Source organism: Glycine soja, chromosome 5 (assembly GCF_004193775.1).
Source record: "Glycine soja cultivar W05 chromosome 5, ASM419377v2, whole genome shotgun sequence".
NCBI lineage: Eukaryota > Viridiplantae > Streptophyta > Magnoliopsida > Fabales > Fabaceae > Glycine > Glycine soja.
This window is the reverse complement of record NC_041006.1, coordinates 38,152,711-38,208,389: the sequence shown is the minus strand read 5'-3', so window position 1 is coordinate 38,208,389 and position 55,679 is coordinate 38,152,711. Positions and strand designations below refer to the sequence as shown.

The following is a 55,679-nucleotide window of genomic DNA, read 5'->3' as shown; positions in this document are numbered from 1 at the left end:
TATAATTGATCTACAAATCAAAAACTCACACACAAACATATATGAGAAAACATACATCAACAACAACTAGATCTGGAAAAAAAAAAACCACACACGTATAATGGTTGAAGGAGGATGATGGAGGTTAATCTAGACCTGCAAGTTGTGTTAGGACTCCTCCTTAATTGGAGAGGTTCTAGAAAATTCTAGAGCTTTCTAGAAAAGTGTAGAATTTTCTAGAATGTCCTGGAGAACTCTAGAGTAGTGTAGAACTCTCTCGAAGCTTGTGGAAGAATGTGGAAACCTCTAGAATATTCTGGAGATGTGTGAAACCTTCTGGAACCTTATGGAAAAGTATGGAATGATATGGAAGGGAGTAAAAACTCCTAGAATGTGTGGAGCATTCTAGATAATTAATCTCCACCTTAAGATACAAGTAATCTCCACCATTCATTGTGGAGGTGGAGTAACATAAATAAGGGTATGAACCTTTATTCCTAACCATCCAAGACAAGAGTGAATCCACTTCTTAGAGTGAGAAAGCTAGGAAGTTAGAGAGTCTCTTTGAGAGAGAAGATAAATAACTTGAGAAATCTCTATCCTCAAGCTTGAATGAGTCACCGTAGAGTGAGTCAATTTTGTAAACATATATTTGTAATCCTACCATTCTTTTGTATAGTGGAAGAATCTCCATTTTGGAGAATTATAATCGTGTGCTCCCATTACTATCTTTAATTACTAAGTGTCTATCTTAACTTCACGAAATGGAAAAGTCCGAATTTTCCCAACAAGTTGTTGTTGAGGACATAGAAGCCATTGTAGACCCAAACTATGACGATGCTGGCAAGGATAAGTGTGACAATGCCAACGAGAAGGAGATACATCGGACCTGCGATTAAAGGGGATCTCTTTTTTTTTTTTTTAAAAAAAATCTAGTGTATACAGGCCTATGGTAGTCCAATACTTATCCTAAGAAACGCAAACTTTCCATGACTATAATTTTTTTCCCATGGTGGGAGACTTAATTGGCTCTCCCTCATTAAACTACTTCAACGTCACGATTAAAATGGGCGTGAATGTGAAAATTTGAGGGGAAAACGTAAAGAAGCTAAACATGAAATAAATGTTTTAGTAAAAATTATCACTGTGCACAATTTAACCAAATTTAGGAAAAGTTACTGTTGAAATTCCTAGCTAAAAATCATATTAATGTTTTTTTAACAAAATTACAATTGTGATTGAATTCGTGAGTTCTGGTGAGTGTATAAATTGTGCTTCAAATTACATTCAACTCCCTATTCTTTTCAAGCCATTATCATTTGGTATGTAGTTATTCTTCTGAAGTTACATTTTATTGGTTCTCTCAAGTTAATTTTAAATTCTTGCTATATGGTTGTTCTCAAATTACAACGTTTTATTGTTGTAGGCAGAAAGAAAAACATAAGATTAGAGGATGATGTCACTATTATATGTTATTTATTCTTGAAATGACTATAAAAAAATTTAATTTAAGCATGCTTAACAATTATGGAAAGATGAATTGAAAAGGATATTTGAAATAACTAGAAGTTCTTTAAAAAGAATAATAAAAGAATAACATTTTTTCTTCTAGGGCATACACATCATCTTCTAGCCTAAAAACACCAATAAGTTTTGAATATGACCCAACATCATCATTGGTTCATCCATTGTTGTCAAAGTCGAGTATCCACTTGTAAATTCATCCAAATTGACATATATAAATGAAGTTAAATTGATTGTGAAAACATTTTTTATGAACTCAAATAAACTCATGTAGAATTGCTCAAAATCATGAGTTCATGTCCAAGTTGGTGAGTTCACCCCTGCACTCCATTTTAGAGCGTTGTGGCTCTTCATCTCCTCCAAGAATAATCTTATCGCGACAAAAAACGTGTTTTCAACAAAAATGCAATAAATCATGAAGTGACATGTTTATTGATTGTAAACATTGCAACATGTGGCACATGTTGGTATAGTTTTTTTTTTGTATCCATTGGCGTTCTTTTCTTATGCCCTTGTTTTCCTTCTATATGCCATGAAAGTGTTTTTTATCCCACTTTTAATTTTCTTTACCATTCTTACATATCACTCATTCAATTTTGATTTTTTTTCTCTTTACAATGTTAGGATATTTCTCAAATTTTCAACAATTGGAGGAACATTGCCTTCTTGTTTATAACTTTCAATTGTTACAATCTATTATTTTTGGAGGACCAATATCATATTTAACCCATAATTAAATAAAGAACATTGCACGCATTAGAAAAACAAATTAACTGCAAACAAAAATTGATTAATTTCCACTGTGTATTTCGTCTTGAATATACAACGAAAGCTTGTTTAATTTTGTATTACGATTAGTTTTTGTTATGTATTTAGCCATTTAGGGTTCATTTGGGAAAATAATTTAATTAAGATTTTTTCCAACAAGTTTTTAATATATAAAAGCTTGTTATAAGCACTTAAAATTAAATAATGATGCTAACCAATATTTTCTGAAACGATTTGGTGACTACATGCAGGTGCCAGAAAGGATCAAAATGCATATTTGGATAGTGTCAAGGAACTTGCTTTTACTAATGTCCAGAGATCTCAAAGGCATATATGGGAGATAATGAGGTGTGCCCAATGAGTTTTGGCACTCTAGAAACAATCATTCATCTTATGAGGGATTGTCAGAAATCTAAGGAAGTGTGACTATCACTTCTGATAATAATGTATCGCAAAATTTTACTCTGGAAAATATTGTTGACTGGGTGAGCTTTAACATCTCAAAAGATGCTCATAGGCATGCAAACTGAGAGATTATTTATTTATTTATTTTATTTATTCACTTTGGTGTTTTGTGGACCAGGAGAAAATTAATATTTGGCAGGTCACCCAGACTGAACTTGGCGGCACAAGGGAAGGGTTGCAACTTGCTTAGAGAATAGCCGTGGAAAGTGATTTGAAAGTGGCTATTCACATGATAAAATGTTGGATGCCTGGAGTCTCACACATCTCAGAATGTTTTTAGGGAAGCAAATCAACCACCAGAATTTAAGTATGTTCCAGTTTTCTGAATTTGTTATTGTATGTTGACTTTGGAGTATCCTCTTACAAAGGTTTCTAGTTAATTAGCCCCTCTTGATTTTTTTTATTTTAAAAAAACAATTAAATAAACTATTTGCATTTGAATATACATGTTGATAAATGTTTATATAATTTTAAAGTGTTTGAATTAAGATGTTGTCTCATTTTAAAAGTTAAACAAGATCAATCATGATTATAGTATGAAAACCCTATCTAAAAAAAATCACCCAGCACACCTTTTTTAATTATAAAATAAAGGTTTTAAATTTGTGAATTTTTTAGCTGTAGGGAAGAAATGCTCTAACTCAAATAACAAATGCCTCTAAACACTTACAATTAATGTCTAAAATTACACGTTTCAGTTTAAAAGTTACGTCTAAAGTCAGTTTAAATAAATATTTTAATTATTTTAAATAAATCCAATTTTTAAATAGTAATATCTCAATATAAGATTATTTTTAAAAAATTAAATTAATTTAGTTAATAATATTAAATTTATTAGTAATTTATATTATTTTTTTAAAAATTATTGAATTCTCTCTTTCTGTTTATTTAATTATTTTTTACCTAATTAATATGTATTAGTGTTTTTCTTTCATTTTAAAAAAGAAAATACATGTATCTTTTCAATTCATATGATTTAACAAAAGGAGTCCTCGTAAGAGAGAGAAACAAAATTGAAGAAAATCTCTTCCCTCCCCTCACCTCTGGTTGCAGTGGGAGCGAGAAGAGAACAGGGAAAACAAAGAAGCAGTGTTGTCACCACTCACGCGCGCACGCACGCACCATGCAGTAGGTGTGGTGTGTCTCTTTATAACTTTGGTTGCTGCGTTCATAACTCACAACGGCATTATTAAAGGCAGCATTGGAGGTGATGGTGAATGAATAAGGATTTGGGCGGTTGCTGGTGCTATGCCTTTGGATTTGGATTGATATGTATCAGAGCTGCATTGGCTCACACCGCCTCGCATACCGCTCTCAGATATCGAACCTGGTCAAAGCCGGTCTCATCAACCAAGCCATCCACCTGTTCGACCAAATGACCCAATCAAATTGCCGCGTCTTCAGCGTCGACTACAACCGCTTCATTGGCGTCCTCCTCCGCCACTCCCGCCTCCACCTCGCCCACCACTTCTACCGCCGCCACGTCATCCCCCGCGGCTTCTCCCTCCTCCCCTTCACCTACTCCCGCTTCATCTCCGCCCTCTGCTCCGCCCCCAACAACATTAACCTCCCCCTCATCCACAGGCTCCTCCTCGACATGGACGCCCTCGGCTTCGTCCCCGACATTTGGGCCTTCAACACTTACCTCAACCTCTTATGCCGCCAAAATCGCTTAGAAACCGCCCTCGAACTCTTCCACTCCATGCCCTCCAAGGGAAGAGACCCCGACGTCGTTTCCTACACAATTATTATCGACGCGCTGTGCAGAGCTAAACGCTTTGACGAGGCTGCTAGGGTTTGGCGTCGTTTGATTGACAGAGGGTTGAACCCTGATTATAAAGCCTGTGTTGCTCTTGTTGTCGGGTTGTGCGGTGGGGGGCGCGTTGATTTGGCTTATGAGCTTGTTGTTGGTGTGATCAAGGGTGGGGTGAAGGTTAATAGCTTAGTTTACAATGCTTTGATTGATGGGTTTTGTAGGATGGGGAGGGTTGATAAGGCCATGAAGATCAAGGCGTTTATGAGCCGGAACGGGTGTGTGCTGGATTTGGTTACTTATAACACACTGTTGAATTACTGTTGTGATGAGGGGATGGTGGATGAGGCCGTGAGGTTGGTGGAGACCATGGAGAGGAGTGGGGTGGAGCCGGATTTGTATAGCTATAATGAGCTGTTGAAGGGTTTTTGCAAGGCAAATATGGTGGATAGGGCTTATTTGATGATGGTGGAGAGGATGCAGACCAAAGGGATGTGTGATGTTGTTTCGTATAATACTGTGATCACGGCGTTCTGTAAGGCACGCCAGACTAGGAGGGGCTATGAGTTGTTTGAGGAAATGTGCGGGAAGGGGATTAGGCCGGACATGGTGACATTTAATGTACTTATAGATGCATTTCTGAGGGAAGGAAGTACCCATGTGGTTAAGAAGCTGCTTGATGAAATGACAAGGATGTGTGTTCTTCCCGATTGTATATTCTATACGGCAGTAGTTGATCATCTGTGCAAGAATGGGAAGGTTGATGTGGCTCATAGTGTTTTTTGTGACATGGTTGAGAATGGGGTAAATCCAGATGTCATCTCTTACAATGCACTTGTAAATGGGTTTTGTAAGGCTTCTAGAGTTATGGATGCCATGTGCCTATTTGATGAACTGCAGAGCAAAGGTTTGTACCCTGATGGGGTAACTTACAAGTTGATAGTTGGAGGGCTTATAAGGGGAAAAAAGATTTCACTGGCCTGTAGGGTCTGGGATCAGATGATGGAGAGAGGTTTTACACTTGACAGACATCTCTCTGAGACTCTAGTCATTGCCATTCAATCAAGTGATGGCACAACATGACACTAGTTTGTGTTTTGATCCTCTCAAATTCATCACACCTTTCTTTCAAATGGGAAACCTGACTTAAAAAGTTTTCTCTGGATACAATACACCAAGGCTTAGCAAACCTGACCTGACCTGACCTGAAACGTTATCTGCAGGTAATGACCTGAAAAGTTTTCTCTGGATATAATACACCTATTTTTATGGCGCTTGTGGTGCCATCCCATACCTTTATGTGTCTCTGTGCTCCTACATACTTATGTGCTGTATAACATACTTATTCACAGACCAGCTTCTTGTAAAGGATTCATACAGAGGACTGTGCTCTAATGGTTTCTTGCTACCAATGGAAGTAATGGTATCCAAGTTTTGTTTCATAATGTCAGCAGAGTGAACAGAGCATTCATTTACTTTTGGCAATTGTTATACATTGAGAGCTATGGATTTGTTTCTCACCCAGCACAACTAATTTCAGTAATTGATGATTTGGTTGGAATCACTCCAGCTGCCTATTCAAATCCCAGTTGTTGTTTCTTCAGATTTCATAGTGAGGGTGGCTTTGAGTTAGTCTTATGCTGTCTTCATACTATTTGAGTCAATCTTTGACCAGTGGCAGCTCAATTCAGATTGATTCATGTCCTGCCTTGCATAGCAGAAAATCAATGAACATTTTATGGTTCTAATTATTAATAATAGTATAGCACCCTTCTAAGGTTAACAACTCCTTAATGTTGGTAAAACATTGTCTTGTTTCATCAAGATGAAGTTTGTGGTTGCAGTGCATAGTTTGAACTATGAAGATATGGTTTCATTGGTGATCTCACCTTGGTGTGGCTTATGCCTAGTGCCTTGCTATATCCTAGCAAATTGTTGAACAATAAACTCTGGAACCTTTATTAACAGATCATCGGTTTACTATTTGTGTCTATGTCTAGACATGTAACTCAGTGGAGAATTGTGGATGTGGAAAAAAGATTCACTAGGTAGCCTTGTTAGGTTTCAAGATTCAAATTTATTAGTTTCTGAAAAGCTGTGATGCTGGCACAAGTTATGTATTGCTTCTGAGATTTGGATTAGCAACAAGAATATGCATATTTGTAGGATTATACTGTTACAAAATTCAACTTGTCTGACCTTTATTAGCATTATTTTCTGGTAAGTTATGATGCTTCTGCCTGTATCTGCAGCATGGAACTTCAAGCTTTTCCAAAGAAATGTCACCATGATCATTACATTTATCCGAAGTATGTTTCTACTCCTTTAATTTCAGCGCGTTCTTTTATTAGAGAACCATGACATATAATATGATTTTGCCACTTTTGCTAACCCCTATATGAAAGAAAACAAACAATACAATGTAAGAAAAAAATGGATGCATGAATCATTTAAAGGTTGCATAGTGTTTCTGAAGGTTGCTGAATCAATGGAGACTGACTGGAAACTGCCTTATCTTATGTTACTTAATAAATTTTCACTTTTGTGGGTGGGATAGTTTATAGTGCATTTATGCTGGAGAATCTTATATTAAAATAACACTTTCTGTAGTTGTTACATTTAGTTTGATAGTGCCACAGATGTGTATTCTCTGTAGTTGTGCTGAACCTAAGGAGTCAGAACATGGTTTCACTGGAACTTTGATTATATGTATTGTTTTGCATGTTATCAATCCCCATACCTTACATATGAAATAAAATAAGTTCCTTAGTCTTTTTTTTTTATATAATGATATTAATGTACCCTGGTTAATTGTATGCTAGTATTTCCTTGCCAATAGATTCTACCCAAGATAATGTTGCACCTTGGAACAGGACTAGCTGAAGGACAACCACAACCAGCACAACTAGCAATTTGCAGATTGGTTTGATGGAAAATTGGAGAAGAAATAAAAAGAACAAAGGAGGGCAAAGAGAATGTACAGATGAAGGATATACGCCTGGATTCTTGATGATTTCCAAATAGAAATGAATCATCTAGGGTCCACCATCCAAGCAACTTCTGGAGTATGACAGAAAAAATGGAAATAGTTAAGAAAATGCCATGTTGGTGGCTAAATGTCAGCAAATGTGGCGTGTATTAGGAAACTAGTTTCAAACTGCTACATTTTAGAATTAGTTTGGAAACTGGGTTGACAAATCTTTTCTTCATTCATTCACTCACTCTCTTCCATTGTGTATTTCTCAAAGATTTTCATTTCAATAACAAATCTTTCTCTAACATGTGGTATCTCAAGTTCTTCATTCACACATATTACACCAATTATAGAAACTCTTAACCTAGTTTTATTGAAAAATCCACTTCTAATATAATCCCAGGTCATCAAAATGAAACTGGACTTCAGCTTGCCTGAATATAGGATTTTAGAAGAAGAAATGGATTTTTCCCTCTGGTTTTGAACATCGTTAGACCAGGAATAACCAGTGGCAGCCTTATCTTGCATTTGCAAGAAGAGGCTTATTCCACAAGTTGAACTTGTGATTAGTTATTTACATTCTGTGCTAGTGGCGTAAACACTAACAACCTATTAAATTATTAATATTATGTTCAATTGAAAGCTTCTACTTGCAATAGTTTTTTACTGTCCTAGGTAGCCTTTTGCTCTTTTGAACTAGGTTATCCGATGTAAGAATGGAGGAGTTAGAATGCTAACTATTGACATTTGATCATGAAATCTTAGTAGTTTATGGGTTTGGCTGATCACATTACTTACATCTGTTTTGGGGTGACGTGGAGTAAATGGAAGTGTTGAAAAGAAACAAAATGGAGACTCACTTGCTGAACCGTGGCCTGTCTGCATCTGGGGACTGTTAACAATACATCTGACCAGATCTTGGAAAATATAGAAAATTTGAAGTCAACAAAAGACCAACATCCATCTCCATTCCAAAATTTGAAGAGAAAATTTCTTACAACTATTGAATTGAGGCATTTACTACAGTGACATGAGCCTGGGGAATTGATGTTAGCCAATGAATCACAAACTTTTGTGTAGTTGTTTTGTAGCTATTGCATTATTTTGCCTTTGAACTTTGTTTTTTTTTTTTTTTTTTGAGAGAGAGAGCGCCGTGTGAGGGTGCTGTTTGACTGATCTGTTGAAAATTATAGCCTCCTTCAGTTGCTGGAAAAGTTAAAAAAATGCTCAAGCGCCTGAAGTTCATCAATGTAATTTAAGCTGCCACCCATAAAATGAGTTTGTTATATTATGGGCATATATACCTTTCATTTTTGCCAATTTTGAAATTGTTTCATATACTTGTCTCTTTTTTATGAAATGAGTATGTTTAGGCTGTTGTTCTTATATTCTTATATTTAACACATTGCTTTATTTATTTAAGCTGAAAATATTGATTTCTTTTTAAATTGATCGAATGTTGACTCATAAGTCATAACGAGTTCCTCTCTTCAATCGGCTGTTCTTAACTTTTAAAGTGTGCTAGAATTCGCAGTCTGTATTTGGGGTCCACGTATTTTGGACCAAAGTAGGGGAAAGGTATCTTCCGCAGTCTTGTTTGTGTGAATGTAAATTGTGGTACAAGAAACTGAAAGTGCTTTAGACTTAAGTTAGAACGTATGTTTTCCCCTTGCATGATCAGGTCTTTTCCCTAACATTTACAATTTGAAGGGGATTTTATAATAAATTTTGAAATCTTCATAGTCCAAGAATCCATGCCACCTGTAAATTCACACAAGGTCTTGTTCTCTAATGTGGATTCAAATTCTCTATACTATAGGACACTAATAAGCTCGGCAACTCAAGTCTAAATTTCACACATCCACTCCAAGGCTTGAGCTAAGCATAGCATCCATAAGTGATACATGATATCACTTTCGGGTGTTAAATGTTTAAAATAAAGAATTGAAACATTTTGCCCCACATAAGTGGCTTATGTTTGATTCTTTGCCTTTATATGAATCATCCTTGAAGTTCCCATGAAGTCATTCTCATTCCCTTAATATGCTTTAATTTTTGTTTTAGGCTTGATTTGTCCTCGTTTTTCCATTAGCTTAATAACATTCTCATATCACTGCCTTTCTGTTTCTCATACATTTTCGCACAACCACACCATGTCTCGTCGAGAAACCAACCCTCATTTTTCAAGATCATCACAGCCTGAATATATAGATGATCGTGATACCGAACCTTATCCACTTGTGCCACGCCGAAAACGCCGAGACCAACCATCCACACAAGTAGCTCCACCTATACCAGTTGCATTGCCAGCTGAGCATGAAGATCGTGTTCCATTACGAACACGACCTCAGCATGAAGACCATGTTCCATTGCAACCTCAGGTAGAAGATCATCCACACCCACCACCACCTATTCTCCAAGAACCTCGCCGTGGCAAGCAAAGAAGTCCACGTAGACAGCCAACAAATCAAGGTTTCCGGCCGGTTAAGTCAAAGGTAAATTTTCAAGAACCACCTCCCTCGGCTGATGTCCCTCCACTGCTGCCACCGCTGAACTATCCCCCCGAGCATCGGCACCAGCCACGCCGCGATCCCCGCCTCAGCGGTATAAAGTTGCCCAAGGAGCAAAAGTCTCAACCCTTGACATGGTTAGGTGCTTGCTTGTGTGTGATATTTTGGCTTATCATAATCATAGGAGGCTTAATAGTCCTTATAGTGTACTTTGTATTTCGCCCCCAAAGTCCTCATTTTGATGTGTCTAGTGTGACCTTAAATGCTGCATACCTTGACCTTGGATACCTACTCAATGCTGATCTAACCATGCTGGCTAACTTCACAAATCCAAACAAGAAGGTGCATGTGGACTTCAGCTCAGTGATCATTTATCTCTACTATGGAAGTACCCTTATTGCCACTCAATATGTTGAGCCTTTCTATGCTGCAAGGCTTCAATCAAGGTTTGCATATATCCACATGGTCTCTAGTCAAGTTCAGCTGCCATTAAGAGAGAGCCAGAGGCTTGTGAAACAAATGGAAGGCAATGGCGTTATGCTTGAAGTGAGGGGAGTTTTCAGGGCAAGGTCCAAATTGGGAACCATCTTAAGGTATTCATATAATCTTTATGGCCGTTGCAGTGTCATGCTAACACGCCCTCCTGATGGTATTTTGCTCAAAAAGAAATGCAGAACAAAGCGCTGAAGCAATAATTTAGCACCACAGATGATGATTCTATATGTCATTGGTATTCTTTTTTTAGTCCTTGAAAATTGGGGGGTTTTGGTCTTTCTTAATTTGCCTTTTCCTCCTGAAAATAACAAACATCTTTGAAGGTTAGCCTCTTTTTTCCCTCCCCCACCACTACATGTAGTTTTGTTAAACCACAAATTTGTATCTTATTTTTTTTCTTCTCGAGAATTATTAGAGAATATTTATTATAAATTAGTAACAGCTTCTTTAACATTAGTTCATACTATTAAGTAGTAGTAGTTTCTTAAGAGTGTGGGGCTTTTTAAGTTTTCACGCCAAGTATGATCAATGGCCAATAAATATCACGCTTTTTTAACTTATATCAAGATTTGTCCTAAAAAGTCAAATGCTTATACATTACATTTTATCGTCCCAAATTGCACAGCGAAAAATTAAAGCATGCTTCAAGTTTAATTAATGCTCCACCATCATGACTCCGCCACTGTTGAAAGTTCACACTGCATGCTTTAGCGTTTTTAATTTCACATTTAGAATATGATTTTTAAAAATTAATAATTATAACTTTCACGTCTCAAATGCGATTCTTTTATTCTCCATGTTTCCAAACATGTTAATCTATACATACATGAGCAACAACATCTTTGGTGTTGCGCTAGGACTTGAAATGGGTCATCAAATATGTTTAGAACATTACTACCAGTTTAAAAAGATTGTTCCAATTAACATAACATATTAATTGTTAACATTTGCTTATATAAAAAAATTGTTCCAACAATGTCTACAACTAAGAAGCAAAATGAAAACAACATATCTTGCCATTAAACAAACATATGTCGACTAGATTACAAGACATGATTTTTCTTAGTCACACCACTAATTTAGTTTTGTCGTACTTAGGTCCAATTTTAGTTAAACCCGTATATTTCCATACTTCTTCAAATCTAATGCCATCAAAGTTTAAGACTGAGTGAAGATCTAACCCAGTTGAGGAACACCCCCTTAATATGCAGTCTCTTTTAGAATATTTGTTCGACACCTTCCAATAAAATGTCTGGATCTAATCGGTACAAAAGCAAAATAAAGGTAAAAAGAATCATAATTTTATTTGTAAAATTGTATTGAATCTATTTGATAATAAAACAAAAAAGAGGGACAATTAAATGTCGTCCAACGACGTTGAGACCGCTATAGTTTCTAGAGATTTCACATGTTGAGTGGTTGCCCGACCCACTTGTTCCACCTGTTCCAATATAGACTTGCTAGGGAGACATTGACGAATACATAGATCCCCCAAAAGCCAATTTGTTCAATGTAAGAAACGTCCATACAGAAGCCGACAATGTTGTAACTCGATTGACAATTAGGCACCGACCCATAAAAATGCACTATATTGAGCAGATACAGAAACCAGGGTTACGTTTACTGTAATGTAATGACAGTGTATTTGTTTATTGCTTTCATGAAATGTCCATTCAAAACAACCAAAGTGCAATAGCAAGCTACTCAAGCCGGAAGCAGGTGCAACATGATAATGCTGGGAAACGGCTCACCTGAAGTGAGAAAACCTATAAAGTGAATAAGTGAAGATGCATTTTATGTCAATTAGAATTGAAGTGTTTGATGAACTTAACCTATTTTAATTCAAGCGAGAGCACACCCTCACTTGTATACTTCATACTTCAGACCACCATGGTTGCATTCTAAGAGATGGTGGAACATGTTGATGGTATAAACTACAACTTTGTAACATTAATTTGAAGAAATTAACATAAATACACAAAAGAACATAAAAAAGAAGAGAAAAGAAAATGCCCAATTATAATAGAGGTTCGGAAAGTTCCATTTCGTTAGAAGCCTCCTGTTGTGTATCGGGTCGCTGCTGAAATCCAACAAAGTCCATGCCGAGCCACTGCCATGGCCAACATACATATCTAGGCCGATTATGGCTCCTTGAATCTTCCCTGTTCTCAAACTCTTCGAGCTGATGAGTAAGCTCCTCTACTCTGTCTCTTAGTCTAGATGACCTCAAGTCTGCTAACTTAAGAGACTTTTCTGCTGCATCTCTGGCTGCCATGGCAGCAGCAGCTGTTTCTTCTTTGAAATTTAGTTTCTTCTCTGATTCTAACATGGATTGCTTTGCCTCTTCAAATTCCTGCTTAAGTGCTGACAACTGCAGATTTGCAGACAGCAATTATCACTAGGAAAATTCGATGAAAACATACAATAGCATTGACAAAAAATCCACCAACGGGTGGCTTTCTATGATCTCAACTTAAAATATCAACTTGCTGTAGTTACAGCAATTTTTTTTTTCAGTGAGATGATAATGCTAGAGAGCCAAGGGATTGCAGTAACGGAATTCATGGAAAAAGGATGTCAATAGTAGTAGATATAAAACCAGCTTTCAACTAAAAACTGAGAAGCTGTTTGGTTTGAGAAATCAGAAAACAAAGTGAAAATAAGGTAACATTCTTATAATCAAAAGTAAAAAGCAGAAAACATTTTCCCAAACCAAACTGATTACTTAAATTCTTGGGATAATTAGCTCATGACGTGGTGTACTAAAGTGTTTACGGAAACAGAATCTAGAGTTTGATTTTTGTAGTCCCCATTCTTCTAAATAAATTTCAGCTCAAGGTAGGACAAGTGATAGCTCTTAGGTATCAGAGACATGACATGCAGAAAAGGGACAATGAATGGAGGAATAGGAGAATCTAGAGGAAGAGGACTTTCACTCCAGCCACGGCCTCATGAACTATTCTTATTGGTCATTATGAAAAGAATGCATTAGCTTGCCTTATGCATATTTATACACACGAACATAACATCTCAGCGGGTAGCATTAGCAGCCGTTCTAACCATCCAAACGACTAACTGGACTCAGTCACAACAAACCAATAACTACTGCTATTCATGTGATCATTCAGCTCTTCTCCCTGAGATTCCTATTGGTGAGCCTGCACGCTATCCACACTATAGGCCCAAAGGGTTCTTTCCTGAGGGGACACATTAGATATATAAAATCATTCATTTGCTTCCACCCAATATCTAAAGCTTTTGAGATAGTTGGTTCATGACCACTAGCAACCAGCTACTAGCTAAATGTATTTAGAGCCCATTTGTTTTAATGTTGAGTGGAATTGATCTTGATAAAATTAATTTGAATCAATGAACATAATTAGGATGTGTGTCCAAATTAATCTGTCATAAATTTACATTGGGACATGTGTTTTTCATTGAAAAGTGCAAGAATTAATTTTTCACACCAAAACAAGTGGGCTTCATGAAATGCAAATTTTCAACTCCGCAATTCATCATTGCACAATCAAAGTTGGACTTAAAAAAAATAATAAATCAAAATTTAAAAACATTAAACTCTAAGAATACTTGGGCACAACTGAAAATTTCTTTTTGGTCACATCCTCCAAATATAGAAAACGTGTCAACAAATATTGGTAATGAATAACATACCTGTGCCACAAATTCCTGTTCGACGCCTCTGCCTGCAGCAGCTTCTTGCTCTGCTGCCACTTTCCATCTGTTAATTTCTTCTTCAGCGGCAGCAATGTCCATCATTAGTCCCTCAATCTACATTACAAATAGGCCAAGTTGTTACTTTGTGACAGAGAAGTACAAACAATCAAATGTCCCTTACAAATTATCCACAGCCTAGGATACACAACAAAATTCTATGTTCTACAATATACAAATATTAAAGATAAAACTGTCCATGGTTAAGGAACTAGATCAAATTAAAATCACAAACAAATTTAGACTTACATTTTCATTTGCCACTCTCTCCTTCTCTTCAAGTTCCTCTACCCGATGCATTCTATGGTCAAGCTCCTTGGCCTGAGCTTCTACATGCTGCTTAAGTAAGCTCAACTCTGCCCTTAATGCAGTTAAGCAATATGCAAAGAAAAAAAGTTATGATGTCAACACAACTGCAAATTGCAAATACGCAAGCAACTATGCATTTAATTCTGATGTTAAGTACCTTAATTCACCCACAGTATGCTTCAGCTCGATGATCTCAAGCTGAGATGCCTTAACAACATCCTCCAAAGCACCAGCCTGCATGCATGCACAAAGAATTCATTGACGGGTCTTCAAAATGCAAAGTACGATGGGAACAAGTTTCATTAAAAACTAGGAAGAGAAACAAATGCTTAACCAGGGAGTATATTTCATCCTCTTCTTTTTCCGTTGTATCAGACTTGTCATTTGAAGCTGCAACTTTCCCATCTCCAAGAAGCTTACTGAATTTGAAATCTATCCCAGCCTCTCTCAACCCATTCTCTGCAGCTTGAAACAGCTCACTCTTTCTAGAAGACGGATCAACTGCCACCCTCTTAGACAAAGCACTCCTAAGAAAAGAACCAATTTGATCCTTCTCCCTAACTAACCGAGCCAACGTCTCATGTAAACTCTTAATCTCACGATCCTTCTCCTCAAGCACATCCTTAGCTTTCTGAACAACAATCTTGGTCAACTCATATATGGACTCCATACCAGCCAAAGAGGCACGAATATTCTCCTCAACATCCGTTTCTTGCGGGACAAACAACGATTCAGACAGCTCTTCGGTGCTACCGTGGTCAATTATCCTAACAACATTGCAAATCTGGTTGTGAATTTTGGAAACAAAACTCAACTGATCAATCAACAAAGGCCTCTGCGATTCCATCCGAGATTCCAACTTACTCAACTTCTCCTCACACTCACCAACAAACTCCTTCAACTGCAAAGCCTCACTTTGCTCCTTGCTCAAATTCTCCGAAACCTCATTCAGCCTCTGATCCCTAACAGCTAAATCCCTCTCCAAATCCTCAACAGTTGAAACCTTCTTTGCAACCTCATCCCTCAAGCCACTGATCGTGGCCTCAAGCTGAGAAACCTCAATGGCAATCTCGTAATTCCGCTGCTCCATATGCTCCCTCGCCTCGTTCCTAGCCTTCGTGGTCGCCTCGTTCTGCTTCAAAAGCTCCTCCACGATCTCATTCGCGCGCTTGATTACGCCGTACGCCACCGCCGCCATGCCGGTGTATTTCTGCGAACGCGGCAGCGGCAGCGTGTTGCCGGAGAAGCTGCTCACCTTCGCCGAGATCTTCTCCATGCCGGTGACCATCATGTGGCTCGAATTCCCAATCTCCGATCGCAGCGCGTCGCGTTCCTTCGCGGTTTCTTCTAATTGCGTCGCCGTCTCCTCCTTCTCCCGAATGGCGTCGTCTCGCAGGCGACCGAACTCATCGCGCTTCTTTATGGCCTCGTGTGCCAGCGCCTTCAATCGGTTGAACGAAACCTGCAATTCTGACTTCGTATTCTCCGCAGCAACGCGCGCTTGCCGCTCCCGATCGAGCTCCGCGAGAGCCTCCCGGAATTTCTCGACGGAGACGTCTTCCGGCGAGGGAGGCTTCGTGGAGGTCGGAATCGGATCGCCGCCGTCGTCCTCGACGTCGCTGAGCACCGCATCGGCATCTAGGTCGCCGGTGCCGGCCATTTAATTTAATAGCATATATATGAATGTGATAAACCCTAGAAATTGGAGCGAACCAACAACATGGGAGTATAAAGTGGGAACTCTAATGAAATGTGATTTTGTCTTAGGTTGCTGATGATTGATGAAGAAACACCGCCACACCGTACCTACCAGTCAGCCTCTGAAGAATTTCGGATTGATAATTAAGAATTTATCTATTTTTTGTATTTCAATTTCAATTAAAAATAAATAGTGCTGCTGTGGTGTTAAAATAAAAATGATTGTTTATCTCGTTTTAAATTGATGAATGTGTAGGTGAAGGAAATAAATAAAAATAAATTTAGAAAAGAAAGGAATATGGGTGGTGATTGGACGGGCCTGATTTAGGATTGGGGAAGTGAAGATGGCAATGGTAGGCGTGAGGGCAGGGGATTGGATTCATGGTCGGTGGGACAAAAAGGAACCAAACTTCGTGTTCCTTGATGCCACGGAACGCATAATCATTATACAGTCAATATCACTGTAAAATAGGATTTTAGTCCTTTAGAGACATCAGATTAATGGATGAAATATTTAAAAATATAATTTATAAAAAAAATCTAAATATATGTAATAATAACGTGATAAGTTAATGAGAAGTGTATATATGCTGTTAAGTCATTTATTAGCGTAATTACTTAACAAAAGAGACTTTAGTGGAATTATAAGATATTATGCTAGTAACTAGATTTCATCCTTCTATGGTGCGTGTGGAGTCACAGCTAGAGAGATAAAATAAGACCTGTTAAAATTAAATTAAAATCTTAAGTGCTTTCATTAGAATAAAAATATTCTTAAATCCTATGTAGCAAGAACAGATCCAATAAAATAGAGTTAATAAGTCAAGTTAAGTTGTTGCATTAAAGCCCTTAATAGTGTGATTGATTTAATTAGTTTGGTTTACGAGGTATTTCTTGAAAGTTTCGGTCCTTTTGAACACGGGACTCGTCAACATAGCAAAATGTATATTGGCATTTCTTATCAGCTGTAAATATTTACGTGATAACACCAACTTTACGGAGAAGGATCGAGGAAAAACACAAGTGACTTCCACTTTCTATTGAATGAATGAATGAATAAATAAAAAGGCAATTTCTTGTCTCAATTTGCTAATACCATTCCAAATTGACAAATATATATATATATATATATATATATATATATATATTGCTTACTTGTAAACGTTCTATTCATTTACTTATTGAATGCCGATGTAAACAAAGCCTCTCAACTAAAGTGTTAATTAATTTGTCCTGGAGTATGATTTTAAGGCTTTTCACATATTTTAATATAGATAGAGTATATATAAATTCTTTAGGCTAGATTGAATAGGAAGAAAAGATTAATCAGTTGTTGTTGACTTGACCTTTCTAGCTAGTTTCCTTCCAACAGGAGCTTTCTTAATTCGTTGTCCTCTTCCTTCTATTTAGTTCAACAAGGAGAAGCTATTCTACTTGACGCGATTAGCGTGAGACATTAATTAACATCCAGCGTGTGTTGTTAATTCTCTCACAATTCATTTGGAATTCTTGTGTGGAAACAATGCTTCTAGAGGTATGGAAAAAAAAAATGTTCTGAGTTTTAAGTTTCATTGTAGCATTTGAGGAAAGGTTGATACTGTCATCATTTGTGGAAAGGTGTCATTTGATTCAGTCATCATTGCTCCATAGTTCAGCGCCTCAGTTTACTTTTCTTTGTCTTCTCTTTCATATTTGCCAGTGTCTTTTTTAGGCCTTGAAATTTCGTGAACAAATTTTCGTATGCATCATTTAGTTTTAGTTTCCCAGAATTTGTATTTTACTGCTAGTCAAAGTTGTATGGTTTGTTTTCTTATTCAGTGTTCCAGATTGGATTATCAGTGAACATATATATGCGATGCTTTTAGTTTAACATATTGTTTGCAATTGCAGCTAGAGACTTGGACAGCTTTGGTTGTTTTGTTTTTGCTTGTGTTGATTCTAAAGGAGTCGATCATGGGAGGTAAGAGTTCAAAACGGTCTGAAAGAAGGCATGTTTCATCATATGGATCTGCTGGTTCTTCATCTTCACGGGATAGCTATGGATACCCTCAATCACCAAATGCATACCCACAACAAAATCCTTATAATACGCCTCTTCACCACCGTGCACCAGCTCCATTCCACGACTATTCACGGCCAAAAAGGAGGTTAGATAGGAGATATTCAAGAATAGCTGATGATTACCATTCACTGGATGAGGTAATTGTTGTCATTTGCTTACTTATAATTGTGTTTTTGTCATTTGCTTAGGTTAGGTATAATTGTGTTTTTTGTGTATGAATATATGAGCATTTTTCCATCATTTTTGGTTTGGTCTGTTTACATCATTGACTTTTTGTGTTTGGTAAGAAAGGGGGTTAGGGACATAATGACATTGACTTGAACTAGTATATGTCTATCTACTTCTACCTGAACGGCATTGATATTTCATCAGTCAGCACAAAAGGGAGGAGAAGAAAGAAACAAAGGGAATCAGTTATGCTCTTTCTGAAATCAGACTTCAAATTTCTGCCTATGATGGTCCACATTGAAAATCGAAATATTGAGGTTCTTAAGTCTTAATAAGGATTCAGTCTAACAACAAACATGTTTCCCCACAGAAAAGAGTGTTAAAATCTGTGCCAGAACTGGACCACCAAATGGATCTTGTTTGGGGCTTTGGGGACCATGTTCCAGAAGAAAACAATGTATAGAAATGCTGAATTTTGCAAAAAAAATTGCGAAACCCTTGCTTAGAATTGCTACATTTTTACTACAAGTCCGAGTAAAACCTTTATATATACTTCTAACGTTTCTTTTAACCAGACCTTTATACTTCAGCAGATCTTTGAACTTGGCATGAGCTTTAAATCCAAGCCATAGAATATAGTTAAACAAGTTCAGCTGAAATGAAGTGGCCTAAGAAAAGCTGCTACGAAAAGAGACTACTGTCTCTCATTTTTATTGTTCTTCCTGATCATGCATGCATGAATCAGCAGAGCATCCCTTGATTCATTTAATAATATGAGTAGCAGTAAACACGTTATCAACCTCTGATATGTCCAAACTAGTCCAAGAGTGCAATGCAATAAGGTTGGTATGAGAAAATATTTGGATGAAGCTTACAGTAGATTGCTTTATTTTACTTTTTTTCTTTTCTCATAGTGCAACAAGACCAGCATGAGAAAATTCTTATTGGTTGTTTCACTCCCCAAATTTTCCATTCTTACGGTTATTACTCACAGAAGAACACCTTATTTTGTCAAATAATGAAATAATTTTGCACAGGTTACCACTGCTCTTTCACATGCTGGCCTGGAATCTTCTAATCTCATTGTTGGCATTGATTTTACAAAGAGCAACGAGTGGACAGGTTTTATCTCTTAGTCATATCTTGATGCTTGGATTTCTTGTAGTGAGTTGTTAATTAAATTTGCATAAATCACTTTGAAATCAGGGAAGAGGTCATTCAACCGAAAAAGTTTACATCATATAGGAAGTGGTCAAAATCCTTATGAACAAGCAATCTCGATTATTGGGAAAACTTTAAGTGTTTTTGACGAGGATAACTTGATTCCTTGTTTTGGATTTGGAGATGGTAATTCCATATATAAATCTTCATGCTTTCAGATTGCTTATGTTTCAAAATTGCAAACTTGATTGTGTTTCTTTCCTGTCTTTTTTCCTCTGTCAGCATCAACACATGATCAAGATGTCTTCAGTTTCCATTCAGATGAGAGGTTCTGCAATGGATTTGAGGAAGTTTTGTCAAGATATAGAGATATTGTTCCTCGCCTGCGTCTAGCAGGTGCTGCCTTCACCAATAATCTTACATTGCATTTTTGAATTAGGCTCAGCATGACTCGTTGCATTTATGTGACAGGACCCACTTCATTTGCCCCAATTATTGAGATGGCCATGACTATAGTTGAGCAAAGTGGCGGCCAATATCATGTCCTGCTAATAATTGCTGATGGACAGGTATTTTTAATACATATTTCACAAGATTGAAAAGAAGATTTCTTTAAACTAGTGCAAGCGTGCACCAGTCATCAAATGTTTCATTGGCAGTTATCACACTAACTATATGATTATGACTCTAAAGTATCATAGATTAAAAAAAAAAACTAAAATGCTATTGTTTTATGAAAGAAATTTTTTGTTTGGTTTCTTTTGTTAGTGATAATAATAAATATCTACCTTAACACATAAACATCTGGGCATTGATAGCTGCAGAAGAAAACTGTTAATTGTTAGATTAGCATAATATGTGTGTGAGTTCTGAACTACGTCTGTCGCCTACTTCACTACAATATTTTTCTATGATTAATTGGATACATGAATACATCTGAACAAAAGATGAACTTAAAATGCCCTTAATTTTGTCAGTGCTTCAACAATGACTAATATTTTACTGTAGAAATTCCTTTTTTTCTTGTGTATAAGATCTAAAAACTAAAAATATTGCAACAGGTGACCAGAAGTGTTGACACACAACATGGCCAGCTAAGTCCACAGGAAGAGAAGACAATTGATGCAATTGTAAAAGCCAGGTAAATTTTGTAGTTTTCTCTTTTCTGGATTGCCACCCTGCATTCTCTTACTCTCTTTAAATTGCAGTGAGTATCCCCTTTCAATAGTTTTGGTTGGAGTTGGAGATGGACCATGGGATATGATGAAGGAATTTGATGATAACATTCCAGCTCGAGCATTTGACAATTTTCAGGTTTGGTGTAATTCACTTAGTCCTATTGACTTGCCACATTTACTTCTTCATAGTCCTTCATATTAAGCTGAAATGTGAATATTTTATTTTTGGCTGCATGTAGTTTGTGAATTTTACGGAAATAATGTCAGAGAGTATAGACTCAAGCAGAAAAGAGAGAGAGTTTGCACTATCAGCTTTGATGGAGATACCTTCTCAATATAAGGCAACCATAGACCTTGGCATATTGGGGTAATAAATGAATATTATATAGAAAAACAAGGTACTTGTGGCCTATTATAGAAGATTTTATTAAGATATTAACTGAACTTGCTTCGTGTCTTCATTGATGAAAGTAGTGCACGGAGAGGACATTCAGCAGACAGGGTTCCTCTACCTCCACCTCATTATGAGAGCGCTTCCAGCAGCAGCACAATACCTCTTCCTTCAAACAGTTTTCAGCAGAGCACACCAACATATTATGATAATGTTAACGCAGAATCATCTTCAAGAAACTTATATGATAATAAGGTACTATTTAGACCATTCTTTTTTCAACTTAAGATGTGACTTTCATATAATCTCGAGACATATGACGTGATCATCATGATTCATGATGTTTCTGTGCACAAGAAGTCAACAATGGTTTACATATGACATGGTTAACCGCAGGTTTGCCCGATTTGTCTTACTAATGATAAGGATATGGCATTTGGTTGCGGGCACCAGGTAACAAGTTGAATTATATGCTACCGATTCATCTTGATGAATCTAAGACTATATGATTAGGACATTATATTAACTTTTCTTCCCACTGTTGTTATTTTCTCACATTTGGCAGACTTGCTGTGACTGTGGAGAAAACCTCGAATGCTGCCCCATTTGCCGAAGCACAATCACTACCAGAATAAAGCTTTACTAGTTAACCTTGCATTGCAGAAAAAAGGTTAGTTACGTTAATGTCATAAACTGAGTGCTTAATTGATATCATAAGTCAAAAACTAACGTGATATATCATAGGCAGGGTAGCAAAGAGAGGAGCAAGGTTAGCCAGGATCATGGTGGTAGATAAGTTTTTTAGATTTTTGCCTATCCAAAACTGCATATCGCAATTTTGAACAAAAATAAATAAATATGCCAGGGTAGGAACTAGGAAGAGTTGTGAATGCGCGTTGCCTCATTGTACATTTGAAGTTTGTGCGTCCCAATTAGGTTTCATGTTTTGATGTAAGTTGCTTGTAAAACATTTCTTAGGTTCTTTTAAGTATACTATTTGTTTTTGTTTTGTTCTTGTATTTAAATTATACACGTCTTGGTCTCACAGTTCATTTCTTTATGCCTGACAGTCATTGGTTTTCCTTTGACAAAATCACCATAAACAACAAAACACGACTAAATAAAAGAGCTTGTTTATTGTCATCTGTCACAGACTGACACACATTTGAAACTTGTAAATCACTAAAAAAACTCATGTTTTATTTAAATTTGAAACACAAAAGTGAATTTCTAAAGTCTAAATCAAATTATTTTAAAATTTTAAAATTTCAAACACAAACAACAAGAAAAAAAAGTTACGAAGAAAGAGATGCGCAATCATACAAAGACACGGTATAATTGTATAACAAAATCGAGCACAGCACAGATTGTAGTAAGCAATAGCCATAGATACCAAAATAAGAAGCAATGGGCAGTTTGTTCCACTGCCTTGCATTGCAAGTGTTGCAGTGTTCCCCGCAATTCAGGTATGAACTTTGGTAGCCGTTATTTCATTTTATCTCGAAGCGAAACTATGGAGTGCACGCACGATATATACAAATTAGTAAGTTATAATTTCCTGCAGAAAATGCAGAAAGAAAGAATGTCGCCAAAGGTTGCGTGATATCATCTACCCAATTATTATTTAGCACCACGTTTAAGTTCAAGTGTTTATTAAACTTCAAACTAGCAAACCAGATGGAGTCACAGTACGTCTACGTTACTATTACAATGCAATCACATAATGCATTTAGGATATAAAACTACATTTTTTTATCATCTCATTTTTATTTTTTTCAACTTTTTTTTATTACATCAGTTATTATATCTATCATTTTTTTATCTTCCTATCCTTCCCTGTCTCAATCCATCCCAAAATGAAGTGTAGGTATACATTTTTCCTGCATTTACGACGCTAATAATGCAAAACAAAAATTAGAGATTGGGATATGATAAAGGTATGGATCCAGATAAGATCTTATAATAGTATTCATTTTTATATTTTGATCATCATTCTTATATCTTTTGGTACTTATATATTCATGTTTGTATATGTGATCCACACTTTATTTATGTATAAGGTTAATAATTATAAATCAATAAAAAAATAATTACGATAAGATTTCATTCTTAGATAATCCAAACATACATAAGTAATATTAAAAAATAAACAAACATAACATTAAAATGTCTAAACTCAAGTCATCAATAAATAAAATTATAAAAATAATTATCTAACATTAATTATTAAAGTTAATATTCTAATTGCAAAATGTTGTGAATATATATTCGATTGTATCCCGTTTTAATATTGTGGGTAACTACCTATTCTACTTTATCATCTTGCTTAGAGGGGAAAAAAAGTATACTAGAAGAAGCAATCAACCACAATGTTTTACTAAAAGTTAGTAGGATGTTAAACATAAAGTTTGTGGGAGGAAAAAAATTTGTGAATATATATTTGTTTGTACTCCATTTTAGTATTGTGGATAATTACCTAATTTCGAGTGGACCAGTTCAACAAATATAATTGGTGAAGGATATGAGAATCATATTTTTTGTATTTATATGGGTTAAAAAATCTTAGAATAAATAATCATTTTTATCTTTAAATGTGTAATTTAATGAGTTAATTTTTGAAACTTTTGTATTTATAGGCATTGACTCAGTGTATTTTTTAGGAGGAAAATAAAATTCAGAAACTTTCAAACACTGGATCTCATTATTTACGCTGACTCACAATAATATATAGATATTAAACTTGGTCATATATATATATATATATATATATATATATATATATATATATATATATATATATCATTATCATAAAAATTAATAAATATGCAAGCCTTCACCTTAAACTAGTCACCTTATTCACCTGGTAAGACAGAAATTGAATTCTCTTAATAGTATTGAGTAACATGATATAATTATGTACATTAGAAAGAAAGAAAAATGACACAATTTTTTTATTTATCAAATAGAACTTATCAATCTATCATGATAGATTGTAGGATCCATATATATTATAAGGAATAATTTAATGATAAAGAAGGATAAAGATATACTTCTCCATTATATTATAATTGTCGTCCAAAAAAATTATCTTAATATAATAATTATTTTAATTTTTTAATTTAATATTAATTTTTTTATTTATATCTTTTATATATTAATAATGAATTACAAAATATAAAAATAAATTAATGACGATAAAATATTAATTTTATAAAATTATTACTCTTTTTATTTATTTATTTTTTATTATTATTATTTAATCTGTGTAAAATAACGATAAATATTTTGAAAGTATTACTTTTGAAATAAACGACAAAATGACATTAAATGAACGAGTTGCTTAAACTTAAAAAATAATTTTGTTGGCACATGTACAATCCCACATCCTCAAGATATATATTGGCTTGTTCCGGCGTGCAGAGAATCTCACAGGTGCGGAATATGATGCCATAGACATGATACTACTGAAGAAACACGAAATGGTCTTCAATTTTGTCTCTGCACTAATAACAACAATATTGCTCTCCGGAGCCATAGTTGAAGTTAAGGGTCTTCCACTTCACACGGATTCACGATGGATCGTCAACGAAGATGGGCAGAGGGTCAAGCTGGCATGTGTGAATTGGGTGTCCCATTTGGAAGCTGTGGTGGCCGAAGGGCTCAGCAAAAAGCCCGTGGATGTCATTTCAAATGGAATAAAGTCCATGGGCTTCAACTGTGTCAGGCTCACTTGGCCTATAGTTTTGGTCACTAATGACTCTCTTGCTTCTCTCACCGTTAGAAGCTCCTTTCAGAACCTTGCCCTCCTTGAATCCATTGCTGGTGTCCAAACCAACAACCCCTCCATTATCGATCTTCCCCTCATCCAAGCTTTTCAGGTAAATTGTTTTTATTATCATATTCAATTCAATTATTTCCTTTGCCTAATTAACCAGTTTGTTTACTAATTTGAATCACCTCATCATCCTTATCTTCTTTGCTATTAATCTTATCATCGCTGATGTGTTGGCGCATATTTGATGGCGATTGGCTTTGGGTGGTTATTGAAAATAGCTCCAACCAACTTCCTGAGTAATTGCCATTTATGTTGCAGATATTGACTAGAATATGTTTTTGATTCTCGGTTTATGCTTTCTAATTCCGATCAACATCGAGCATTAAAAATAATTAGTAATTTAATTTTTAAAATTTCAAATAATCATATGTTTTATGAATTTAATGTCTATGTTTATTTTATATTATCATCTAATCATAAATTACTTTAAAATAATTATTTGAAAAATCAATAAATTTATCATATTGAATGTAGAGAGAATTATAATTGGATGGTTATGTATGAATTTTTTTTATTGACATATTGTTAGCGGAACCCATAGACATTAAATTTTTTATTTTCTATTATAAAATAAATTTTATTAATTAAATTATTATTTTTATAATGGACAGTTTCTTGGTGGGTATTTTTTAAGGGTAACATATTTTAAGAGTACGAATCACACTCTCAACTAACTTACGTATAGTATGAGTTTGTTCAAGTTTGAGTTGAGTGTGGGCAACATTTTGTGATGACGATAGGCAGTGGTGAAAAGTCTCGGTGACAACGATGTGATGGTGATATTGGACAACCACATAACCCAGCCAGGGTGGTGCTGCAGTAACTCCGACGGCAATGGCTTCTTCGGTGACAAATTTTTTGACCCAAACCAGTGGATATTGGGCCTCACCAAGATGGCCTCCCTCTTCAATGGAGTCACTAATGTGGTGGGCATGAGCTTGAGGAATGAGCTCCGAGGGCCCAAACAGAATGTCAACGATTGGTACAAGTAAGTGCTAACAGTCAAAGTGTCTTTTTTTTTTTTTTAAGAAATGTCAAAGTTTATATAATACTTTCTCTATTTCTATAATCTAAACGTAATTATATTAATGTTGTAATTGTGGGTTGAATAGTATGCGATTATCAAAATTAAAGTAAAATACTATTTTTATATGTTAAATTGTTAATAATGTTCGCTCTCATATGTGTTAGCTAGGGGTAGTAATACGAGTTAATATGTTCTGTCTCACATTTCATATATAGATTGAAAGTAACAATCCATCTTATTTTTGTTGGGGTTAGTCCGTCCAAATTAAAATATTAAAAAATAATAATAAATATATTTAAATTAATTTTATTTTTTATAAATATTAAATAATAAATATTTATTAAAAAATTAGATATATTATCTTAAATTTTGATTGATAATTTATTTAGAAAAAATAAATTAATTAAAAATTAATAATATATTTATAAAATATCAAAATAAATATTACATTTTTTTTAATAAAAAAGGATTGATGAATTGATTTACTCTTAATTCATTTTTTAACGGATGAAAATGGGGGATGGGTTGAAAATCCCAACCTCACTCGAAAAAAAAAGGCCAAAACTAGTAGGCACTGAACCAACCCCATTTTGTGATTCTTAATATTTGCTAGGGCATCTAAATTTCATGTTAGTCATCAATATTTTGATCATGTTCTTAGTTGTATTGATGTCATTATTCCGAATGAAATAATATAAGTTACTTGCAGTAAAAAAACATTCTCTCTCCCTCTTTTTTTTTTCTAAATTAGCTGGTGGCTGGTGCTAGAGTAAATACAATTTAAGTTACTTGTAACTGTATTTTATGAGGGATAAAACCATGGTTTAGTTAAAATTAGAAAGAAAAATAAATAAATAAAAGAGAGAGAAATCTCATGTGACTGACATGTTGTTCTGAACAAAAGGTACATGGTGAAAGGAGCAGAAGCGATTCATGCAGCAAATCCGGATGTTCTTGTTATTTTATCCGGCCTGAATTTTGATAAAGACTTATCTTTCATTCAAAATCGGCCAGTGAGCCTCACATTTAAGGGGAAATTAGTATATGAGGCACACTGGTATGCCTTCACTGATGGTCAAGCTTGGGTTAATGGGAATCCAAACCAAGTATGTGGACAAGTGGCAGGAAATATGATGAGAACCTCAGGCTTTTTAGTGAACCAAGGATGGCCATTGTTTATTAGTGAGTTTGGTGGAGACTTGAGAGGTACCAACGTGAATGACAACCGCTACCTTAACTGCTTCTTGGCAGTGGCAGCTGAGCTTGACTTGGATTGGGCCTTGTGGACACTTGTTGGTAGCTACTACTTTAGACAAGGAGTTATAGGAATGGAAGAGTTTTATGGGATTCTTAGTTGGGACTGGACCCAAGTTAGAAATACCACTTTCTTAAACAGAATCTCTGCCCTCCAACTTCCATTTCGAGGTATGTAGTACATAATTTGTGCAAATGTTCTTTTCCTAACTCAACACTATTAGTTGGTTGAAAAATATCACTACCAATTTACTACTTTAGGAATACTTTGATAAAGCTATGGTATTTATTTTTTGGTGAATCCTAATCCAAAGTTAGAGACTAATCACTTGAAGATATTGAGATCTATTTAAAAGATATTAACTTTTCCCAAAATATGTTTATCTGTATGCATATATCTGGAGATCGAATCCTTAATTATATACTTAAGGATCAATTATCTGTCAACCATATTACACATTGATAGAGATATCATATAAAAATGTTCATGTTACTAACAAAAGTATTGAGTTTGCTACCGTTGATGTATATGTTGTTCAACGAAAAATAAATTGCCAATATATTTAGTGTAGGGCTAAACTACCAATTTAGCACTTCTTGAAAACTTGAACTACATTTCTCTGTCAACAACATGCAGGTCCAGGAATAACAAGAGGCAATCCATACAAATTGATATTCCATCCTTTGACCGGTTTGTGTGTCATAAGAAAGTCATTACTAGACCCATTGACATTGGGTCCTTGCTATTTATCTGATGGCTGGAAATACACACCCCAGAAAATTCTATCAATAAAAGGAACTTACTTCTGCATACAAGCAGAGAATGAAGGGATGCCTGCAAAACTTGGGATAATATGCTCAGATCCTAACTCTAGATGGGAAATGATCTCAGATTCGAAGTTGCATCTCTCATCTAAACTCAGCGATGATTCTAATGTATGCTTAGATGTAGACGATAACAACAACATTGTGACCAATGCTTGCAAATGCTTGAGCAGAGATCGTACATGTGACCCTAGTAGCCAATGGTTCAAACTTATTGACAGCGGAAGGAGATCAATGTTGACAACCTCAACATCATCCATGCTAAATTCATCAGACCTTTATGGAAACCATTAAGCTCAGCATAAGTTGTTTTAAGAATATTACTGTAAATTTCTCTAACCATGTACTTATGTTTTAATGGCAGGAAAGTGATGCATTAAACATGTCCATATGTATGACTATTGAATTCAATACATAATATACCACTATTAAAATATGTACAGAATTTACTAACGTTGGCTGGGATTTTTGGCTCAAGACCAGGGCACCATTGCTACACGACACCAAAGTCAACATAGTATACATCGTGCCATAGAGAATCTTATTTCAGGATTGTGATCAGAGCAGGGATGGTCAATTATGTAAAAAATAAAATAAAATTAAGAAATATATTTGAAGAGGATAATTAAAAATAAATAAATGTTAATATATAAGATTAAGATAAGACATGTGACTCAATGAGAATGAAAGTAACTCCTGAAAAGGTTATCATTAAATAATATCTCTTAAAAATAATTTTATTCAATAATTATTCTTAAAAACATTCTCATTAAAAAAATTCAAATTTATTATATAGAAATAAATATTATAAAAAAATCATGACAACCTTCCTAAAATATTGTTGTCAAAAAGATTAATTAATTTCACTAAATAAATTTTCAATGCTCATTTTAAAACTATCAATTAGTACGAAGTTGAAAACTTCTTACATGTGTGTTTCTTTACTACCTATACGCCGCCTTGACAGGGGATTTTAGTCCTTGATTTTGCACAACCTTCCGAAGCTAATAAAGAAGAGTTATTCACCTTTTTTTGTATAAGATGAATTGCATATGTAAAGAGAGAATTATATTCACTTAATGACTACTTCACCTTTTCTTTTCGTAATGGTTGCATATACTTAGGGGAATCAATCTAGTGAAGCTACTTGGTACATTTACTTTCTTAAAAGCGAGTTAGACTTTGTTTCATAAACATTTATAAATGAAAACGAAATAAAGTTTATCCATAGCTCGGTTAAATTCAGGAGTGTGAAAAATTTAACTTACTAAAAAAACCAAACCAAAATAGTTGCAGACTGTTTTAAGCAATTTAATTTTACATTCAGATAGTCGAATTCATTTAGACTAGAATTGGTTTTAAAAAATCGTTTATGAACCAAATTAGTTTTGAACTAATTTTATTCAAATAAAAAAAATGATTGAGGTAAAAACCAGTTAGGTTAATGGAATTGATTTTATAGAAATAAGGTTAATAAAATTGATTTTGTAAAACATTTCTTTTTTTCTTCAAAGAGGTAAAGATCGGTGTTTGAATTTGGTTAAAATCATGTTCCATTTGAACCGGTTTTTTTTATATAAATTAAAATAAGTTTTTCTACGCCCGTAAGTAACTTATATGTATAAATTAAAATAAGTTTTTAGAGGAATTAAATAAAAGAATTTTTATAAATTAATTTATGTATAAAATAAATTTAATATATGTGAAAAGTTTATTTCAATTTTTTTCTTCTCTTACAAGTTACAAGTGTTTATAGAGAAATGTATTTAAACATTTTCTACAATAATATTTTTTGGTATGTGATTTCTCAAAATGTAAAATAATCATGTGAAACAAACGAGTTACTCAAATGAGAAAGACTTGGCAGGTACATAACAAGATGACAAAAGAACAGTACACAGAAACACAAATTCCCCACATGTATATATAGACATCCTATTCCTATCTCTTCAGTAAACAACATATTGGTCTGTTTTGCCGTGGAATATCAAGTAATATCATATGAAATGGAAATGGGTAGGTGGTGGTCGAGCACGTTGGTTTTCACTGTTCTCTCTGCACCAATACTTATAATAGCATTACTCTCCTCCACGTTCGAAGAAGTTGACCATGATAACACAGTGCCTGTGACGGGTCTTCTTCACACGGATTCCCGATGGATCCTCGACCAAGATGGCCGAAGGGTGAAACTAGCCTGTGTCAATTGGGTGTCCCATTTGGAAGCTGTGGTGGCCGAAGGGCTCAGCAAAAAGCCCGTGGATGTCATTTCAAAGGGAATAAAGTCCATGGGCTTCAACTGTGTCAGGCTCACTTGGCCCACACTTTTGGTCACCAATGACTCTCTTGCTTCTCTCACCGTTAGACGATCTTTTCAGAGCCTTGGCCTCCTTGAATCCATTGCTGGTGTCCAAACCAACAACCCCTCCATCATCGATCTTTCTCTCATCCAAGCTTTTCAGGTAAGTTTAATTCAACTACTACTATTTCTTACCCAATTCAATTCATTCATAAATCAACCTTACCAATTCGTTGACTAATTTTAATTACCTCATCGTACGTGTGTTTTTAGTTATTAAATCTTGTCACTTGATCATTGATGTTATCGATCGGTGACGCTTATCCCATGGCGATTGACTTATTGTGGTTTTTAATAATTGAGTGCTTCAATAAACTAATTTTCTATGGGTCAGCTTGCCATGTAAATGTCGCAATATCCTTATTAAATTCATCATTGTTGACGTGAGCAGTGGGCTAGCCTATTTTTTGTTCTTCCGTTAGTTTCTTATTACGTCATGCATGCATAATTACATTACTATTTTTTTGTTGGTTTTATTGAGTTTTCAATAATACAAAATATTTGCTCTGTAAAAATATTTTTTGACTTAATTACATTTGTTGTTCGTTTAATTTGAAATATGTATAATTTTGGTTTGAGCTAATTTGATTTCTGTTTTTAAAATTAAATAAATTTGTTTCTTCTATTGATTTTCTTCTACTTGAATTTTTTAAATTGTTGTTTTTTATTCAAATGTTTGAGAGGTTGATGATTTAGTGAATTTTTTTATAAAAAAAATAGGATAATGATTAAGGTTAGAGAGGAAATTAAGAAATTGATTTTTTTATTTCGAAAAAAATTTGATATTTTAGTGAGTGGGTTTTGAGTAAAAGAATATTTATAATCATTAGATTTGCTAAGATTTAAAACTAAAGATAGTTAATTACTAAATTAATTCAAAACACATGTGAGGAACTAAAATCTCACATAATTGAAACTAAAGAGATTTAAAATATAATTAAACTATAATAAAATTAAAGAGATTATGGTATGACATAGTTAAAAGATAATTTTGTGTTTTAAGTATATAGTCTAGAGTTTAATCTCTATGTGGTGAATATAAAAATTGTGTTAAAAGGAATCAATCCTCCAAACAAGTCTTAATAGTTTGAGAAATTAATCCTTAACTTTGGATTCAAAATAATTCTGAATATCGGTAATATTGTGTGATGTGCCCAGGCAGTGGTGAAGAGTCTCGGGGACAACGATGTGATGGTGATTTTGGACAACCACGTGACCCAGCCAGGATGGTGCTGCGGTAACACGGACGGCAATGGCTTCTTCGGTGACAAATTTTTTGACCCAAATCAGTGGATATTGGGCCTCACCAAGATGGCCACCCTTTTCAAGGGAGTTACAGCAGTTGTGGGCATAAGCTTAAGGAATGAGCTCCGAGGATCTAGACAGAATGTTAATGATTGGTACAAGTAAGTAACTGCTAACAAGTAACAACTATAATCCCATCTTGAAATGGATCTTAAATCATTAATTAAGTGAAGATGTGACTAATTAACGAAATATGTCAGATCATTAATAGGCCTTGACCGATCATAATTACTAAAATAAAATAAAAGTAACATTATGATAGTAAAATTAAAATGAATTATATTATAATTATGAAAATATATTTAAACCTAACAAATTTATCACCTTGAACACAATTTCCAAACATTACAATTCCTTCATTGTTCGCTGGCTTGTTTTACAGCACTAAATCAATTTCCTACATAGTTTTGGTAAGATTTATGACCATGTAGATGATTTGCAACACCAAATCACATTCACAGGAGTATATCACAACGGAATAGTTAAAAAAAAAAGAAAAAAAACAAGAAAGAAAGAAAATTCCTGTGTAGATGATAATTAAGTTGTTATTCTGAATTGAAGGTATATGGTGAAAGGAGCAGAAGCTGCTCATGCAGCAAATCCAGATGTTCTAGTCATTCTATCTGGCCTAAATTTTGACACAGACTTGTCATTCCTTCGGGATCGACCAGTGAGCCTCACATTCAAAGGGAAACTAGTATTTGAGGTGCACAGGTATGGCTTCACTGATGGTGGAGCTTGGGCTGATGGGAACCCAAACCAAGTATGTGGAAAAGTGACAGCAAATATAAAGAAAACATTAGTGGACCAAGGATGGCCATTGTTTGTGAGTGAGTTTGGTGGGGACTTGAGAGGTACCAATGTGAATGACAACCGATACCTTAACTGTTTTCTGGCACTGGTAGCTGAGCTTGACTTGGATTGGGCCTATTGGACACTTGTTGGTAGTTACTACTTTAGAGAAGGGGTTATAGGAATGGAAGAGTTTTATGGCCTTCTCTCTTGGGATTGGAATCAGGTTAGGAGTACCAGTTTCTTAAACAGAATCTCTGCCCTCCAAATTCCATTTCGAGGTATGACCGCCACCTTAACCACTAATTAGGACTTTCTTGTACTTCCTTTATTCATGTTTCTGTACTGTTAGCAATACACTCTTTTATATACTTTTTTTAATATTTTTTTATTGGTTAAATCTTATTGAAAACTACAAAATCAAGAGACAGATTAATTAACCTTAAAAAAAAAAGAGGCAAAATCATTAAATAAGATATAAGACTCATAAAATTTTATAATTTTCAATAAATTTCAACCAATAGAAGAGAATGTCTTTAAAAGAATGTATTAAAAAAACTGTGTTAGTACATTCCTAACTCTTGTGCCTTTTGCTTTTGGACTCGCCCTTTTTCTGTTAAAGCTATTTTTGAATGATCCAATTTTGCAAATACTTCGCAAAATTTGGGCAATTATTCTTTTCCAAACTTTGCACTATTAGTTGGTTAGAAAATACCATTATTACTAATTTGTCACCTAATTGTTTGACATTGTGCAGGACCAGGCATCATAGAAGGCAATCCACACAAACTGATATTCCACCCTTTGACAGGTCTCTGTGTCATAAGTAAATCACAGCTAACATCACTAACGTTGGCTGCTTGCTCTTCTTCTGATGCCTGGACATACACACCTCAAAAGACCCTATTGGTAAACAACACAGATTTCTGCATACATGCAGAGGAAGAAAGGAAGCCTGCAACACTTAGCATGACATGCTCAGATCCTAACTCTAAATGGGAAATGATTTCAGATTCGAACATGCACCTTTCATCTAAACTAAGCGACGGTTCTAATTTATGTCTAGATGTAGATGATAACAACATCATTGTGACCAATGCTTGTAAATGCTTGAGCAAAGATAAGACATGTGACCCTGGAAGCCAATGGTTCAAACTTATCGACAGTGGAAGGAGGTCAATCTCCACAACCTCGACATTATCCATGCTGAATTCACCGGACCTTTTGTGGAAATCATTGAGCTCAATATAAGTTGCTTTTAAGAATTTGGGTCGATATGTTGTACTCATCAAAGGTATCCCTTGCTTACGTTTTAATTGCATGAACATGATGCAGTAAATAAGCATATCCGTGTGAATATTCAGTGCATAGTATAATAATAGTGAAAATGTATAAATTTATAAGTGTTAACGAGGATTTTTGGCTTAAGGAGCTTGAATGTTGCCCAACACCAAAATCAAGAATGTGTTGCGGAGAATCTTGTTTTAGGAGGTGATAAAGACTTGGATAAAATGATCTATGTGAACGAAATTTTCATGAATTCAATAACACAAATATTAAAATGGTGGCAACTTACGTTGTGGACCCAACCTAAAACTTTATCTTATAATATTGAACAAAGTTTATTTTCGCAAATCCTTTACATGCTGCTAATAATTAAGTTATTGAACAGAGCTTTAGTTCCACTTAAACCCTGCAAGTTTCGAACGGTCAATGTCATCGTAAAGTGACAGCAAATATATACTTGCAAACTACTTTCACACTTTAATAAATAGCAATGGTTCTTTCGCATCATAGAAGTTGCGAAAGATTTATACCTTTCTCGCAATAACTCGTAGCTTGTGATTCGTCATTGTGAATTTATTATATTTTTGGGTTGGTAATTTTGCAACGTGTTACGTTAAAAGTGCATGTGAAAAAACTACTGATAGACTAACAGGTTGCCAATATATGAAAGTTACGAATGAAATACCCTAAAAAGTTTACAGCACTAGTGTGATTTTATTTTTATTTGACAGAAGGATAATAACAATAAGAAAGCCACAACCGATGATGAAGGTATAAATTCGACAAATCCTTTATCTGATATTCCAATTTCCTTTCTTACTTTATGTGATTTGAACCCAAATACAAGTAAGGCAAAGATTTGACAAAATTTGGCATCCATAACTATCTAAGAAGCCACTGGCACTAACTAGCAGTCTAGCAATAACCCAACCCAAATTCATCAACCCATCAGTGATCCTAAACATTATCTATTTTGATCCTCTTCCTTACCTGCATCCTTAATTTCCGTTATGGCAATGGTGTCCCGGAAGATGCAATCGAGGCCTAGCCGCCATATTTTTTAAGCATCAGATGACACTACAATGACCAAACATATTCGTGCGACTCATGCTCCCGTTCATGGACACATTGACGTTAGACCTCTTTTTCACGTTGTTGTTGACATTTTTCACCGCAGCCTCTCTCATCCCTGGCTGGCATTGTTCAGGTATATGTGTGTCCCCCATCTCTCCAGAAATTATTGTATGATCTCAATTAATCTTTACGTGATTTAGTACATAGTCAAAATTTTAATTTATTAGAAAGAGTGAATGTAACTTAGCTATGTATTAAGTGGAGAATAATGGAAACCATATACAGTGGTCGTGGAACATACAATAATTTCTCTCCTCACTCATTTTGCATTTTGGTTCTTAATTAACTTGGTTTCTGAGTGTAGATGTTTTGAAATTTTACACAGGGAAAACAAGGGCAGATGGATGCCATGAAAAGTAGTGCATACCAATCTGATTTAGCTAATGTGCTAGATATTTCGTACCACGCAATCAACAAAATTTTCTTGCGAGGTTTTCTTATTCCTAACAATAAATCTTCTCTTACAATTCTAATACCATATCTCCCTCTGTATAAATATTGATAATAGCCACATCTATTTAAACGCCTACAACAATACTACCTATGGTTCTTTTTATAAGAAAAAGAACCGGAGGGAGTACTACTTTATCTCTTGTGTGGTTTAGTTTATTCATGTTCTCATGCTTGTGTAATAGATATTTTGCAAGTGTTTTGAGCGGTGGAGATGTACATGCCACAACCATGGGAATACTGGGCATGCTCTCAAGCTATTCATGGGATGCCAAGGTGGTGATAGCGTTAGCAGCAAACTTCAAGGAGTTTTGGCTGGTGGCTCAGCTTCATGCCACCAATCGTCTTGCTAAGTCTGTTGCAAAGTTGAAGCACATCCATGAAACACTGTAACAAGTGGATGATTTGGGACCAAAGTTTCAAACAATTCACAACCTTCTCAAGGCAATGTTGGATGTAACCAATAACGTTGTCCAATTCCATGAGCTTCCCTCTCAGTACATTGACCCTGAGGCACCGGAGATGTTGACTGCCTCCAATCTTATTCCCGGTGCTGTCTATTGGACCATTCGGAGTATTGTGTCCTGTGCATCGCATGTTTTGGGCATAACTGGCTTGGGTCAAGGGTATTGATGTCACTATAATCATCACAACTTTATCTTAGTAACTCCTGTTAATTTCTCTCTTTTTTTTATACCAAAAAACCTTTAATCAAACTCTTGATTGAACATGTCTGTTTTGTTATCATTATTATTAACTTTCCTGGCTTGATTTTAGATATTTGACATCAACAACAGAGACTTGGGAGCTTTGAGTTTGGCCCATAAACTTGATAACATAAATACTCACCTTCGTATGCAACTCACCCTTTGTCCTCAGTATTTAGGTAAGCCAATCTAATTACTCGATTGCTTCGTATATGCAAAATCATTGTCTGGCTTTTCATTCTATAAAATATCTATATTCTATTTTGCTTGGGAACATCATGTTATATATGATGCAGATGACAACAGAGAGAAGCATTTGAAACACTTCGGCTCCTTTTTGAGAGATCCCCCCAAGATAATTCAAAGGTTCTCAAAGCTATGTTTTGCAGCCAGGATGATTCGTTGCCACTGTTCGATGGTTCTTCCAAACAACGGCTTAACCCTGAAACCGTTCTCTCTTCCTCTTGCTCTCACTCTTAATCTTTAATGTAGACTTGGAGTGATATGAATGCAATCTACTGTATCAATTTGAATTGAATGTAGTGAATTCAAATGTTTGTTTGGATGAATGAATTGCAAAATTAATTGTTTAAAATTGAATTTGAAGTGATTTGTATTTAGATTTTTTTTATTCTAAAAGAAATAAAATTCAGAATAAATTTGTTTATCTAACACAAAAGTTACTTGATAATTGTTTAAGGTGAATGACCCAATAAGGGGAAAGCTGTCCTGTACAAACCTTCTAGGTATTTTTGTCTTCAGGTTAGCATTGAGGTGTTGAGGAGGAAAATTGTGCTACTCTATGTTGCCTTTTGGAAACAAGAATTATAATGACATAAAAAATGGTAGCATAGTCATTTCATTAAAAAATATTTCTACAAACTAATAATTACATACTAATATCATTGGGGGGAAGATTTAATGGCAGAGGAAACAGAGTTCCATATCTGAGCAAGAGGGGCAATAATATGAGGCACAACTGCACCAATACCTTTGAGGGCAGCTCCAGAGGCAAGCCCAATTGCAAAAGTCTCAACATAAGCAGGCTTGGAATCAAGCTTCATGTCAAGAACAGTGAGTCTATTGTTAATTGCATCAATCTTCCTAGAAGATTCAGTCAATAGCTTGTCGTGTTTACCTTTGCCAGAGGATATGACTCTAAACAGAGCCTTCTGAAGATCCTCAATGACCTTCAACGACGCATCTTGCGAGTCCATACCCTTAGATTCATAGTGTGATATCAGCTCCTTCGGCGTCGGAAGCTTCACTTTCCTCGACGGTTTAGGTCCAACTTTAGGTATCGTTACATTAGACGTTTCCATTTCTACAATTTTAATAGCCAAGCGTCAGTATTTATTACTTTACTTTAATCGTTCAAATTCTCATTTTCAGATTCTGAAATTTAAAAATTAGTTTCATTAGAACGTCATTGACACTGCTCTTAATCGTGGAAAATGAATATATAGTAATGAATTGAATGTACCAGAAGACAGGTAGCATAGGGTAGCTTAGAGAAGATTACACCACGCTGTTTAAAACCGGTTATTCGAGACGAATTAATTTATATATGCTTCGGAAACTAGAACAACCCCCATGGAATAATAAGGGAGAGTTCACCAAAAGAAGCAACGTTAATAAAAAAAAAATTGAACAAAAAGGAATGGCACAACGAGACCATGGAACAGACTACGAATGAAATATTGCGTAGCTGTTCAAGTCACAAAAGTGACAAAAGAGCTCAACATTGCAATTCGTACACGCTTACGTTGACACGTCCTTCTGCAATAGAAACTGACAAAGAACGCAACGCCTATCAAAAAGCGACAATTGCAGAAGAACTAGTTCAGGAAGAAATGAGAAACGAGTAAACCCTAGATAAGAGAACATACTTCAAAGTTCAAGCAGTGTTTGATGCAGAACTTCGGATGAATGTTGCCTTGGCCTCGCGGCGTTAGGGTTTATCCCTTAATCGAAGAAAACAGGGGGTCCTGCCTCTGCTTTTATAAAGAAAAAACAGAGCCAAACCTACGATCTAAACTGGTGGTAGCCAAATTGGGCTTAGGCCCCGTTGAGATAAAAAAAAAAAAAAAACTGGTAGCCGAATGGTTTTATTTAAATAAGAAAAAAAAATCATCTTATTTTCGGGCTCCAGGCTATTGTTATTTACACCTTCTTATTACGAAAGTACCTCATCTTATTTTCTTTTAATTTTTTAGTCAAAAATACCTTTTTATATAAAAACAATACAAAATCTCATTACCAATAAATTGTCCATTCATTAAAAAAAAAATATACACTCTGTTTTTCACCTGTCTTCAATCATTTTTAAACCCTGCTTTTTAAATCCCATCTTCATTATTCTTTAATCTATTTTTTTCATATGCTTTTCATTCTTTATCTACTGTATCCAATATAACAATACATTTCATTTATTTATAAAAATATATTTTTTCTTATGTTAGAGAGGTGAAAATCTACTTATTTTTTACTAAATCATTTTTTAACATTTGCATGTGAATGTGAATCAATCCAAAACCAAAATGTCTGAACGCGGGGGCAAAAGAGGAGAAGGGAAAGATAATCATACTTGTCCTTGCTGGAGAAGGAACACCCAAGAAGAACAATGTCGGCGAGAGGAACTGAGAAACGTTATTAAAAATAATTTAGTGATGCAAAGGAATTGAAAACAAAAAGGAACCATCCAAAGAAAAATGAGTTCATAAGATTAACCAAGACAAAATAACTATAAGAGATAGTGCTGGAGGAAGAAAGATGTCATTAGATGTCAAAGAGGTGGTTTAAATAGTTGTTTAGTACTTATTGTTAGTAAATATTTGTATTATAATTTAAAATTTATAAATATATATATATATATATTACTTATATTAGTTATATTTTATAAAATAAAATATTTATTGTACAGTTTGTTACATAAAATTATATTTTTTATATTTTTTAAGATTTTGTTTTAACATATCAAATGTAATTTGTTAAGTTTGTTTTGACATATGTAAGATGTTACTTTTGTTTTGATTAGTAAGTTTTGGGGATTCCAAAGGTCAAATTTTTGCTATTGCATAAGGGGTCTATTGTATATATATATATTATATATATCTTTTCTCCTAGAAAAAAAACACAACACAAGCATATCTTTTTTCTCCCATTTTCTCTTCCTTCTCTTGTAAAAAATTTTGAGAGCAAGAGCATTGGTGTTCAAAAGGTTCGAGGATCTTTTTCCTGCACACGATCGGAATCAACGGGTTGTGGTATCTTCTTGAAAGAGGAGCGCAATCAGATTTTCCTAGCAGGCTGTTTTCTCTATAAGGGTAGTGTTTACGTGTTTCAACTCAGACTAATTATTTCTTCCCCTAATTTATTTTTTTCCGTGCATTATTGATTCATGTGGTGTCAATTAAAATTATTTTGTTACTGTTATTTTGTCATTTAATTAGAGACTTTACATTTTTCTTCTTATTTATTTCTTTCATTTTATTTTATTTTCTAACACTTATAACATAAGATTGTTTTTGTTTTAATTCTTTTAATTTTGACTTAAAAAAAGGGTTAGTCCCTTTTATCAGCTGCCTTCAACATATCATGTTAGGCAAGTTAGTGGGTTGAAGCGTCGTCTAATATGTTCTATTATTTTTTCTTTTTTTAACTTAGGTATATTGACTCAGCAATTTCAACCTACCTTGTCACTCCTATATAATTTATTAATAGAAACAATATTAAATAAATTGTTTATATTTGTTTCATTGTGCATGAAACACATTTTTTAAATGGCAAAACTATTTTTTTTCTCAAAACTTAATTGATGAGGGGAAAAACTTTAAAGTGCATAAGATTGTTGTGACAAAGATAAATTACCTCATTATAGGCTCACAAAGTATCACCATGTCTATCTACGGTCCAATGTAATGGTTTGCTTATTGTAATGCCATTATTGATCCCAAGTTCGAGACATGACATTCCCTCTGCTCAACTAACCTACAGCAATAAAAGTATCACCGTTGAATAAGTGTGAGAAGTACTAATACACATTGCATGAAAAAAAAAAAGTATAAAAGATAGGATATGAAAATAATAAGTACCAGCACCAAGAAATAAGGTAAACAATGTCCGGCATATTCTATAAAAAATGAATTTTATCTTATCTATGGTCTTTAATCATTTTTTCTTTTAGATTTATGTTATTAATTAAGTGATAATATGTTAGTGAATATGGATGATTACTTATAATATTCTATCCATCCAAATCTTATCCATCACCATTGTAACACCCTCTATCCCTCCTAAATAACGAATAAAAGAAAATAAAATCATGTGAAATTTTGTTTTAAAACATGACTTTAGTGTTTGTAGAGAGATTTAGAAATTTTTAGGAAATTCAAATGCACAATATTTTAATTACCTTAATTTAAATTTCTTTTATTATATAAATATTTGTTTGAATGAGACAATTCAATTACTGATTTTGTTGTTTTGATAAAGTAATTTAATTTTAATAAAATTTAAATTTTCATTTTTAAATATTTATTTGAAAATTAGAACAACAACACACTCACCATCTTACACGCGAAACACAATAAAAACACTTTCTAATTCTGAATAACTACAAAAAAGTACAACACTGAAGCAAACAAATACAAAGATGTGAAATAAAACAAGAAGAACAGAACCTAGCGGTGGTGTGATAATTGACGAGTGTGGGTTGTGTGAGATCTTCTTGCGGAACTATTGACCCTACTTGTTGGGAAAGATGATAATTGACGAGTGTGGTTGTGTGAGATCTTCTTGGGAACTATTGACCCTACTTGTTAGGATGGGTGTTCACCCCAAAAGTGTTTCGGATGCAGAGAACCATCGAAGTCAATTGTGACTACTGGTTTCGCAAATTTCGTGCGCTCCTGGCCTCCCTGGCGAGAGAACGCGGATGGCACCAATGGAGATGAGGTTTGATGTTTAGAATTGAAGGAAGGAGAAAGCCATGTGTGTGCGCTGAAAGGAAGAGAACAATGTAAAAAAAACAAAGTTATCCCAACTCAAAGCAAGACCGTGGTGGCTCACTTGAAAACAAACACAGACAGGGAGTTATCATATCACATTAATATATAATAGTAGAGCATGTGAAACATATAGTAGACCATATTTGAGTGAAAAATCTAGTCGGGCGCCTAGGAGTACATGACTAGACATGCCTCACAATGGATAAGTCAAGTCACTCTCACTAAGTGAAGTCATGCTGTTTTGCGAGAATGCTCCAACCATGTGGGATCGGCACGAGCTTAAAGGAGCACTCAAACAGATGACCCCCAAGACCTACCCTCCGAAGAGTACGTTAAGGGCTCTCTCCTAGGTCAGGTCCAACAAAAAAAACATTTGAACACACAAACTCTACATATGTATTATGGAATGCACATAATTACTCAATTGTTTTCAAAATCTCAATTTTATATATATATATATATATATATATATATATATTTATTTAAAATATATTTTAACTCATTGCACCTTAACTGATTAACTCGTGGGGTTCCCACAATTCATCTTGAATTAACTTATTGGCCTTGAAAGGCCGTACAATTGTATGATTACATAATGTATGGCTCACAACTCAAAAAAAACATATAACATCTCAACAATCATGTAATTCACAATCCATTACCTACCTACCAAATGATTATCACTTACACACAATCTCAATCACAATTTCATAATAAAATAAGTTAACGCATCCCATCCATCCTACACATAATTCAATAGTAACATTTACTTGACACAACAAAAAAATATAGATTAAATTGAATTATATTAATTCAACAAAATAAATAAATAAAAACTTCTACAACAATTAATTTGAGATGTAGCAAAAATAATTATGAAGCAATAATTTTTAAAAAGTATTTAATTTATTACTATACATATATAACTGAAAAAAATAGAATAATAATTTCACAACAATATTTAATTTATTTATGCAAAACAATGAAATAATAATGTCACAACAGTATTTAATTTATTTATGCAAAACAATAAAATAATAATTTCACAACAATATTTAGTTTATTTATGCAAAGCAATAAAATAATAATTTCACAATAATATTTAATTTATAATATTAAACATATCAATTTACACAAAAAAAAAACAGCTTTCTTACATATGTATATGGTCGTTACAATATAATATTTTTCACTAAAAAAAACTTACTTAATATTAATTGTATTTGCAAAAAAAAATATCCGAACATAGAGAATTTGTACCCGGCGCTTCCAAATAAAAAAAGGACATGGTCATAAAATCTGTGATATAAATTAATGGTCACTCTATTAGGTAAGCAAGTATAATCAACCAAATGAAATCAATTAAATCCATTAATTAGTAAATTAAAAAGCTTTTATTAAAAAAAAAAAATCTCTACGAAGAGGAGTGTAAATCTTTTCCTCTTCTTTCTTTTCAAACATACTAAAATCAAGCCTAAACAGAGGAATTTCTTAATGTTCTCCTGTATGTATTAGAACTGTTGTACAAAAAAGTCTCAAACATCAAAAAGCCTGCACCAAGGGAATCAAGCTCTATTTGGATCAAATTTTTCATTTCAATGATAACAATCATGTAAATCACAAACATAAAACAACAAAAATCATATGTCTTAATATATAAAAAGAAATCAAGCAATAACAATTAACAGTTAAAAAAAATTGATATATACTAAAAAAATATCATATCAATATGCATTAAACAGGATCATAGAATTTCATGAATTAAAATTTTATATAAAAAAAAATAACCCAAAACACTCCAAAATTAATCCTCCAGAAATCTCTATACATGTTTCTTCTGACCTCCAAGCGTGAATAACTTATCCTTTACTCTCTAAAATTCTTGTATGTGAGAAAGAAGAAGAAAGGAACAGATTGTAAAAGTTATTCTAGGTTAAATTTTGGTTTATATAGTGAGAAATTATGAACTATTTAATTTTTACTTATTTATTTATTTATTAATTTTATTTATTTATAGGAGAGTTGAAAAGTTACGGCTGTTGCAACCATCTCTTTGTTTCCGTTCTCTATAAAAATTTTCACCTTCATATGATTCCGTTTATCTAAAATACACCATTTTGTTGCTAGTAAAATAATTTTCAGTCTCATATCATCCCGTTTATCAAACATTAGACCCCACATATTTGTTACTTAGTGCCCTGCATAAAACTCAGGAAGAAATCTTGATATTCAACGAATTACCTAAACACATTGCAGATTTGAGTTGCCAGTTGCTAATGGCAACTACTAAGTGGTGTGACATATTAGCACCATGGAATAGGATTAAATGATATTGTGATACAATCTCTAGTCAAAGGCAAATTCCATGCACAAAGTATGTGTTTCCTCTATACCTAAGCATCCTATTGTCTGCTCCAACACACCACATATGGCCCTGCAAGTCCAAATGCCCTTTCATTTCAGCCATTTCCCACACGAACTTGAAAATCCCAAGTGCCCGGTCCAACTGCTTCACGCCACGTCCAACCATCTTCTCACTATCTGAAGTCAAAATTCTTCCCATAAACAAGCAAAACTTGCCATCACTCCCGTTTGCATAAACCCCACCACACATGTCTACTTCAATATCCGCCACCCTTCCATAGAGGTAATACAGTAATAGAGTGAACAGGCAACAAGACGAGTGACCCAACATTTTAGACAGCTTCTTCTTCACTAGGCTTTCTTGATGCTGTGCTTCCTTATATCCAACATTGCTATCAACTAAAACATCCCTTATGTGCAAAAGCCCCTCCTTCATGATTTCAGCCTTAGCTACATTCATCTTTAACCTCCTTTCATTTCTGCAGCATTTAGTAAGATCATTGAGCATCACAAGAACATCTTCCCATCTCCGGGAATCAGAGGAATCAACTGTTTTAGAAGGCGAAAGCTTCATCCAAGAAGAAGACTCAGGCTCCGAAAAGACACCAATTTCAGTCAGAAACCTCAAGCAGCTATGAACAATTTGGCCACCCAACAAAGCATCGTTGTCTAAGCCCCGAGAAGCCAAACAATCCAAATCAACTGCAAAACCATTCAGAACTTCTTTAAGTGCGCCAGTCCATATGCGGTGCTGAGTAACCTGCGGGCACACCCTGAAACGAACCAATTTCCTTTGTTGAGCAGAAACACTGAGAAAGTTGCTCACTTTGGTCAATGAATCGACCACCATAGGCTTTCTTTCAGTTGCTGTACCAAAAGGGGTAAAAGATTCATCTTTTACATTTGTGAGGAAAGAGGCCAGAAAATGTTTCATTCTGTGCTGAACTAATGGAGACCCAACAAACTCACGAACAAGGGACTTGAAGGTGCACATTTCACGCTCAATGTCATCATCAAAAACGGTTGAATTGCTATTAATATCAACAAGCCTCCCATTAACTGCATCCACATTTGCTAGCGAATGGGTCAACTCTTTCACTTTGGGAAACTCATTCTGATACCACTGAAAGTTCAGAGCCTCTTTTGAAGAGTGATAAAACATGGAGTTTAGGTAAAATGCTGTAGACATGGGTCTAATAAAATGGTTTCCACCATAAAGTAGCTCCCAAAATTTACGACCCATTGTACCGAAACTAAGAGTCACCTTCCAAGAAGCAAGTAAAGGGAAAGCCCAATTACCGTAAGAAGAGGTACTTGTTTTCCTTCAGGCATTTTATCAAACACATTGCAGTGGCCCTGAAAAAAAGAAAAAGAAATGCTCCGTATGTAGGTACTCGGTCTCGTTAATGTAAGTATAATAAAATAGAACGAGTCAAAAGTAGAACGAGGTGAGGGAACAGTGAAAATAATCTTGATGACAGGAGTGTCAATTTATTGAAGTAAGAAGAGCGTTTGAAGTAATAGGCATGCAACTGACCCTGGACCACCACGTTAGCAAGCAAACGGTGAAGTTGTTCTGGACAGCCCATTTTATAATAAATTCAAAACATGCTAACCCAAAACATTTTAATTAAAATGAATTAATGGCTTAAATATATTTTTAGTATATTAGATTGGATTTAATGTTTATGCTTCACGATCAGTTTTGCATTATCGTCTAATTATAAATTACTTTGAATTACTTTTAAATAAATATTTTAAAAATCAATAAATTTATTATACATATAAGTTATGATTAGATGATTGTAATTGTAAAAAAAAATTTACATTGTGTTTATTTTCCAAAAATTAAAAATTTGTGTTTTTAATTTCTCAAATTAGTAAAATGTTTTAGTCTCTTGTGATAAAAAAATACCACAAATTATACATTTAAGTTGTCAAAAAATTAGTTAAGAGTGTATACCCTAATTTCGTCGTCCAGAGGTAATCATTTACAAACATTTTGTAAGTGCTTAAAAATTTAAAAATAACAAATAGTAAAATAAAATAAGTTTAAGCAGTAAGTTAAAAAATAAATATATTATAGAAATTTGTTTCTAGTGTTTCTTTCCCGTGATCTACATTAATAATATTCTTGAAAAAAAAAACCTTATAATGTAGAACACTAGAAAGCAGTATCATTTTTATTTTTTTTTTGAAAAAAAAGAATTTGGCTCGTCAGCATCCTTACCATTTGAGTTAACAAATTAAACAACGTTTCAACTCCAAAACATTAATACAATTATTATACTAGTGGTACGCTTAGCTTTAAAACTTCTAATTACCGGGGCTATAAAAAATCAATTAATTACCCTATAAACCATAACATCTTTTAAGGACAACGTTTAAGTTTTGACATGTCAACAAAGATTGATCAAATATAAAACATCCAAGATTAAAAAAAAACAAGGATGACAAACTACGGCAGAAGTAGACACGGTTGGTGACTCACTTTTGTATTGACAAAATTTTCAAACGAATAAATATCCTTGATGTCTTGGTTTTAAGGCCAAAATCAACTGTTTTAAAAAAATAACTATAATTTATGGTCGAGATTATCCCTATTAACCAATTCGTAGCTTAAGATGTTCTAAACATTTAACAACGGAGAGAAACTTAGGAAAATGATACAGGTATATAATTAAACACTCTAATTTAGGGCATATTAGTAACATTCCGGTCCCGAGATAGTGTATTTCTAAGTTCCCCGAAGTGTTTTGATTCCTATATAGTCACTCAAGCAGTTGAACATCTTGATTCCCCAGTTTGATGAATAAATATATTCAAAAGGGCGAATTGGACAAATGGGTTACCTACAGAGAAATGAAATCACTATCAGCCTAACAAAAATTACCTTAGGAAGGAGATAATGTAGCAGTCAGGGGAAGAAAGGTGAATGACAAGAGAAACAGCATGGAAAAAATACAAACTGCACCATGACAGACTCACACTAAGAAAGTTTTTGATGGATACACTTACCAACTGATACAGATCTTTATAGGAAACTTTCGATGTTAAGTTCAACAAAGGATCAGGGATCAGGAATGTCAAAGTTGTTTAATACCTGAAAGTATAACAAGCACAATTAATATATATGCGTCTTATAATCACAGGAAGAAAACAGTGCCAGGTTCGTGTGGAACAGATAATTTATTGCTAGTAAGAAACAACCACTCGACAAAAAATATGGAACACTAAATTTCCATTCTGCAAATCCCTATTTAGCAATCATTTTACGCATACAATAAATACCCCTATTACATATAGGTTTTGACTACAGCGAAATTATTAAAAGAACAGAGGAATTGCAAAATTATGTGCTAACAATTGCCCATATTAAAACAAGCAGACATAATTTCAGGAATCAAAAGTACCTCAGGATGAACAATGCCAAAAGTGCCAATATGCTTTCCTTTGTAAATGATTCTAGATTGTCTACCAGCAAGAAACTCAGGCTCCTTCAATAGGCAAATGAGTTCATACACAAATTATCAGAAGCAGAGCGAGTCTTCCTTGCAAAAAAAGGACAATATAAAATACAGAAAACTTCGATGCAGTGTTATACACTTACATCTGACCGCTCAATATAATAACCCGATTTATCACCAGGTGAAACAAAGGGGACCCCATTCTTTTCCATTACTCTGTCCACCAAGCCATGAATTATCTGCATATCATTGGATAAACATTAAAACAAATCATCGAATTATTTTTACCATGTATAGAAATAATAAGTTCTAACTGTGAAGAGTAGTGATATTTATTTTTTATATCAATTTTTGTTGCGAATAAAGCCAGTTTAAATTCTAATCTCTTCTAGAGCTCTGATCAATCATAATGATAGGGATACATCAAATCAAATACTGAACATTTAATAACTTAAATTCAAGGAGCAAAGAACCAAATGAAGTGCCATGAACTCATTATTTAGTGTACCTCAAATCCAGCATTAGCACCACAGTACAGAGCAGCAAGTTGGCGAAGATTTTTTGCACCAACATCTCTTTGTTCATCCAAAACTGCTATATCACCTACTTCAAAAATCTGAAACAATTTTATAATAGAAATGTATTCTTACAAACTAGCAACAAAGTAGTAGGAAAAAAAATTAGAAATGTATTAAATCAGAGAAAGAGTTAATTGAAGTTTGAATCTTTCTTTAGAAGAGACTAGGCATTTAAATATTTTTGTAATTGTATGAATTGCATATGTTAATTAATCATCAACTCATTTGAGGAGAAAAAATAGACTACCTTAGTTACCAATTGATCGCTGGACTAAGGCAACTTAGAGCCAATAAAAAAATTGTATTTGGCAGCAGACTTGCAAGGTAATATACTAATATCGTAATCTTTCTTCAACGCAGAAAGTTGACACTCCCATGATTTATGCATGAGTAAATACACACCAACAATTTATATAAAATGTGCCAAATAGACGCAAAATCAAAATAATTTTGGCAACAACATTGAATATCAAATGCGGGGTAAAAATTGTCAAGCAATACCAGTCAAATTCACATACTTTTTAACTCTCAAGTATTTTCATTTATAATATTCAAATTCATAGACTTGACATGTCCAATGGATCAAAAGTCCAAAAGGACTAAGCCTACACAGGAACTCCCACCATTGGGGTTGGGGAGGAACAGATGGAAGACTTTGAAGGTTGTAACTAGTCCAAGAGATATATTATCGGACGGGTGGATAACCTATTCATGGCAAACCACGTAATATAATGGGTTAATTTGTCCAATGCCATAGACACATCATGATTCATGTAATGTTGATAAATAACTGTTACAGAGCCACTATAACGCTATAACATGACGTTTTTTGACCCCTCTGCCATAGGCAATTTGGGAAGAGAGGCCCGCTAGAGTGGCACAATAGGCCACAATGAAATGTTTATATGGCGGAATTTCTGTGATATTCCTCCACCTGCCATAGATAACCTTGGATTCACGTTAACAAGGCATGCTCAATGCTATCTCTAATCATAGAATGATAACAATGTGAAAATTACATAATGATTTGGACAATAATTTTCAAAACAGATTCATAGAATGCAACATTAAAAGGATATAACTAAAATCAACGATAAAAAGATCAATCACCAAAAGGAAGAACTGAAAAGGATATAATTTACTATAACTAGGACTGAAATTCCATGTGGTTATTGAAAAGACTTGTGAGAAAAAGATCAATCACCCAAAGGAAGAACTGAAAAGGTACCTTTATGGGCTTTGGATGATCCTTGTTGTGAGCAACAATTTTCAAAATGCCAGGCATAAGACTAGTCCGCACAGCCTGAGTACATGTTAAATTTAAAAATTAAATTATATGAATTCAAGTAAAAAAATAAAGGGGAGAATATCACCATATCATTTTTATCCTAGTTAAAATTTTTAAAGAGCAGACAGCAGAAAAAATAAAGGTGAAACTTCAGTAAGCTGGGAATGCACAACTTCAGATTGCAATGAGAAAAAAAACCGTCTGATGTAATGAGAAAAGATGATAAGTAAGCTTTGTCAAATTGATTTCTAGATGGCAGCCTGGATGCATCACCACTCCTATCAGATGCATGCTGTGACATGCTATTATTTTTTATTTTATTTTTTAAATAGAATTTAGCATGATTAGTGTATCTAAGTATAATTTCCTTTTCCAGTTTACAGAAAATACGCATGCATAAAAACAACAGTACCAAGATCATGACAATAAATGAACCACTTCATGAACCAAAATAAATAAACATTAAGATAAATAAAAGCTATCAGAACTCAGAAGAATTACACAAATGAAACAGTAAAACTTGAAAGGATAACAAGAAAGAATAAAACCCTCTAACAAGAACTATGCAATAAAAAGAAAAGAAAAAGAAAGGCTCTTTAAGCCATGCAATTTTTTCATTGCAATTAAATAAAGTTTGTTATAAACCTTAACATTGTCATCGATAAAGGAAGATAAAGTGGGTGAACCTCAAAGTCTGAAGACGGTTTCCAATGATAACTGCTTTAGATTTATCATCTTTGCGGTTAAGCATGGCAAAGTTTTCCTTTTTAGAGCAGAGTATAAATGTCAAGACCTCTGTGAAACCAATTAAAGCAACCTGAAAACAAGTTAGGAATAAAAGGATTCAGAATGATCAAAGATAACACAATGATAGACACATTTCAAGAAAAATTAAAGCATGAAATATTAACTAGCTTCAATCACAGGAGTAATGTGTTCTGTTATTTTGATTTATACCTCTTTTCTGATAAGATCACTGAGCTCATTCAGAGGAAGTAGAGTCAAGGAAGCAGCCAACCTCTTTGAGCCCTTATTATCTACTACTACTTTATCCTTAATAGCATTGAATCCATAAGCAATTGCCACATCCTATAGATAAAAGAAAACAAGAATAAAAAAGGCATGCCTTGTCAGTGAAACATACACACAATGGCACAATAGATCCAATTCAAGAATGACAAAGCCTGTCACTATCAATACCTCCATAACATCACATGGGTGAAGAACATCACTTCTAGAAGAAGGTACAGATACCACAATGTTACACTGCTTATTATGAGATGCACACTGCTTGGCATGCAATTGCATCCGATTTAAGTACTTAGTGACCTGAAGGAAGGTGGGAAGATTATCAAACGATAATTACAAGTTAAAAATATTTGTTTCACTTGCTGTTAAAAACCTGAGAGCATTGAATCTTGTGCTAGAGACAAGCAACTGCAATATAAAGACAACTAACTAGATACAAATTAAGGAAATTTCACATGAACAAACGAATTAATCAACCACAGAAGTAAAATGGCTGTATAAAAGAAAGCAGTCACCTGGTAAATGTATATAAAAAAAAACTTGGTTGTTTAAATACATACAGAAATTAAATCCTTAAGACAATATGGGTAAATTTACAATCACAATTAACATTTGGAAAGAACAGGGACAGAAAGCTGTAAAAATTGCATTTTTTATTTTAACATGAATGTCTCAGATGTCAGATATTAAATATGTTAATAGTAAGCTTAAATGAGTTATCAATAGTCAATTTGCAAGTGCAGGAACACGCCACTCATATGAAGCAGCAAAATAATTACCTCTTCCACCTCCAATGATACCCCAATCAATCCATTAATGTAAGATAGAGAAACTTCCATATTGTAGACAGATAAATCAGGGTATATGTTTGACTTGCCATCAGAAGAAATCACTTCAACTGGTTCAATGACAAAATTGATGTATGGAACCTTCAACCTGAATCAGGAATTGAATAGCTCTTACAAGAACTCAAAATAGAAGAGAATACACTGATATAAAAATTAAAGGAGAAAGAAAGGAATGAGATTATTTGTTCTGCCACAATGATGTTGTTTTGTCAGCAACGAGATAATGAAATGTGCATAAATTGAAGAATATCATAGTAAAATACACAAAAAATTAGGTGATGTTTTTTTTTATATATATATAAAAATAAAACAAAGATGATTTTTGTGGTCTTCTTCTTTTTCATTGGTTTCACTAGTGAAGCAATTGACATGATACTAACGGCCAATGGGACAATTCAGACAATTCAGCCACAAGACTCCAAATGATTAGAAAACTTTTTCATGATTTCGTAACTATATTTTACTTGGATGAAGCAATCGACACGATACTAACAGCCAATGGGAGAATTCAGCCACAAGCCTCCAAAATATTAGAATATTAGGAAACTTTCTCATGATTTCGTAACTATATTTTACTTGGATGAGAGGATCACCTTTATTCTGAGGTTAAGCACACATGGTATCTTCAAATTGATTACTATCTTCCTACACTGGTTTTACTAAAACAATAATTCTTGATTACATTTATTTACTTTAGTCTACGGTTCGAGTCCGGATAATTCTAATATTGAGACTACTAATATTTACATTTCCTTGTAGAATAGATCTCATTACTAATACTATACTAATACTAAATAAGAATAGAACAAAAACAATCTTTAAATTTTTATCGAAACATATTAATATTCCATAGAATAATACTGATAGTATATTCAGATACTTGTCTAAAAAAATTTATACTTTATAATTTATACTTAACAATTAATACTAATCCGGTATATTTTTTACATTCAGAGGAGCAATACGTTTCTTCTTTCCCCGAATATGATATTTTTTGGGCATTTCTAATAATATCAAGTTTTATTTCTATTTTGACATTTCTCATTTCTGGAATTTTAGCTCCGATTAGCCAGGGACTAGAGAAATTTCTGCGTTTTTTTTTTCCTTAAAAAAAGTTAACTGCATTTTTTGTAATTATTTATTATGCTCTTCCCTTTCTTTCCTATAAGTCATCTTTAATCAAATTACATTTATTAAGAAAATTGATCAAATTAGTCAATAATCTTAAATTTAGAAAAGTAATCTTACTTTTTAAAATTCCCCTAATCATAAGAGTAACATTTTTTTAATTGTAATACTATTAATATAGCCAACACTGTTGGAAGGACATTAGTTAAAAAATAAATAAAAAAATGAAAAGCAATCACAAATCAATTAGGAGTTATGAGACTAAGAGAGGGTTTTAATTTTTACATAATGATAAAATTTATGAACTAAAATTGTTCAATTAAAAAAATATAAAAAAAAGTAAAGAATCCAAAAATTTCATTTAATCATGCTTGTATTATTTACTAATATTGAATAGAAGAAACATAAACTTATGAATTGACTCGATCAATTTATGAAGGCTCCTCCCCAGTCCCAATTGCAACTTGAGACAGATGCATGTTACTGAAAATAATGGGCCGGGCTTCCCATGGGATTTGGGCCACAGAGCCCAAGAAAACTGCGGATCATGACATCACACTCTCGTTCCATCTTAGTACTCAGGAGAGGGGAAAACAGAGATTTTGATTACAAGGGGAAAAGAAAAGAGATTCTGAGACTGAAAGTAAATCGAAGCAGAGAAGAAGAAAGAAAGAAAGATGGTGAAAGTGGCGACGTACTTCGCGATGACGCTAGGAGCCTTCGTGTTCTGGCAGTCCATGGACAAGCTCCATGTCTGGATCGCTCTCCGTCAAGACGAAAAGGTTTATTCCTTTCTCTCATTTTCACTCTCCTCCAATGAAAAAACCCTAGATATCTTCTAACATATGATTATTATAATTTCCTACCTAACTCAATTTAACTGTATTTTAGAATTCCATTTCGTAGATACATTATTTTGAACCTTTCAGCAATGGTTCGTGTTATTTGATCTATCTGTGCTGTATGCCTGTATCTCTAAGTACGAATGCTATTTGTTCTGTACTTTTTTTACCCTCTTTCTGTATGGTAATCTGTCTCAGAAAGAGAGGTTGGAGAAGGAAGCGGAGATCAGAAGGGTTAGAGAAGAATTATTGCAGCAGCAGGCCAGTCAGAAGGATTCTCTTTCTTGAATTTGAATTATGTTGTAATTTTGCCTTGTGCTTTGTAATTTTCCTTGTTTTTGTTTTTCCAATGCAATGTTCTTGTGCTCGAATAAATTCTGGTACTCCCGAGCACTTCAAATTTAATTGCGTGGATTTCTATTTGTTCCTTTACACATGCACTTGTTTCATAAACTGCTATGTGTCAGTAATTCTTGGAACACTTCACTCTGCTTATGATTTATGAACCAGATTTTAAGCGTTTAGATGAATTGTTGCAGTCATACTTGAACCTTTTATTCTTCATTGAAAGTGTGAGATTTGGAATTCAACCATCGGATCATGTGTTGAAGTGACTGGAGTAAAAGTCTCCAATCTCTAGTTTGTTGATCTGACTGTGGTGCATAACTCATTTGCTGCTGTTGTTTCTCCTGAATAATGAATATAGTCTTACTTGCTCTACAATTCCCTCATTGTTTGTGGTTTATTCAGATATACAAGTATAACTGGACAAATTGGCCTGTTTAAAAGTAAATTGTAGAGTGGAGAATCAGTATCAAACAATTGTCTGCGGCCTTTCTTCAACCTCTTTCTCATACTTGTCCTACAGGATTTTGAGGTTAAATTGAGCCATCTAGGAATTATGAAGAAGTGGCAATACTAACTGGAATAAGCAAGTGTCAAAATGATGTTATACATGTTTAACTCTTGCTAAGGTGTTGACTTAATAGCAATCGTAGGCAAGTGGTTCGAATACAAGTAGATTTTCTTGTTAGCTTTTGCAGTCTATAATAGAAGATTTAAACAGAATAGTGAATAGTGGGGTGCCACTATTGTGCTATGGCTGCGCATTGTAGCTGCCAGACACTACAGGGAACTCCCAGCTTTGGGTGGATAGTGGCTGAATTGCAGTAGACAGCACAGCTGTACCAATAAGTGGCAAAAATATGATTGTTCCACCTTCTCTTCGGATCCATAATCCACTTTTAGGGTTACTTTTATGATTTCACATTCTCTTCTTCAGAACCCTGTTAGTTTTATGTTGACTTTTGACTAAACCCAGTTGCTCATCTTCATCAATCTTCGACCATCGTATTTTCTGGCCAAGGTCAGCTCTTCAGTTTGCATTCTCTTCTCTGTTCTAGCCTGCCTCTTTTTACACAATTTGCAGGCTATTCTGTCATTCCTATGCCCTGTTCAGAGAACCTTGTGATATGAGTAATTGTCCCAAGCATTTGTCTCTAGTACTTTTTACAGAAGTGTGCATGGTAAAAGTTGATGACTCTTGCTACTGCTTAGTTATTAGTTACGCATTAAATTTATGATCATTGTGTGTTTAGGCTACGGACTAATGATGGGTATGTCTTTAATTTTGAGTTTTTTTTTTTATAATGAGTATTTATGTGTGAACTGTGTAGCATAATTGTTTGCATTCTATCTATTACAAAAAAACACTGGAGTAGTACTTTCTAAATTCAGGTTTTGTTAAATAATATTTGAAATTCAATCCAACACCTGTATTGTTATGTACGCTACATGTTACAATTTAATTGGACTGAATTGTTACTTGTACATAAGAACTTCTAGAATAGAGACACCAACTTCCTCTCTGGTATATGTAGTCATGAGCTAATTGAGTTGTCTGCTTTTCTGTTGATGGTTAATGTTATGATAAGGAAATACATTTAAATCATGTATGCAGTAAGTATTTTTATTTGTAGATTTTACCTATTGGATGGAATCATGTGTTTATTATGGATATTCCTAGTTTCTGTGGTACAAGTAAAAATAAGACGATAGGTTGATTTCTATGGACAGGTTCTATTAGCATTTTGCCATAGAATATTTCACTCTTTCCCTTTACTAGCTATCAGTGATAGAGGCGATACTCCTCTCTCGTTTTCTAGTGTATGGCAACTACCTAGTGCAAAGGTGTAATACAATGGATGTCTGATGTCTATAATGCACGTGTATTTTAGTGCTGAGAATGTTTACTCTTTCGCTGCACAAGTGAAATTTTTTGTGGTGGTGATAGTGTGATACTCCAACACTTATTTGTTTCCTTGTATATTGCAATTGCCTATTGACAGTGTGATATTCTTAACAGTTGTTTACCATTTCGCTGCACAAGTGAAATATTTTATTGTGGTGGTGATAGTGTGATACCCTGTCGCTGCATTAGGTCTATTTCACACATAGGACATATACAATACTCTGGTTGTAATTATTAGTGCTTCCCTTGCTAGTTACTTAAAGTCTTAAATTGTAGTAATCAATCAGGAGAATAATGGTTAATTCGCGCGGACTTGATTCATGCTGTGCGATACCGTGCAAATCCAGACATACATGAGACTATTGAAGTTTTACCCAATTAGATAGGGATAGAAAGAAAAGAAGATTGAGTGGGCATTTTCGTTTTTGGGAAAAGTACTGAATGCTCCCTGGGCCTAATGTGTTGTTGGGTTACCCAGTTATCTCATTAAATGCATGTTTGAATATGTATTTGTAAAATTTATTTTGAATGAGCACGATTTGTTAGACTTGATTTTGAATCAAAGTTGTATTAATAAATAATTTTGATATACAATCTATTTTGAATTTTATAATTGAAATTGATTGAGTGTGTAATTACCGAAATAAGTTGAGTCTTGTTAAAAGTATACATGAAACAAATAATACGACTAAAGTTGTACATAAAATAAATAATGACTCAAATTTGTGTTGAAGCA

General features: G+C 34.2%; 9 protein-coding genes, 1 long non-coding RNA gene, 1 other non-coding gene and 1 pseudogene across 29 annotated transcripts; 6 read left to right on the top strand and 6 right to left on the bottom strand.

Moving 5' to 3' along the window:
• Window positions 1-3,703: 3,703 nt before the first annotated feature.
• LOC114413070 (pentatricopeptide repeat-containing protein At1g13040, mitochondrial-like) lies at window positions 3,704-8,749 on the top strand. Of its 7 annotated transcripts, XM_028377248.1 has the most exons (4): window positions 3,704-5,712; window positions 5,842-5,912; window positions 6,742-6,798; window positions 7,363-8,749. In XM_028377248.1, exon 1 carries the CDS (start codon window positions 4,007-4,009, stop codon window positions 5,570-5,572), a length of 1,566 nt encoding a protein of 521 aa, XP_028233049.1. In that variant the 5' UTR covers window positions 3,704-4,006; the 3' UTR covers window positions 5,573-5,712; window positions 5,842-5,912; window positions 6,742-6,798; window positions 7,363-8,749. The 7 variants fall into 7 exon arrangements, with proteins under 7 accessions (XP_028233049.1, XP_028233044.1, XP_028233048.1 ...); XM_028377243.1 differs by having other exon boundaries at window positions 5,842-6,798; XM_028377247.1 differs by having other exon boundaries at window positions 3,704-5,912.
• An 867-nt stretch (window positions 8,750-9,616) lies between these two features.
• LOC114411373 lies at window positions 9,617-10,660 on the top strand. The gene has a single exon (XM_028375073.1). It carries the CDS (start codon window positions 9,617-9,619, stop codon window positions 10,658-10,660), a length of 1,044 nt encoding a protein of 347 aa, XP_028230874.1.
• A 1,427-nt stretch (window positions 10,661-12,087) lies between these two features.
• LOC114413067 (filament-like plant protein 3) lies at window positions 12,088-16,382 on the bottom strand. Of its 2 annotated transcripts, XR_003666864.1 has the most exons (6): window positions 14,844-16,169; window positions 14,667-14,743; window positions 14,450-14,561; window positions 14,141-14,257; window positions 12,301-12,839; window positions 12,088-12,219 (listed from the first exon to the last, which is right to left on the bottom strand). XR_003666864.1 is itself a non-coding variant. In XM_028377235.1 (5 exons), exons 1-5 carry the CDS (start codon window positions 16,167-16,169, stop codon window positions 12,486-12,488), a joined length of 1,986 nt encoding a protein of 661 aa, XP_028233036.1. In that variant the 5' UTR covers window positions 16,170-16,382; the 3' UTR covers window positions 12,378-12,485. The 2 variants fall into 2 exon arrangements, 1 of the variants encoding a protein (XP_028233036.1); XM_028377235.1 differs by lacking the exon at window positions 12,088-12,219 and having other exon boundaries at window positions 12,378-12,839; window positions 14,844-16,382.
• Window positions 16,383-17,525: 1,143 nt separating this feature from the next.
• On the top strand, window positions 17,526-22,223 carry LOC114413069 (E3 ubiquitin-protein ligase RGLG5-like). 5 transcript variants are annotated; one of them, XM_028377237.1, is made up of 13 exons: window positions 17,528-17,741; window positions 18,098-18,406; window positions 19,475-19,559; window positions 19,644-19,784; window positions 19,881-19,994; window positions 20,070-20,167; window positions 20,660-20,739; window positions 20,807-20,912; window positions 21,016-21,143; window positions 21,248-21,422; window positions 21,564-21,620; window positions 21,733-21,837; window positions 21,916-22,223. In XM_028377237.1, exons 1-12 carry the CDS (start codon window positions 17,730-17,732, stop codon window positions 21,811-21,813), a joined length of 1,386 nt encoding a protein of 461 aa, XP_028233038.1. In that variant the 5' UTR covers window positions 17,528-17,729; the 3' UTR covers window positions 21,814-21,837; window positions 21,916-22,223. The 5 variants fall into 5 exon arrangements, with proteins under 5 accessions (XP_028233041.1, XP_028233038.1, XP_028233037.1 ...); XM_028377236.1 differs by having other exon boundaries at window positions 21,912-22,223; XM_028377238.1 differs by having other exon boundaries at window positions 17,530-17,741; window positions 21,251-21,422; window positions 21,912-22,223.
• Window positions 22,224-24,548: 2,325 nt separating this feature from the next.
• On the top strand, window positions 24,549-28,544 carry LOC114413066 (glycosyl hydrolase 5 family protein-like). Its single transcript, XM_028377234.1, has 4 exons — window positions 24,549-25,045; window positions 25,743-25,990; window positions 26,934-27,454; window positions 27,921-28,544. Exons 1-4 carry the CDS (start codon window positions 24,623-24,625, stop codon window positions 28,400-28,402), a joined length of 1,674 nt encoding a protein of 557 aa, XP_028233035.1. The 5' UTR covers window positions 24,549-24,622; the 3' UTR covers window positions 28,403-28,544.
• Window positions 28,545-29,941: 1,397 nt separating this feature from the next.
• Window positions 29,942-34,017, top strand: LOC114413065 (glycosyl hydrolase 5 family protein-like). The gene is made up of 4 exons (XM_028377233.1): window positions 29,942-30,567; window positions 31,623-31,870; window positions 32,331-32,842; window positions 33,319-34,017. Exons 1-4 carry the CDS (start codon window positions 30,115-30,117, stop codon window positions 33,810-33,812), a joined length of 1,707 nt encoding a protein of 568 aa, XP_028233034.1. The 5' UTR covers window positions 29,942-30,114; the 3' UTR covers window positions 33,813-34,017.
• A 2,947-nt stretch (window positions 34,018-36,964) lies between these two features.
• Window positions 36,965-38,132, bottom strand: LOC114413064. 8 transcript variants are annotated; one of them, XM_028377229.1, is made up of 3 exons: window positions 38,029-38,121; window positions 37,897-37,930; window positions 36,965-37,463 (listed from the first exon to the last, which is right to left on the bottom strand). In XM_028377229.1, exon 3 carries the CDS (start codon window positions 37,459-37,461, stop codon window positions 37,042-37,044), a length of 420 nt encoding a protein of 139 aa, XP_028233030.1. In that variant the 5' UTR covers window positions 37,462-37,463; window positions 37,897-37,930; window positions 38,029-38,121; the 3' UTR covers window positions 36,965-37,041. The 8 variants fall into 8 exon arrangements, with proteins under 8 accessions (XP_028233030.1, XP_028233026.1, XP_028233031.1 ...); XM_028377225.1 differs by having other exon boundaries at window positions 37,623-37,930; window positions 38,029-38,120; XM_028377230.1 differs by having other exon boundaries at window positions 37,905-37,930; window positions 38,029-38,120.
• LOC114413902 lies at window positions 37,615-37,769 on the bottom strand. The gene has a single exon (XR_003667043.1). It is a non-coding gene; the product is annotated as a small nucleolar RNA snoR137 (small nucleolar RNA).
• Window positions 38,133-43,357: 5,225 nt separating the features above from the next.
• Window positions 43,358-45,059, bottom strand: LOC114413063. Its single transcript, XM_028377223.1, has one exon. The coding sequence runs from the start codon at window positions 44,753-44,755 to the stop codon at window positions 43,499-43,501; it is 1,257 nt and encodes a 418-aa protein (XP_028233024.1). The 5' UTR covers window positions 44,756-45,059; the 3' UTR covers window positions 43,358-43,498.
• A 918-nt stretch (window positions 45,060-45,977) lies between these two features.
• Window positions 45,978-46,538, bottom strand: LOC114413061. The gene is made up of 2 exons (XR_003666863.1): window positions 46,501-46,538; window positions 45,978-46,364 (listed from the first exon to the last, which is right to left on the bottom strand). It is a non-coding gene; the product is annotated as an uncharacterized LOC114413061 (long non-coding RNA).
• Window positions 46,533-52,420, bottom strand: LOC114411372 (annotated as a pseudogene).
• An 11-nt stretch (window positions 52,421-52,431) lies between these two features.
• Window positions 52,432-53,222, top strand: LOC114413060. The gene is made up of 2 exons (XM_028377222.1): window positions 52,432-52,632; window positions 52,891-53,222. The coding sequence occupies exons 1-2, from the start codon at window positions 52,528-52,530 to the stop codon at window positions 52,978-52,980; spliced, it is 195 nt and encodes a 64-aa protein (XP_028233023.1). The 5' UTR covers window positions 52,432-52,527; the 3' UTR covers window positions 52,981-53,222.
• The last annotated feature ends 2,457 nt before the right edge of the window (window positions 53,223-55,679 follow it).

Bases quoted from the DNA above. Each gene is read 5' to 3' on its own strand.
- LOC114413070 (XM_028377248.1), top strand. From the start codon at position 4,007: ATGTATCAGAGCTGCATTGGCTCACACCGCCTCGCATACCGCTCTCAG.
- LOC114411373 (XM_028375073.1), top strand. From the start codon at position 9,617: ATGTCTCGTCGAGAAACCAACCCTCATTTTTCAAGATCATCACAGCCT.
- LOC114413067 (XM_028377235.1), bottom strand. From the start codon at position 16,169: ATGGCCGGCACCGGCGACCTAGATGCCGATGCGGTGCTCAGCGACGTC. The intron at 14,562-14,666 runs GTACTTAACATC...AACTGCATTAAG, and splicing joins CATACTGTGGGTGAATTAAG to GGCAGAGTTGAGCTTACTTA. The intron at 12,840-14,140 runs GTATGTTATTCA...GCAAATCTGCAG, and splicing joins AACAGGAATTTGTGGCACAG to TTGTCAGCACTTAAGCAGGA.
- LOC114413069 (XM_028377237.1), top strand. The intron at 20,913-21,015 runs GTTTGGTGTAAT...GGCTGCATGTAG, and splicing joins GAGCATTTGACAATTTTCAG to TTTGTGAATTTTACGGAAAT. The intron at 21,423-21,563 runs GTACTATTTAGA...GGTTAACCGCAG, and splicing joins GAAACTTATATGATAATAAG to GTTTGCCCGATTTGTCTTAC.
- LOC114413066 (XM_028377234.1), top strand. From the start codon at position 24,623: ATGATACTACTGAAGAAACACGAAATGGTCTTCAATTTTGTCTCTGCA. The intron at 25,046-25,742 runs GTAAATTGTTTT...TGATGACGATAG, and splicing joins CCCTCATCCAAGCTTTTCAG to GCAGTGGTGAAAAGTCTCGG. The intron at 27,455-27,920 runs GTATGTAGTACA...AACAACATGCAG, and splicing joins CCTCCAACTTCCATTTCGAG to GTCCAGGAATAACAAGAGGC.
- LOC114413065 (XM_028377233.1), top strand. From the start codon at position 30,115: ATGGAAATGGGTAGGTGGTGGTCGAGCACGTTGGTTTTCACTGTTCTC. The intron at 30,568-31,622 runs GTAAGTTTAATT...TGATGTGCCCAG, and splicing joins CTCTCATCCAAGCTTTTCAG to GCAGTGGTGAAGAGTCTCGG. The intron at 32,843-33,318 runs GTATGACCGCCA...GACATTGTGCAG, and splicing joins CCTCCAAATTCCATTTCGAG to GACCAGGCATCATAGAAGGC.
- LOC114413064 (XM_028377224.1), bottom strand. From the start codon at position 37,461: ATGGAAACGTCTAATGTAACGATACCTAAAGTTGGACCTAAACCGTCG.
- LOC114413063 (XM_028377223.1), bottom strand. From the start codon at position 44,755: ATGGGTCGTAAATTTTGGGAGCTACTTTATGGTGGAAACCATTTTATT.
- LOC114413060 (XM_028377222.1), top strand. From the start codon at position 52,528: ATGGTGAAAGTGGCGACGTACTTCGCGATGACGCTAGGAGCCTTCGTG. The intron at 52,633-52,890 runs GTTTATTCCTTT...AATCTGTCTCAG, and splicing joins CTCTCCGTCAAGACGAAAAG to AAAGAGAGGTTGGAGAAGGA.